The 71,326-nt window shown below is 41.4% G+C and overlaps 9 protein-coding genes across 9 annotated transcripts; 3 read left to right on the forward strand and 6 right to left on the reverse strand.

Annotated features, from left to right (window-relative positions):
- Positions 1-3,940: 3,940 nt before the first annotated feature.
- On the reverse strand, positions 3,941-12,419 carry LOC115765188 (alanine--glyoxylate aminotransferase 2-like). Its single transcript, XM_030708616.1, has 4 exons — positions 12,115-12,419; positions 10,834-10,952; positions 5,392-5,626; positions 3,941-5,327 (listed from the first exon to the last, which is right to left on the reverse strand). Exons 1-4 carry the CDS (start codon positions 12,201-12,203, stop codon positions 4,277-4,279), a joined length of 1,494 nt encoding a protein of 497 aa, XP_030564476.1. The 5' UTR covers positions 12,204-12,419; the 3' UTR covers positions 3,941-4,276.
- A 1,287-nt stretch (positions 12,420-13,706) lies between these two features.
- On the reverse strand, positions 13,707-20,838 carry LOC115765186 (putative vitellogenin receptor). Its single transcript, XM_030708614.1, has 6 exons — positions 20,797-20,838; positions 19,999-20,406; positions 19,519-19,911; positions 16,846-19,431; positions 14,174-16,653; positions 13,707-14,034 (listed from the first exon to the last, which is right to left on the reverse strand). The coding sequence occupies exons 2-6, from the start codon at positions 20,303-20,305 to the stop codon at positions 13,882-13,884; spliced, it is 5,919 nt and encodes a 1,972-aa protein (XP_030564474.1). The 5' UTR covers positions 20,306-20,406; positions 20,797-20,838; the 3' UTR covers positions 13,707-13,881.
- Positions 20,839-20,848: 10 nt separating this feature from the next.
- Positions 20,849-23,060, reverse strand: LOC115765099 (moonshiner). Its single transcript, XM_030708484.1, has 2 exons — positions 22,978-23,060; positions 20,849-21,464 (listed from the first exon to the last, which is right to left on the reverse strand). The coding sequence occupies exon 2, from the start codon at positions 21,386-21,388 to the stop codon at positions 20,849-20,851; it is 540 nt and encodes a 179-aa protein (XP_030564344.1). The 5' UTR covers positions 21,389-21,464; positions 22,978-23,060.
- LOC115765170 (shematrin-like protein 1) lies at positions 22,759-24,148 on the forward strand. The gene is made up of 2 exons (XM_030708590.1): positions 22,759-22,969; positions 23,683-24,148. The coding sequence occupies exons 1-2, from the start codon at positions 22,967-22,969 to the stop codon at positions 24,067-24,069; spliced, it is 390 nt and encodes a 129-aa protein (XP_030564450.1). The 5' UTR covers positions 22,759-22,966; the 3' UTR covers positions 24,070-24,148.
- A 2,844-nt stretch (positions 24,149-26,992) lies between these two features.
- LOC115765150 (flocculation protein FLO11-like) lies at positions 26,993-28,377 on the reverse strand. The gene is made up of 2 exons (XM_030708555.1): positions 28,129-28,377; positions 26,993-28,065 (listed from the first exon to the last, which is right to left on the reverse strand). The coding sequence occupies exons 1-2, from the start codon at positions 28,129-28,131 to the stop codon at positions 27,103-27,105; spliced, it is 966 nt and encodes a 321-aa protein (XP_030564415.1). The 5' UTR covers positions 28,132-28,377; the 3' UTR covers positions 26,993-27,102.
- A 5,086-nt stretch (positions 28,378-33,463) lies between these two features.
- On the forward strand, positions 33,464-33,742 carry LOC115765100. The gene has a single exon (XM_030708485.1). The coding sequence runs from the start codon at positions 33,464-33,466 to the stop codon at positions 33,740-33,742; it is 279 nt and encodes a 92-aa protein (XP_030564345.1).
- A 3,861-nt stretch (positions 33,743-37,603) lies between these two features.
- Positions 37,604-40,584, reverse strand: LOC115765205 (calphotin). Its single transcript, XM_030708645.1, has 3 exons — positions 40,134-40,584; positions 39,610-39,807; positions 37,604-39,483 (listed from the first exon to the last, which is right to left on the reverse strand). Exons 2-3 carry the CDS (start codon positions 39,697-39,699, stop codon positions 37,693-37,695), a joined length of 1,881 nt encoding a protein of 626 aa, XP_030564505.1. The 5' UTR covers positions 39,700-39,807; positions 40,134-40,584; the 3' UTR covers positions 37,604-37,692.
- Positions 40,585-48,030: 7,446 nt separating this feature from the next.
- On the reverse strand, positions 48,031-50,267 carry LOC115765101. The gene is made up of 2 exons (XM_030708486.1): positions 50,256-50,267; positions 48,031-49,125 (listed from the first exon to the last, which is right to left on the reverse strand). Exons 1-2 carry the CDS (start codon positions 50,265-50,267, stop codon positions 48,031-48,033), a joined length of 1,107 nt encoding a protein of 368 aa, XP_030564346.1.
- A 16,852-nt stretch (positions 50,268-67,119) lies between these two features.
- LOC115765169 (MICOS complex subunit Mic10) lies at positions 67,120-67,726 on the forward strand. The gene has a single exon (XM_030708589.1). The coding sequence runs from the start codon at positions 67,317-67,319 to the stop codon at positions 67,536-67,538; it is 222 nt and encodes a 73-aa protein (XP_030564449.1). The 5' UTR covers positions 67,120-67,316; the 3' UTR covers positions 67,539-67,726.
- Positions 67,727-71,326: the final 3,600 nt, after the last annotated feature.

Raw genomic sequence — 71,326 nt, forward strand, 5'->3', positions numbered from 1 at the left:
ATATACATATACATATTTGTATATAATAAAATATAATATATATATCTACACCTACGTGTACATAGATTGAAGTGAAGTTATTTATACATTTGCGTCTATATATATATATATGTACGTATATATATATATGTGTAAACATGCAAACAGAAACTATTATATACAAAATATATGCATATACACACATACATACGTATTTGTATATATATGTATATTTATGCGTATATATTTATGCATATTATATATACAATACTTATTTACATTGCATATTTTAGCGTTTTATTCGAAAAAAAAACAACACTGAAAAGAAAAAAAAAAAAAGAAATTAAACAAAAAACGAATAAAAAATAACGTAGAAGTGAGGTTAACGCTGAAGAAAATGTTCTTTTTTAACAAAACAGCAGAAATAAAAAGAAGTTATTAAAAACTTAAAAAGAACAACAACAAATAAAAGCATATTTATACCGAAATCAAGCGAATGCATTGGCATGTTGAACGTTACGAAAAGAAACAAAAATTGAATTAAATAAATATTATTAACAATAAATATGCGCATTAAGCATTTTTTGCAACGCTGTAAATGTCAAGCATAATGTAGAGAAATATCCGCAACTTTTTATATGTACGCACTTTTCTCCTTTTTTTTTTCTTTTACCGTTATGTACTTTTACTTTTCCTCTTCTTGGTTCCAGCACTTTCTACGAACTTGGCCGGACAAAGCTTTAAGATTTTGATCCCACACACACACACACTCTTCAATCTCTCTCTCTCTCTCTCTCTCACTCATCCAATCTCTCTCTCTCTCTCGCTCTCTCTCTCTCTCTCCCTCGCTCCCGCTTTTTCACACAGCGCTTAAAAGCGCTTGAAAAAGCTTCACAAAGCTTCACGCAGCTCCTTCAAAAACATAAAAAAGCACATTTTTTATGATATATAAAAAACTCTGCCAAACATTGCTAAAAACTAAAAAAAAAATATATTAAAAAATTAACACACAATTCTTATTTGAAAATAGCAACAAATTGTAAACAAATCTTATAAAAAACAAAAACAAAAAAAACAATATTATATATGACTAACTAAATATACATAAAAATTAAAAATAAAAACAAAAAAAAAAACAATAAAAGGAAACGCAGAAAACCATAACAGAAATGCTTATTTTATATATTTAAACATACAACAATAAACAGAAATGACCATTAAAAAATTATTAAATTATATACATAATATATATATATAAAACAAAAAAAAAATATCAGATATATATATATGTATACATTATATATATGATTTTAAATAGTGTTAAAAATACCAAATGAAACAAAAAACAAACTGAAACAAAAACTTAAGCAGAAAAAAGGAAAAAAGAGTTTTTCAAATTTTAATAGTTTTCAGTGGAAACGGCTGAGACAGATAGAATGTGCGCATTATTATTAACTTATTTAATATGCAAAATATACACACACATACATACACATACACATGTATATGTACATGGTGTATCTGTGTATCTGCTAGATTACAGAGAAAGAAAAGAACAACAAGAAACGGAAACATAATACACACGGTAAAACATGAAAATGAACAAGAACAAGAACAAGCGAAATACATTTTTAAACAATGGAACGAAAAAGAAAACAAAAAACAAAAAACCAAAAAACTCAAATAAAAGGAAGAAAAAACCAAAACAAAAAAAAAAAAAAAAACAAAAACAAAAAAAAACATAATTTCAATTGTAGTTTTTATATTGAATTGGATCCCATAGATTCTATATGATATTACAAATTGGTGAGTATCTATATAGGGATATATATTTTGCTAGCCGGATATAGCTAGATGTTTGTTTAGCTGGCTAGATATAGCTAGATATATGTTAATTTAGCCAGAATATAACAAGAAGTTGAAGATATTTCCCATGCAAAGCTCTCTTTTTGTTCGCCTTTTAAAACAGTATATGTATATTCATATATTTATCATGCTTCTTTCTCGATATAATAATATAATAATCAAACGAGAAAGAAAGGCTATCTTCGGCACAACGAAGATCTAATACCCTTGCAGACCCAACCTTTGTGTGCTTTGCCCGTATCTAAGAAGCACAGGGAAAATAGTTAATGCCGAGTTTGGGCAAGATAGATATCTTCTGATATCTGATAAACAAAATGCTTTTTCATACAACAACTTAATTTTCGACCGATCGTTCCTATGGCAGCTATATAATATAGTGGTCCGATCCAGCTGGTTTTCACATATGAGCTGCGTGCAACAGAAAGAGGGACTTCTGCAAAGTTTCATTAAGATAGCTTTAAAACTGAGAGACTAGTTCGCATAGAAACAGACAGACGGACAGACGGACATGTCTATATCGACTCGGCTGTTGATGCTGATCAAGAATATATATGCTTTATGGGGTCGGAGATGTCTCCTTCTATGCGTGACACATTTCACGACAAAATTATAATACCCTCTGCAAGGGTACAAAAAACAGCCCAATTAGGAGATACCCTGAATCTTCTCCTACCAACACCAAATGCTATATAGATATGGATATTTATAGTTCAAGCATCCTTATATATTATATTATATATACATGTATAGATATATGATTATACCAGCCAAGACTTTTGCCAAAAAACAGGAGTTCGATATCGATTTTTTCGCTTGCTTGGAAATGGGACAAGTTATCGATTATCGGAGACAAATTCGTACTGCACGGGCAAAATTTCTCTACTTTCAAAATTTCTCTAGGCCTTATAGATTCTGAGATGGACGTATTTGTACATACGGGCGGACAGATGGACCTACAGGAGTATATATAATTAATCTAGTTGGAGGTTCGTCGATCTCCCTTGTTACACACATATGGGCTACATTTGGGGTAGAAAATCGAGAAACTAAGGATATCTTTGGCACGCCGAAGATTTAACAGTCTTGTAGACATTTGCAGATACATATGTGCAAAGAGTGAAGCTTGAAAATGGCGAGTATGACGAAAACATGATGGAAATATAGCTGTAGCTCTATATAGTTTTGATTTGGCTTATAGCTAAAAATAAATGCCTAGTTTGGGCAAGATATCCTGCTACACAATAAGCTACTTCGCGACCGATCTTTTCTATGCAATATATATAATATAGTTGTCCGAATTTGATTATATGTTGGATATATATATATATTTATATATTTATATTTGCCCATTTCTACCGAAAATATTCGAAACCAGATATTACTATTATTATTATTATTATTATTATTATTATTATTATTATTATTATTATTATTATTATTATTATTATTATTATTATTATTATTATTATTATTATTATTATTATTATTATTATTATTATTATTATTATTATTATTATTATTATTATTATTATTATTATTATTATTATTATTATTATTATTATTATTATTATTATTATTATTATTATTATTATTATTATTATTATTATTATTATTATTATTATTATTATTATTATTATTATTAGTATTATTATTATGCGATAAATTCAATGTTTGCGTCCAGAGCACCTGCTCAGTTCGTAGATATAAGGCAAATTTGCCTTGAAAGTACGTCAGCCAGCAAGCTTTTATTGCGTGTGTCACACACCGACACGGCACACGGATATGAGCCCAGGCTAAGTTTGGGGCGCGTAGAGCCAGAGCACACCAATACAGGCGCACATGTTAACCAAGACACACGCAAGCGACAAAGGAGAATATGCGATTAGCTGGGGCTGCTCAGGTTTTTCGATTAATTGCATAAATAATATCTAAGAATTGGTCGAAATATGAATATGAAACACTCTGTATATATATATCAAATATATAACATATATATCTTTATATTTTCTTCTTTTGTATAATATTTTGATTAAAGTACCTTGTATTTGGTTGGTGTAACTGAAAATGTGGCAAATAATAAATACAAGATTTTTGATTTTTATTTTATTTGGTTTATATTTAAAAATATTTGTATATATACATCGAATATACTTTGTTGTTCCATAAGTTAGCACAAAAAAAAAAAAAAAAAGAATAGAGAAAAATAATAATATTTGTGCCTACAATTCTAGATACTAGAAGTAGAAGCAGAGCAAAAAAAAAAGGGAATTTAACTATGTATATATGCGTATGATATTGCTAACAGTAAGATATTACTACAGCTAATAATAATAATAAAAAAAAAGTAACAGTAAACATAAGTAAATATAAATATCTTTGCGTGTGGTAACTAAAAACTAAGACAGGCTCAGCGAGAATCCGGCTGCGGCACTCACACGGATTTGATGAGACGATCCTGCCGCTCGAACATTTTCGTCTTGTTGGCCAATGTGTCCGCGGCGGTGGCAATGACACCGTTTGTGGTAACGGCCGCCGCAGCCGCCGCCGCCGCTGACTGCTGCAGCTGTTCCTGGGTGAGGGTGGTCAGGCATTCGCGGAACGCGAGCAGAAACTCATCGGCGTTCTCATGATTGAAGCACATGGGCGGCTTTAGCTTGATGACATTGTCGTTGGGCCCGTCGCTGGAGACGAGCACCTTGTGCAGCTGTTTCATCCGATTGACCACCCAGTGGGCGGCCTTGGTGTCGGGCGTGCGCGCCTCCCGATCGCTGACCAGCTCGATGCCCACAAACAGGCCGAGGCCGCGCACATCGCCAATGCACTCGAACTCCTGCTTCAGCTGGCTGCACTCCCGCAACAGATACTCGCCCAGCTGGTGGGCGTTCTGCTGCAGGCCCTCCTCGTCGATGATGCGCATCACCGCATTGGCAATGGCACAGGACACCGGATTGCCGCCGTACGTATTGAAATAGGCCACGCCCGTGTCATAGAAGGCCTGTGCTATTTCTGGGGTGGTCACCACAGCGCCCACCGGATGTCCATTGCCCATGGGCTTGGCCACGCTGACAATGTCCGGAACTACGCCCTGTGTCTCGAAGGCCCAGTAGTGGCTGCCCACGCGGCCGAAGCCCACCTGCACCTCATCGGCAATGCAAAGGCCGCCCGCGCGATGCACCGCATTGTATGCGGCCTGGAAGTAGCCGGCGGGCGGCAATATCTGGCCACCGCAGCTCTGCAGGCTCTCCGCAATGAAGGCGGCGATGCCCTGGCCCTTGGCCTGCTGGCGCTCGCAGATGTCCGCAATGGGCTGAGCATAGAGGGCGCCCAGATCCGCATTCGGGTGCAGCTTATCGGTGAACTGGCCACCATAGATGTCCGGGCATGGCGCCACATGCACATACTCGGGCTTCTGCTCGCCGCCAGGCTGATTGAACTTGTACGGCGAGATCTCCATCACGGACTGCAAGTGACCATGGTAGGCGCTGCAAGAGTTTGTTATGCAGATTAGACTAATGCCCAGCTCAGACTGGAGACCCATCCACTTACTGGTCCAGTGTGATCACGTCCAGGCGCTTGGTATAGTTGCGCGCCAGCCGCAGCGCCAAATCGTTCGCCTCCGACCCGGAGTTGACAAAGAAGCAGACCGACAACGGTGCCGGCATCTTGCTGGTCAGCGTCCGGGCGCACTGCACCAGCTCGTCGTGCAGAAACCGATTGTTCGTCGAGATGGTGGCCATCTGCAGGGCCCCGGCACGCACCACCTCCGGATGGCAGTGGCCAACTGCAAGTGAAAGTCAATATATGTTCAGGTATATTTAATATTTAATACCATTGATGACATGATAGTCGGAATGGATAAATGGGGCGACATGACTTGGCTTATAGAGCAGCAGAAATTTATGACAATCACGAATTTTTAAAAGACATACTAAAGATATTTTGAAATGTAGTCAACATAAGTCCTTATTATTCCGATATGTTCTTTATGTGTTATAAGCCTTATAGAGAGTGTGAAGCTCAAGCGATATTACATCTCCTAGGTATATTATGTATATACATATTACAAGTATAATTCCAATTCTGATCTTTTCCCATAATATGATGATTAACTGGTAGAGTCTGGATCTGGATCTGGATCTGGATCTTTTATCTCTCATTACAGTCCTATAAAATCATATATCAAAAAAGTAACCATTTCCTCTGGCTCTAAACTAAAGCTCAAGTTCCTCGAGCATCCAAATTCTGAGTGAAATACTCCAGAAGCGGCTCTGGAGTTTATTCGTTCCACACAATTTGCAGCTTAAGAATCAAATATTAATTGAAAACTAACTTAGTTATTCATCGAAGGGAGAAATCTGTTCTATAACTTAATATGCTCTCACCTTTGCCATACGCAATATTATATATATACATGTAAGTCTATTATTATTAAGTGTATTTTTATACCCTTGCCGAGAGTATTATAATTTTGTCATGAAATGTGTAACGCATAGAAGGAGATATCTCCGACCCCATAAAGTATATATATTCTTGATCAGCATCAACAGCCGAGTCGATATAACCATGTCCGTGCGTCCATCTGTCTGTTTCTATGCGTACTAGTCTCTCAGTTTTAAAGCTATCTTAATGAATGCAGAAGTCCCTCTTTCTGTTACACGCAGCTCATATGTGAAAACCAGCTGGATCGGACCACTATATCATATAGCTGCCATAGGAATAATCGGTCGAAAATTAAGTTTTTGTATGAAAAAGCATTTTGTTTTTCAAGATATCTTGCCCAAACTCGGCATTAACTATTTTCGACGTGCTTCTTAGATACGGGTAAAGCACACAAAGGTTGTGTCTGCAAGGGTATTAGATCTTCGGCGTGCCGAAGATAGCCTTTCTTTCTCGTTTTGAATATATTTTGAAGCCATCTCGACCTAAATACATTGATTTGCATGCACTTACATAAATCAGGCAGCATAAGCTATTAAATAAATATCATAGATTAGAATTTGCCTTCTAATCTTCCGGTTCACGTGTTGTTACCCAATCGAACTGGCTCACGCGTCCAGTTTCCAGGGGCTAGTTTATCAATCCCAGTTGGGCAATCAAAATAGATTTCGTCATGGCCAAATGTCTGGCCGAGGCACGTTTTATCAGCGGCACTGGAGGAAACGTGCACCCAGTTGGGCATCGCGTGCGCTTCACGTGATTCTCGAGGCGAGCTGACGAACTGACCCCCAAAATTGTGGCATATTATTTGGCTAGCTCGGCGAAGGAGGGAGCTGCTATTGGGTAGGGCAGGGGGCTAATCATCGAACGCGTAATCAGTCGACGACTATGTAGAGACCCGCGATCCGGCCCGTTTATCGCCCGCGTCCGCTGCCGGGGCCTGAGCAGCCTGGACCCGGGCCTGTCTATGCAGTGCCAAGTCGAAGATGCGCAAACGCTTTGATAAGCGAAACGCTTCTCACTCCGCACAGATCTGACGGACGAGCTGCCAGCTCGCACAGTGGCATCACGTGAATTGGATGCTTATTTTTAGGCGTGCTCAAGCGAATAGTTAGCGGCCGCTTGTGATTGCGCCGTGTGGGCGACACGGCACTGTCCAACAAAATTCGGCCTATTTGCTTTATGGAGTGTGAAATTGTGGCGGTAACATTTGATCAGAGGGGAAAGCCGTTGAAGCTTTCAAAATGTATCTCAAATTATACAGCTCAAGCAAAATTACAAATATATTTGTAATAATTTACTAATATTTTTCATAACAATTAGTATAAAAAAAAAATTAATTAAATATGTTAAAGAACACCTAGCATATATTTTGAATATATTGAATGAAAGTATATAGTCCAGATCAAAAATTATTTGGTTAAATATTGTTTTGCAAAAGATTTCCAAATATGTTTATAAAAGAATTGCTAACTTTTTTTTTTTTTTTGTATTAAATTAGTTTATGTCAATCTCTAACAACCTTTTTCTTGAATATATTAATATTTATATATATTCTATATTATATATTTTGTCAATTTCTACCTTTTATAAAATAGAAAATCAAAGAAAAATAAAAAAAAATTTAATAAAAAGTATTGAGAGTCTATTTTTTTCTTTATCAAATTGTCAGTCTAGATTTTGTCAATCTTTGAGCTCGAAAGTAACATAATAATTCAATTATTTTAAAGAACTAAATATTTATGCTGTGCGCAGCTCTAAGCCCTTTAAGGTGAACAGTTTTAAGTTTTTGTAGGCATGTGTAAGAATTAGTCAAGTGCTGATTGTTGATTTTTCGCAATATTTATGTAGTTCATTTTTTGTTTTGTTTTATTCATAATATTTCTTTTTTCAAAGTGCGCATTTGACCGCATTTTTTGCAGAGGCACACGCACATATATGTATTGGTGTGTGCATGTGTGTCAAAAGTGTTTTTCACATTATCTTGCACAGAATTTTCCACTCGCAATGGACGCCCCGCTGATTGCTCAGTTTGTAAGGCTTGAACAAATATTGAATGTAGACTATGGGCACACATCAGCCAGAGGGGCAAACGGACAGAGGGACAGAGGGACGGACAGTCGGTTAGCTAGCCGGACAATCGGCCAAAGTGCGTAGTAGTTGCTCTTGTTCTTGTTCTTGTTCTTATTCTTACTCTTATTCTGATTGTTGTTGTTGTTGTTGCTGTTGTTATCTCGCGTAGATTTCCACTCGGCACGAGACGTTCACATGTTGCCTGAACGCCCAGTTTCAGGGCAAGCTCTCAGCTGTTAGTTTCCATAGCTGATAAGCGGCAACTACGAGTAGTCATAGTCGCAGTCGCAGTCGCCGTCGCAGTCGCCGTCGCTGTCGCAGTCGCTGTCGATAGGAAAGTAGCACGAGATCATAGAATAACGTGGCGATTGGAACGCGTGAGGCGCGACGATTGAGATCAAAAGTTTTGTAATAAACAACAACAAATTGTTGTTGTTATTGTTGTTGTTCTTGTTGTCAGCAATGAGAACACGTGCACACCAACCAGGCTTATCACGTTTTATAGAATATTTTTCTTAATGTTTTTTTTCCCCCCCTTTCTGTTGATTCTCTGTATTGAATGGTGACTTCATTGGACTCTTGTTATGCTGTGAGGTGGGGGTCTATCGTGGCGCTGGGCAAGACGAATATGGAATCGAAATCACGTTAACAGCTTGTGCACAGAAATAGCCTCGATATTTGCCCTGGCACTTTGATTGAACGATTCAATGCTGATAATAAAACAGGCTTATTATTAAAACTGTTTTGCCTCATGATTATAGTCCAATAGCTCAAGTTGCAGCAAATCGCATAAGTGTTTTATTCTATATATTCGCCACGAAATTGCTCTGCTATTTAAAGACCTTAATTCTTTTTTATAGAACTATTTATAAACAAGCTGTGGCATGATTTAAGCTCGTATTATTGCTGATTGAACTTTTGATAGTGAGGACAGGGACACAAACACTTAACAGTAATAATGTTGTTTCGAGTCCGACTCGAGTTCGAATTCCAGGCAAATGCGAGAATTCGAGCTCGAGTTCCAGGCAAACGTATAAGGCAGCGATATTTTTAAATGTATAGCTTATAACTCATCCTGTTTGGTTAATAATGTTTGATATTTGTTTGAGCTTCTGAGCCGCATCGGCTATAATTTTGGTTCAACCGAAATAGTTGCTATAAATAATTAACAGCCTCTGGACAGTGGGCCTTATCGGCCAACGTTGGGAACAACGAACCACAATGGCACAATGATTGTGCATAGAAACTACATAGTATATGTACATATATGTAGGTAGGTAGTTAAGCGTATTTCAGGCCCATTTTTGCAGCTTATCAGCAATATTATAATTTGTTTGCACCCAGGCTCAGCATATGCAAATGATAATTTTGTAGGCCCCCCTGGGGTTTGTTATTGTTTAAATGAAATTGAAAAAAATATATATAATAATTTAATGGAAATGAATATGAAAACTGCGCACAACTGTTAAACTGCGACTGTGAAGAGATCAGCATAACAGCGCACTGTTGTCAGCTAACAGCAAGCCTGGAGCTTACATAACAGCAACAGCAGACGCTGCTAAGCACTGTTAACGTGCATTTTGAATGGAAAATTCCGTAAAAAAAAAGGGATAACAATGTGTGAAGATGCACATGCTGCTGGTGTCACTTGGACACAATTTCAGTTTCTCAATACGCAAATTGGCAAATTGCGCACACGTCAATCTTAGTTGATTGTTGTTGATATTACAACCCCCCCCCCCCCCCCCCCCCCCCCCCTCCCCGCCCACCCCACAATCACTTGAGTAACTTAATCAGCCCAGGCAACAGCTGCTGTTGTGCGCCGTGCGCTGCGTGCCGGGGCCCGAAATCAACGGGCAGCATCTAAAAACACAGACGTACGAATAGGCCGGCCCCGGCCCAGCGCCAGCCCCAAGCAACGTGTGTGTGATAAGGCTGAGTCAGTTTTTGCGCCAGCTACTCGAATCAAATCACACAAAGCTGCTCAATCGGGGCCTGAACATGCCGCCGATGTCTGGCCAGCCGGCTGAGCCGGTCTGCTCTGGGCCAGGCCGTTCTGTGTGCCGGGTACGTGCACAACCTTGAACTTGCCAAAGTCCCCTAGCATGCACTGCCCCACCGGGGGCATCACTGTGTCCTATACGCCGTACTCTTACACGTGTCTTTCGTTTTTTATCACAATGCACCCCGACGTATCAGCATAAAGAAATTATGACGGACGATTGTTGTGTGTGGACGTGGAGCCGGGCCTGTCGCTGACGAGCCCATTTCATCGGGCCCCGGTCCCGACTCCGTCGCCATTAATTGACCCACAAAAAAAATTGTATAATAAATGCATATATGTTTTTCAAAAATGGATGCGAGCTACATGCGTATACATTTCGCCGCACAGTTATGAGTTCTAGATAGATAGTTAGATATTTAGATAGATGGATTGAAAGATTGTATGTTAGATAGATTCAAAGGTTTATCACTTACCATGTGCCACATTATTGATGCAGTCCAGATAGCGTGTGCCCTCCTCATCAAACATATACTGACCCTGTCCGCGGACTATTTTCAATGGATCGGAGCGATAGAAGAGTTGACAGGCTTGTCTGTATTATGCGATATTTGCGAGTTTTTTACATTTTTGGTGCGGGTTTTGTTTTTTGTTTTTTGTTTTTGTCAAGTGCATTGAAAAGAGAAGTGAAAGGAGAACAAATTTGTTGTTGTGTCTGTTTCTTGTTTTGCTTATACAAATTATAATTAACTTAAATTTAAACATTTATATAATGAGGCGCTAATTGGAAATATCAGGAATAAACAACGAACGATTATCTCTATGGCATTCGATTGCAACAAACTTGTTCGATGTGACGTCTTTGTTTCTACGGTCTCTCGGCGGGGCCTATGTCATCAACTACACAATACCGTCAGAGGGCGTGGTGAGCCCCCAGATACGGATACTGATATGGGTGGGGCAGGAGTGACGCCTCGTAATGGATGTTAGCTAAAGTATCTAGCCTAGGATTATTAACATTTTTTATGGGCGTAATTATTGTTGTATTTGCTCTAGTTGGCGCCGCAGCGTGTTTGTTTGAGCTTGCAGTCAATAAACGTTTGCGATATAATTCTCAACTAGTTTATGTAAACGCGTTGTTAGAACTGGAAATTGTTTCAGGCGCAAATACAATTATCAGGTATTGTTCAATAATTGTGCATATATACTTTTATATTTAAAAGTGGCTTTGTTATTGCTGCCGGGCGGGAAATCGATAAAGACCAAAAATAAATGCGGCTACTTTCGGCCCATTCAGTGGGGCGCGAATGTTTGGCAATAGCCAAAAGTTTTGTTAGCATTTGTCATGGGATGACAAAAACGGCGGCAGAGCAGAGCAGAGCACTGCACTGTTACAGCCCCCGGCACGACCCCCTCCCCCAGGCAATCTGGCATGTGGCACTAACAGAGAGCAACAAAGAGCACGACAAGAACGACTACGATGACTGTGCCGTGTGGGGATGCCGCTTGTTGACCTTGACAGCGAAATCGCTTGACAGAAGGTCACCTAACATGCGCATAACATATGTATGTAAGTGCGAGCATCGCATAACATAACGTAAACATAAACATAACATGTTTCAATACGTAATTAACATGCATTGCAAATCTATGCACTCACTCACTCACACACACACACACACATACACACATGTTTATGTAAACAATTGTAGTATATTTTATGAAATAGTTAAGGAAATTAATTTGTTTATACTAACCCAATGTGTTTGTTACGCAGCTTGATGGTGTCCGATTTTGACAGCTGCTGGCTGGCCACGGATTGCATTTGTTTACTTGCGAAAGGCATTTTTTAATGAATTTTTTGTTTAGTTTGAATTGAATTTAATAAAAATTTAAATATTTTGACTTTTAAAGTTTTAAGCGCGCGCACTTTTTAAGTTCCAACTGTTCCGGCAAGGAATACTCGTCAACTGAATTGAAGGCTTTGAGTCTGACTGGTAAACAGGCAGGCTGATAGGCAGGCAGGCAGGCAGGCACGGGACGCCTTTAACGTCTTTGGGTGCTTAGAAATTGTCGCCGAATGACAAATTCTATGTGAGAGTAGAGCTATTTTATAACAGTGGCCGTCGCGACGGCGGCCAGCAGCGGCCACGACCAGCCCACTCTGGCCATATATACAAATGTATTTACATATATTTCTATACATATATATATGTATGTATATGTATAAAAATATGTACATGCATGCATATGTAGTTGCTGCCGCTGCTGTTGCTGTTTGATACTGTTGCTGCTACAACAGACGCTGTTATTGGCTGACGCGCTGTTACTGTTAAGCGTCTCAGCTGGCCATGTGTATGTGTGTGTGTGCATGTAAGTGTATCGGCAACACACACGTGACTATCAACACTGTTATTGTCGCTCTCTTTCTTTGCCGCTGCAAGTGTGTGCGTCTGTGTGATAACAGCAGCCAGCCTGAGCGTAGCGCAACGTGTGTAAGCAACAGCAACAATAACAAGTATTACAGCAACAACAGCTGAGCCGAGTATCAGCCAACCAGCAACGGCGCTGCGTGTTATTAGAGATGCGCACGTGCGTGATTCGAATGGGAACGAAAAAACAAACAAAATAACTTAGAGCGTTTTTTACATACATATATGTGCATATATTATTATTGCGTGCGTGTGCGTGACACGTGCTCACATCGAGCTGTTATTGCTATTAGGTTTGTTTAAATCCTTCTTAAATATAACGTTGCATCAGTCGGCAGTCAATAACATGTTATTAATCTATTTATTGCTGATAAACGATTATATATTTATAGCTTCAACTTAATTATAAAAATGATAGAAATTAGTCCAACGACATTGACATTCATTCACAGAGAATCCACAGCTGAAGCTTTCAAAGATAACAAATTTAAATTTGGATATATTATTTATAAACTGACATGTTAGCGCACCTAGAATGCACTTAAAAAAAAAAACACTGAAATAGTTAAAAATAAAACAATAATACAAATCCTAAAGGCATTTTGTACAAATTATTCTTGCTCCTCTAAATATACCAAGCTAGCAGCTGTTGAGCTGATAACGTCTGACCGTTACATGATTTTAAAATTTTAACAGTAGCTTTTACAGTTTTGGTTCCACTGTAACATAACAGCAGGCACAGCTAACAGTGGTCACAGTTGTGAAGCCACTGCAAGCAGCCAATGCACAAATAGCAAGTGCAATTTAAAATGCTTTTATAGGATTGTGCAAATATTATGATCGGATTTTAAAGTGTATAATAAATTATTTAATTTCTGTTTTGATACCAAGTATTTATTACAGCGACAATTCCATATAAATGTTTTTTTTTTGCGCCACCCTAAACGTATGCTATACATTTAACTATAACATGAAAATGCACCCTAATGCACAATGCAAAAATATAAATATTACAAATAGAAATACATAACACGCTCACAAATTTACAAATTGATTAGTTAACATTGCTATTATTGGATCAATTCTGATCACCTATGGTACAAGCCGTGCATGCACATCATCGCTTGCGTAATCTCCCCCGTAGTGTCCGGCTGAGGCGGCATCATCGCCAGGGCCTGATACCAGGACGTTCGGCATTCCACAACCTCCCCGTCCATTGACCAGCGACTGTATTTCGCTTGACTGCTGTTGGATAGAAAATGTTGAAGAAATTTTAGCAGATCAATATTAAAACATAAATATGCATTAGAGAAGGATTGCTTTGGATTATAGGGTGGAAGATGTATCCAGGGTTACAGGGGTATACTGATAGTTGTCCACTTACTCGTGTGTTTTCGAGCGGAACTTCTGTAACCAGTTCGCTGTTCGATGTTTGCCTTTGTTGTAGTAATCTCTGCAGGATTTTGGGTACGCCAAACTGAAGCGTTTCGCGTCCGGCCGTAAAAGAGGCGGCTGTGGTTCCCGTGCTGCTGTTGGTGCTTGTGCTTGTGCTACTGCAGCCACCGCCGCCTTCGCCTGCCATGTCCACTTCGTTGCCGATCTCCTGGATTGATTTGCCGGCCAGCGTTGCCAGAGGATTCTGGAAATGCAGGTTAATATTGAGATCGCGATGACCGCGCTGCCGCCACTGATAGAACATGTACCCAATGCCGGTGCCAACAACTCCTATCAGTAGCAGTATGGCCAGCAGCCAGACGACTCCGCTGCCGCTGCCGTCGCCATCGCCACTGCTATCCGAACGCTGCTCGCTGGACAGCAGCGAGTTCATGTCGAGCTCATTGGTGCTGCCGTGTGGACACTGCTGCGTCTCGGCCACAACGGCATCGCCGCACATGCACTCATAGCCATAGTCGCCCAGCACGCACATGCCGGAGCAGTGGGCATGCTTGCAGGGATTCTTTGTTGCCGCCGGCTGACGTGACCAACCGGCAACAATAATATCCTGGGCGTTCAGCACATTCAGATTGATGGCCTTGCAAGTGCGCTGGCCATACAGCTGACAGCTCACCGCCTCCTTGGCGCCCATATTGACAATGTGCGCTTGATTCTCATAGATGCTCAGTCCAGTCGGCTGGAGCAGCGCATTGCTCTTCTGGAGCAAAACATGCGCCTCCCGCTGTTTGCCACTGCCGCGTCCCTTGTAGCTGATCATCTCCAAAGTGTGACTATGCAGATCCACAAAGTAGAGCAGCTGCTGATGGGGATCGGTTGCAATTGCTGTCACATAGCTGCGCTGCTTCCGCAACAACAGCTCCCGTCGGCTGCCATCGAGTCGCGCCATATGAAGCTGTGTGATCGGCTGGCCAAAGCTTTCGCTGCGTATTGCCACATAGAAGAGACGCGCCTTGTGCGCGTCCACGGCTAGCGCCTTCAGACTGAACCTTGACAACATTTGCAGTATGCTGCCGCACATCTTGGCCTCAAAATTGCAGACGCTTATCTGCTGCGGCGTCCTGCCGCTGATCACATAGACATTGCCCGTCGTCCATTCCACGGCCATTTTGCTGGGCGAGCGCAGAGCGAGTGCAGCCATTTGGCTGCGATCCCGCAAGTTCACTCGGTAAATGATGTTCTGCTCCTCGCTGCTAAAGTAGCCCAGCTGACGGCGCATGTCCACATCGAAGCCGCTGATGGCCGTATCATTCGCTGACCAGGCCACCGAGAGCGTCACCGGATGTGCGCTGAGATTGCGCACCTCGTTGTAGCTGGTGAAGAGCAGCGGGGCACCGGACTGTATGCTCTTGCAGCTGCTTCTATCTTGGCTCAGCATAAAGTCCGCATGACACTGACACTGATAGCTGCCCGGCGTATTCTCGCAGAGCTGGGCGCACGGCTGCTGCTCGGCGGAGACGGCGCACTCATCAATGTCCACGCAGCTGCGCTGATCGCTGGCCAATCGATAGCCCTCCAGGCATGTGCAGACAGCGCCCGCCGGCGTTGCCTGGCACCTGTGCTGGCACAGAGACTTGCTGCAGGCGCTGGCGCACTGCGGTCCCTCATCGTTACCATTGGTGCAATCGTCAAAGCCATTGCACACGTGCGACATGTCCACGCATTCGCCATCGTGACAGTCGAACAGATGGGACTTACAGGCGCGCCTTGCACTCACACTTTCGCCAGCCAGATGAGTGCCAGTCTCGTTACCATTGGCGTACTGTTCACAGTGCTCCTCGTCGCTGCCGTCGGCGCAGTCGCGTTCCTTGTCGCAGCGGAATTCCTGGCGTATGCACTGTTTGCTGTCGCGGCACTGGAACTCGTAGATGCTGCATAGCTCGCCGCAGTCGGCCTCGTCCTCGCCGCGCGGACACTCGGCGCTGCCATTGCAGCGCACTGCCATGTCCAGGCAGAGCTGCATATTGCTGGCGCATTGATACATGGGCGTGGTCAGGGTGCCGCAGCTTATGTTGACTGCAGCACCAGCAGCAGCAGCGCCGTTGCGCTGCTCACAGTTGAGCTCATCGGACAGATCGCCGCAATCGTTGTGGCCATCACAGACGAGCTGCGCATCGAGGCACTGGCCCAACAGACAGCGATGCATCTGCGCCGGACACTGGCGCTGGCCGCACTTGTCGTGCTCATCGGAGGCATCGCTGCAGTCGATGCGTCCGTCGCACTCCCAGCTGCTGGCAATGCACGAGCCGCTGCTGCACTGGAACATCCCATGATCACAGCTGGCGGCCTCTTTGCAGCGCAGCTCATCCGTGTTGTCGCCACAATCGTTTTTGCCATCGCACACTAGGCTGTAATCCACGCACTTGCCATTGTCGCAAGCAAGCTGGTGGGCGTGGCAGAGCTTGGTTTTATCTAGGGGCGAAATGGAAATGCATGATTGACAGACTGATTGAGTGTTGGACATATGATATGAATGATACGACTTTCGGATAGTTAGATAGATTGTCGACAGATTCAGTGATTGCGTTACTGATTGACTGTCTATTTGACAGATCGATTGAGTGATTGACAGACTGAAAGTTTAATTGGAGCAAAGTAACGTACCGAATTGGGCGCAGTGCAGCTCGTCCGAGTTATCATCGCAGTCCTTGTGTTCATCGCATCGCTTGCTCTTATCCAGGCACCGTTCGCCGTCATGGCAGGTGAATTGGGTGAGTCCGCATTTGACCTTGACGCGCTTGATGTTGTCGCAGTCCGACTCGTCGGAGCTGTCGGCGCAATCCTGATGACCATTACAGCGATGTGCCATGGTCAGGCACTCGCCGGAGGAACGGCAACGGAACTCACAGTCCAGGGCCTCAGTGCAGCTGCGATTGAAGGCATCGCGATACACGAAGCCGGCGGGGCAGAGGCACGCTCTGTCAAATTGTCCTGCACTGACGCACACATGCGAACAGCCTCCGTTGGCTTGCTGGCAGGGATGCGGCGTTAAACTGGCAACCACTCGCCCGCTGGCCGTCAGCGGTATGCGAACGGGCAGCGTGAGGCGCATATAGGAGGCGGCTGCGGCTGCAGCGTCACCATCGAGACCTAGATGCGGATTCGTTTCGATCTCGATGCGTTTGTTGGGGCCCATATTGCTCTTGTGCGTCCAGTAGATGGCCGGTGTGCCGAGCTCGCTCCAGAACAGATCCTGATTGACCAAAGCCAGAGCGTATGGTCGCCGGAACTTGCCGCGAAACATTTGCGCATGCGTCTGGCGATAGTTGCTGAAGCTGAGGCGACTCGTATCGCTGTCCGACCAGTACATGGTGTGCGTCTCATAATCGACAGCGAACTTGATATCATCATCGCCCAGATCCTCCTCAAAGACATGGGTCTGGGCGCCGCGTCCGCTCAATGCCACGCGATCGATGTGCGTGTGCCGGCGCGCCTTGAGCGCCACAAACATATAACCCTCGGCTGGCATCACGCTTAGACCGATGGGCAGCTCATCTCCGGCAAAAAAGCGCACCAGTGCACGATGTCCGGTGCGCAGCGACAGCAGCTCAATAACATGACGCTCCATGTCTGCCCAGTAGAGATTGTGAGCCAAATGATCAAATGCCAGGCTGCTGATATTGCCCAAATTGCGGGAGACTAACATGGTTAGGCGCTGCTCGCTCGGATGGGGCGCGTACTCGAAGATCGCCCGCTGCATATTGTCCGCAATGAGGACGGTGCTATTGATGCTATTGTAGGCCAGTTCGCTGATGCGGCAGGGCAGGGTGTGCGACGCGCTGACTACGTGACGGCCGAACGAAGTGTGCTCGATCTCGAGCAGCACCTGGCGCAGTCCAATAAACAGACGCTGCTTCTTCTCGGTTTGGCTGCAGCGATGTCCATCCGGTGACAGGGTCATTCCCTCCGGGCAGGCGCATGAATAGCCACCAGCATCCGGTTCAGCGAGCAGACATAGATGCGAACAGCGCGCCGTTTCACAGGGATGCGGCACCTGCGGTTGCTTGGCCGGATGATAAACGTGGACAGCATAAATGATGCGATCGCGTGCCAAGATGCGATGCTGTTTCCCGGAGAACTTATCGCAGGCATGGATGCTTTTTGTGCCCCAATCTGACCAGTACAGCTGATCCTCGAATACGGCCAGTCCGTACGGATGCTTTAACATGCCGTCGAGCACGGTGCGCCGTGCACTGCCATCTGGACGCACAGTCTGAACACTGCCCAGCTTGGCGTCCACCCAGTAGATGCGCTCCTGATGCATGTCCAATGCAATGCCATTTGGCCAGTGTATATTGTCGGCAACAATCGGCTGGGATCTAGTGCCATCCATGGAAGCGCGCGCTATCATTGGCTTATTGCCCCAGTCGGTCCAGAACATTTGGCCACGCTGTGGCCATAGCGCCAGGCTGCGCGGCTGATGCACATCTTGGGTAACCAGCACCACACAGTTGAGCCCATCGTTCGAGCAGACCGCAATGTGTCGCATTATGTTGTCCGAAAAGTAAATGTTGTGCGTCAGCCAATCGACGGCCAAATCCTCGGGCGCATCCAGACCAGATGTGAGCAATATTTCCGCCATGGAGCCATCGGCACGTGCACGCACAATGCTCTCCGCCTCGTTCTGTATGTTGGTCCAGTAGATGTGATCGCCATCAAAGGCCACTCCAATCACCTTGCTCAGATTGGTGGCCACGCTGAAGACATGATTGCGCTGATGCGTTTGCTGTGTCAGATGCATGCCCATGACAGTCACCTGTGTGGTGTAAAGCAGCAGCGCGGACTGTTTCCCTGAGCCAATATCCAGGGCATGACAGGTACGATTGTTGCTGGCATCCAGTTCGTAGCCCGCATCGCAGGCACAACGATATCCGCCGGATGTATTCTCGCAGCGCTGACTGCACAAGTCATCCCGCTCCTGACACTCGTTAATATCCTCGCATTTATCCTTAAACTTTAACAGCCGAAAGCCGTCTGGGCAAAAGCATTCAGCCCCGCTGGCGGGCATCATGTGGCAACTGGCACTAGGCGGGCATTGCTTTGTGCTGCAATCGGGCTTAGCACGGCAGCTCTCGCTCTCATCGCTGCCATCCGAGCAATTGGGCTGGCCATCGCACACCTGGCTGAGCGGCAGGCAGCTGCCATGATTGCGGCACATGAACTTTCCCATAGACGGCTGACAAAGATTCTCTGGAAAGCAAAATTTTGAATGCAAGGGATTAATGCTGGGTTCATGCTGTACTTAAACAAATCCTTGATCTGTTTAGCAAGACTCACCGCAGTCACTCTCATCGCTGCCATCTCCGCAGTCATCGACGCCATCGCAGAGCCATTGCTTGCGGTGCAGGCAACGGCCGTTGCTGCAGAGATGACCACTGGTGCAGCTGGTGGCCGCCTGTTTGCAGCCAGCTGTCTCATCGGAGTTATCGGCACAGTCCGATTTGCCGTCGCACATGAAGTCAAGCGGTATGCAGCTGTGATCCTGGCACATGTACTCATATTGGCTGCAATTGCGCCGGCCGAAGTTGAATACCAGGCGACGCGGACACTGAAGCTCATCTTCGCCGCCTGGACAGTTGTCGACGCCGTTGCATATTAGTTCCGCTGCCAGGCAGGCACCGTGTGGCTGGGCACACGGGAACCAATGCGGCTGCCGGCACATCTTGTAGTCTGCAGTCCAAAGATATAATGTACATTAGTTTGAGGTTAGGTTTGTTTAGGTGAGGTTAGGTTCGATTTTAGAATTTCTTCACTTGCCGCATTCCAATTCATCCGTGTTGTCTGTGCAATCGCTTCGTCCGTCGCACATCTTCGCCTGTAAGATGCAGACTCCGTTTCTGCACTGGAATTGATCTGCATCGCACCTCGCGTGCGCTGATCCCGTCGCGGCGGCAGAAGCCTCACCGCAAACGAGCAGCAGCACTGCAGGGCACAGGCACAAAAGCCACCAGGACCGCCGGCTGACGTTTTTACCACTCCACTGCCGGCCACGCACATGGCACTGTGTTCGCACATGATTATCCCGCAAGATTGCGGCCCTATACAAAAAAATCCACGTGTGCATTTGAGGTTATGTCACGCAACAAATTTAACTCCAGCGATATTTGCCACTTACATTTGATACTTGCTTTTAGTGCAGCAGTTTGTGGTTTTATTCACTGCGTTCTTTTTCATAAATTAAACATTTAACAAAACACAAAAGTAAACGTTCAACATCAATGATTAACAAAATGCAACGAGCATGCGCAAATTCAACGCAAACGTTGAAATGCAAAAAGCGAACTGAATGATGTTCAATTGCAATGAACTGCAATTGATCAGCTTCCAGTTTCGAAATTCGGCCAAGTGCCGTTACATTTAGTGTGGCCAGTTATTATAACTGTTGAAATACTCTAAAAAGACATGTAAGCGTTAGATTTACGAATTGTGCCAATTTCAATCCTCACATTATTGCATATTATGATTTACTTGTATGTTTCACAAACCAATTACATACATGCACACATACATACATACATACATACATTTATATATATATTACGCTTATATACTTACTTATGTATTAAAATATATCTTATTTTGTAAGGCCTGCTTAATCAACATGCATCTACAGCAGTTTTTTCACATGCTTCTGAAACATCGCCGTGGCCTCTTCCTGCGGCAGCTCCATAATGCGGTCCAGCAGCTGCCAGGTTATTAGCTGCTCAATTAAATTTTCCTTGCACACATGTGCAGGAATACTGAGATCGAAGCTGCGGCACTGCCAATGGGGCCTCAGAGGAGGAATGCAAATGCGATACACTATATTGACATGGTCATCCAAAGTGTGGGGATCCACAGACTGCGCATCTGGCTTTGCTCTACTGGCTGCCTTTGCTCTCGGTTTTACGGTAGGCCGTCGCGGCTTTGGCTTGGGAACCGGTAATGGGCAGGGATTCGATTCCGGCATATGCTTGCTGGGCATGTAGTGTTGCATCCATTGTGTCTCCAGTTGGGAGAGCGCAATTTTCTCAGGGTGGCTTAGTTCAATCATGGAGTTTTTGCGAAGACTCTCCAAAGTATCCGTAATTACATGGGTAAAAAAGTTGCGGGAATCAGCAATCCAGCTGGGCTTGATATCAACTTTATTGTTTTCACGGCGCGGCATTTTGCAGCGTTGCGAAACGGTGTGCTTATTGATTTGCTACATTTTTTTTCTTCCTTCTATTTACATATTGGTTTTCCTGCGAAAAACGCAGACAATAAGCGTGGGCAGTGTGTCCACACGCTCAATAATAAATGGCAGCCTCATGTGTAAGTGGCAACTCCATAACGAAGATGTTGCCAATAAGCGATCGGAAATTTCAAATGATTGGATAACGGATTTAGAAATGCGAAATTAATGATATTGAGGATGTAACTTTTGTATTCTTGTTATAGAATGACATAGCATTTGATTTAATGATATTCTGATATAAATATAAATAGTAATAATATGAAATTAATGATCTCACATCGAAGCTGTTTTGATATCAAGTAACGTGGTCATTTTTGGGCCAGACAAAGAATTATTGCAATCGGATCCCGGGCTAAAACCTGAGATACAGCAAATGGACTGCAATCTGTGATGTAGCAACAATTAATAACTTTAAGATTTATGAGCAGCGAGTCATATAAGACAACAGCGTTAGACCGGCGACCGCGAAATGTCATAAAACAACAAACACGAACAACAACAAGGGCACTTAACACAAAACAATAACCAGAGTTAGATTTAAAAAATATAAATTGTATAATTAAAGAAAAAGAGCGCGCGACGATGTTACCCTTAAAGCCAGCCAAGCGACGTTTCGCATCTCAACAACACGGAAGGAGAGGTGGAGTACGTGAGGCAAGGCGTGGCAGGGTCATAAAAACAATAACAAAACCGAAAAAAATAAGAGAGCTGACACCGGCACACCGAAGTGTAAATACCCTGGCAGTTATGCACTCTATTTCAATATTTAGAACTGTTCTTATGCAGAACACTTTACTTCCGTACGACTGTTGCTATAAAAACTAGAAGAAATAGTAACTTTGATTAGATTTTGAGAAACTGAAAACAATCTGATGTAAATACTCATTTCTTTTATGTAATATAGTGTACCAATGTTGGATTGTAGTAAAGCAAATTAGAAGGTTTTATTCATCCCATATATGATATATTCATGATGAAACTCGCATAAACAAAAACAATTAAATGCTTGATGATACTGATCAAGGGGTAGCAGAGTCTCTTACTGTGCGACAAAAGTGGAATACCTTCCGCAAGGGTATAAAAAGCACCACAAAAGCTACCAAAGCCCAAAACGTGGGCTTTCCAAGACCAACCAAAATTGGGCGTTCGCCGTCGATGAGTCGTGGGATCGTGGGATCCGCTAAAACAGCTAAACATGTCGCCGTATATTTCTAAACGGTTCAGTTTCAGTTTCAGTCTGGGTTTCGGCTTCAGTCATTGTTGGCTTGAGTAATGAGCATTGTCCGTCGACATGTTAGCAGTGCGGTAAAGGCGATAAAATTAGTTGTAAAATCTGTCCGCACGATATATTTAATTTAATAACAGTTCAAGCTTGTTTGCAAGCGTATAAAACGCGCACTCGATGCCAAGATGAGCAACAGTCATTCGGCAGCATTGTCCCAGTGCATAACTCTTCTAGGAACTATATTTGTCTAACTACGTAGGACTTTGAGACCTCAAATCCTTAAAATGGCAAGTACTTATGAAAATCTGTGAAAATATGACCAGCGGCACTGCAAAAGCGGGTTTCTATATATATGAAAGTGTGACTATTTTTTTTAACGTTACAAAGTATTTGTGTTAAATATTCGAAAGTGTGAAAACTAAATTCTACTATTTATGAAATAAAACACCATGTGATATATGTTGTTGTCAACAAGTTTTGAAGTACAATTAAAAATATATAAAATCACGCTAAAGTACTCAAATTAAGCATATATATAGTATATAGTATATAGTATATAGTATATAGTATATAGTATATAGTATATAGTATATAGTATATAGTATATAGTATATAGTATATAGTATATAGTATATAGTATATAGTATATAGTATATAGTATATAGTATATAGTATATAGTATATAGTATATAGTATATAGTATATAGTATATAGTATATAGTATATAGTATATAGTATATAGTATATAGTATATAGTATATAGTATATAGTATATAGTATATAGTATATAGTATATAGTATATAGTATATAGTATATAGTATATAGTATATAGTATATAGTATATAGTATATAGTATATAGTATATAGTATATAGTATATAGTATATAGTATATAGTATATAGTATATAGTATATAGTATATAGTATATAGTATATAGTATATAGTATATTGCATATAGTAGCCTTTCATAACTTTCTTGTCTGCCTGCCTTTTGCACAGCCCTCCATTACGGCCATTGTTCTGATTGCTTCCCTGGCATTGTGCGCCGCTGATGTCTCCCATTTGTCCCTCTCGCGCAACTATTTGCCCCCGCTGAGCGGCGCTAGCGGCTACTCGACGTACTCCTCGTATCCCACGTATCCTACGTATCCCTCGTATACGGGCAGCGCCTATTCCAGCGGCGGCTACTACTCGGGCTCCGGCCTCGGCTCCAGCTACGGTGCCCCGGCGGTCACCTCCGGCTATAACAGCTATGCCACGGTGCCGCAGTACAACAGCTATGCCACGCCCTCGCGCGCCTATCTGCCAGCACTGACCAGCTACGCCGGCACGGGCTACAGCGGCCTGGACACCAAATATGCCTCCAACGGGGGTTACATCTATTAGGAGGACCAGTTGGCATGTGCCTGGGACAATATCCACTAAAACAAGTGCTCACAAAATATACAATACTTTTTTTAATATCTACAGGATTTGAGCTGTTTTTTTTTTTTTTTTTGTATAAATAATAAAGTTTCTTGAACAATAGTAATGAGTTTTTATAAGCAGGCTCTTTTGTGAATTATGTACTATAGAATCGATTTCTTATCGATCTGTAAACAATTTAAAGCTATCGAATCCAATCTCTTCAATCTCCTTGCGTGGATCTCCTCTTGCGTGGATTTCTTCTTATAATAGCTATTATTGTGATAAATTATGGTTGTCAGAGGATACTGCCCAGGATACTTTCCGCTTCTACTCCACACTCCTAAAATTGAGAAGGAGGAAGCTTCTTATAGGCCACACACCCGGCTGCAACCCAGAAAAGAGATGTCGATGGTTCAGTTCACGGTGCGAGCCAGCGCTCTCCTTCCAGGTTTTGCTCGTGAACCGGGCTTACACATGCATACTTGAGTCTAGATACTTGTAAAAGTCTGGGTTTTCCGTGTATTCTCAAACTTTAATGAAACAATTTAATTTGCAATTACCCGTTCTATTAACAATATTGAAAACATTAGATATTCTCATATAGAAGTCGCGGGCTTAATTCGACATCTGCCCAAAATTGGGATCTACCAAAATGTATGTAATTAGTTAGTGAAACATACAAGTAAATCATATATGCATAATCATATATAAAACTAACAACTTTCCTAAAAACGTTTTCCACAAATTTATTTACCACTGTTGCGGGTGGAATTGCCCAAATCGCTGAAACACGTATTCATTGTGAAGCAAATCGGACAAAACTTAAATCTTGACCACAAAATCTTTGAATTGCACTTTTCACCGAGAAGCTTTCACGATTTTTTCACACTTGCCGGTGGAATTTACTGAAAGCCCGTCTTAACGTGCACCTTTGCACAAAAGGTAGCTACACTGAAAATTTCAGCTGCGTTGATCACCATTCAGTCAGTCAGCACAAACAGTTTTATACATGTATTAAAGAATATCTTATTATACCATGAACCCATTGAAAATGGGTTAAAAGGATATAATGCATTGTGCAAATGTATTTAACAGGCAGAAGGAAGCATCTCCGACCCCATAAAGTATATATATTCTTGATCAGCATCAACAGCCGAGCTCGTGTCGACATCCTGTTTTTGAGCAAATTGGGTAAATATTAAGAGCTAGAGTCACCAAACTTGATATGTTTATTCTAGAATAGTATATACATACATCAAGTATCTTTCATTTTATACCTATCGCCACCTCCCCGCTACTATCTGATAGCTATAAATCAAGTTAATAACCCAACTTGTATTGCCCACCAATTTAAGCTACAATTTAAATGCAATTTACTTTTTGAGAATACACAAATTTTCTATGGTACAATAAGATATGTATGGTACTGTACAAAATTTCATAGCGATCGCTTAAAAAACACACAGAAGTTATATGTTTTGACTGCCCACGTGTTAGCGGCAGTTAACGCGAATTCCAAGAATTTCTGTATACATGTACACACACACATTCGTGAGATTCTGCTTCGACTTCTATCAACAGCATTACAATTGCGATTGTATTGTTTTCTGTGCTGCTATTTTAATTCGTTTTTTTACTAATTAGCACTCAATTATTGGTGTGGCTGTTGAGTAGAGTCGGCAGCAAGTAAAGCGGTCGGGTGCGAGTTCGAACCCTGAGGAAGGAAAATTGTTTTTCTTTTTTTAAATTTATCATTATTACTACAAATGAGCGCGTAGCGCGAGCTGCATTTGCTGTTGGAATAAGAGGGCTCAGGGTATTTTCTAGTCGGCAGCTCCCGACTAGAACCTCTTACTTGTTTTTTATACCCTGAACCCATTAAAAATGGGGTTGTTTCCGATAATCGATAACTTACTCCGTTTCCAAGCAATCGATCAAAATCGATATTGATATCCTGTTTTTTGGGCAATTTTGGTAAATAATAAGAGCTAGAGTCAGCAAACTTGACATATAGCTTCTAAAATAGAATATGTATATGCATTTGATGTTGGAAGAAGAGGGTTCAGGGTATCCCCTAGTCGGGAGCTCCCGACTAGAACCTCTTACTTGTTACTCATACATAAACGCATAAACGCATATTTATGCTCAAAGTGGAACCAAAGACAATATAAACAAACCCTGAGATGTGTAACGCCATACAATAAAATGATACAATGCAGTTAGATATTGAGAATAAAAACAAAATCAGTATCATTGCGCTCTCCCCACAATAAAAGAGAAAAAGCTAATAATAGAATGTACTCTCAGCTTCGGCAAGCAACTATGTTTGTACGTGTATGTGTTGTAATTCACTGCTTTTTCTTTTGCTGACAAAGAAATACATATTGAAAGTTTTCTAGCGCTGATCTTGACCTATCCCAAATTTGTGTTCATATATGTACAAACATATGTATGAATGGAATGAGCTTGAATGTACTGAGCTTCGCTCGGCAGAAAATCTGTTTTTTTAAGTTGATGCAAATATTTATATAATTTATTTAAATTAAATTATTAATTAAATTATTATTATTTTTAACTTCGTTGCGAATGTCAGCATCAGCAAGCCGCGACTTCGCCATTCGTTCGTCTGACTTTTGGAGAACGAACAGCCAATCGGCTGGCATGTCGTGTGAAATTGGAAAAGCCAGATAAGAAGCCAGGCTAGAAATGTGCGTCGCATTTAAATGTATGGACGTTACTCTTTATTTCTCAATGGGTGTTACTCATCGTACTGTTTACATATATTGTCTTTGGATAGGGGGGAAATAATATTTAAAAAATGTGCACATACATTGTTCCGTTCGTGTCTCCAAATAGCATTATAGTTCAGATAAAGTTCTTATTTAGTGCGCACTTTAAACTTTATTTATACACAAAGTAATTATAAAATTTATGATAAAAAAAAAAACAATTAAATATATGAAAGCTGTAAACCTTTAGCCCGATTTATAATAGTAGAATGTAGAGATCAGATTAGTGCTTATGACGGTATGCATATCCACCGTTGGCGGCGTAGCGAGTGCCACCTGCAGAGCGGCTGTGACCATAGACACCTCCGCTTGCATGGTGCGATCCTCCAGAGCCGTGCCCAAAACTACGAGCGGAAGAGGATGAAGCTGTTGCGTACGCACCCAATCCAACTCCATGGGAGGAAGCGTAACGAGCTGGCGACGAATAACTATTGAGGGAGCCGGCTGGAGCGGCGTAGCTGCTGTGAGATGCTGCTGGCGCTAGGTACTGACGAGAGGGAGCTGCTACAGATGCATATGTTGAAGCAGAGGAAGAGTAGCTGCCGTGAGATGCGCCTGGAGCGGAATAGCTGCTGTGGGAGGTAGCTGGAGCGGAGTAGCTGCTGTGGGACGCAGCTGGAGCCAGGTACTGACGCGAGGGAGCTGCTACAGGTGCAAATGTTGAGGCAGAGGAAGAGAAGCTGCCGTGGGATGCGGCTGGAGCGGAATAGCTGCTGTGGGAGACAGCTGGAGCAGAGTAGCTGCTGTGGGACGCAGCTGGCGCCAGGTACTGACGAGACGGAGCTGCTACAGGTGCATATGTTGAGGCAGAGGAAGAGTAGCTGCTGCGAGATGCTGATGGCGCCAGGTACTGACGAGAGGGGGCTGCCACGGGTGCATATGCTGAGGTGGACGATGAATGGCTGCTGAGAGAGCTAGCTGGGGCAGAGTAGCTACTGGCACCTGCCGTCGAATAGCTGCTCAGGGATGAGGTTGGCGCCAGGTACTGTCGAGATGGCGTTGTATAGCTGGCTGATGGGGCATATCCATGCGAGCGTGTCGGTGCATAGGAGCTGGCGGCGCTCGATCCAGCCGAGCTGTAGCTACTATACGCATTGGCCTGGGGCGGCAAGTAGCTGTTGCTCAAAGGACTGGCCACGCCCAAGGCGGCCAGGGCCAGCAGAGCAGAGCAAATCGCGAACGGACGCTGCCGGATAAGTGTTTAAATAGCAAACGAGCTTTATGCGACACCATCAATAGCTGGACTTACCATGTCGACTTGGAGTTGCTTAGGTGCTTGCCAAGCGGATACTGATGCCACTGGAATCGAGGGGCAACACTTTTATAGGGGCCACAAACAAAAGAATTGCGAGTACAAATCTTTTGCACCGTCAGCCAAAGTGGAATATAAGCGGTAGAAGAACGAAACGGAATCCAAGATCTCAATTAAACTAGTCAACCGAAACTTGAACGCTAGCTTTAAGATCATACATTTTATAAAAGAAAAAGTAGTGTGGCTAATTTTAACGAATTTTGTACTCAAAATAATATTGAGTAAGTCAAAGGTTCCTAGGAACAGCATAGCCTAGCCGTAGCACGGGGATTTTGCACGCCATTTACTTTGCGATTTTTTTTTTTCTCTTTTAATTTCATGCTTGTTGGACTATAATTGTAATCGATTCTATGGTCGGAGTTTGGTTGGTTTTTGTTTCACGTTTGCTCTGACGAATGTCAAATAATTTTATTGTATTTAAAATCCTTGAGTGGAAACTAGGACGGACCTATGTCTTCGTTAAAAAAGGGATACCAACTAGAAGAAGTGACTTTTCAAAGACAAAAACGTATTGAGAACCTTTACGCTCTTTTCCACTAATGAATTATCTGCTAAAAGGTGGCAACGCTCTTTGTCCAGTTGAGAGCTGCCACCTTATTAGGGGCACAAATTTCAAAGGAACGCGCAGAAAAGAGGGAAGCATTTGAAAGTTAACGGCTAAAAGTTAATTGCAAATGACCGCCCTGCTCTTCTTCTAACTAAACGTAGTAAGAACTTGTTGCACAGTGTTAACGCAGAATTGCGCGATTGTAGAGGATGCCGCGGAATCTAATAGACCGTTTATTTTTAGCCATGTCCATTTCGGAAGTCACAGAGCCAACACACAAACATAAACGCAAATACCTCGAAAGTTTAATTAATGATGCGTTTTTTTCCTATTTTTATTCTTGTCTTTTTTTTTTGTTTGCTTTTTTTTTCTTTGGCCAGCGTTCAGAGCTTAGCCTGCCCAGAAGTTGGTATTGACAGCATGAAACGAACGTGAGATAAGTAAGCCGAAGCCAAAAGCATCGGAGCCCAACGCATTGCCTCAGTTTGGATTGGTTCAGCTTTGGCTTTGGCTTTGGCTAGAATCCGATGATTTGGTATAGCTGCGGGCCGTGCACTTGGAACATGGAACTTGGCACTTCATCTTGGCCAAAACTGTTCTTTCTTGGGCCCACGTCCGCCGGCATAAAGCGACGATTACTCAAGTTAGACATTAATTATAATACGTACAGTGTGTATGTCTTTGCGTGAACAAAAACCAGAATCAGAGACAGCAACAGCAACAAAAACAATAACAATAAAGCGGACAATTTGTTTATGGGCGCGCACTTAAATTATGCGCACAGCTTTGCAGATCGTTATCCGAGCGCAGATATATCAGTTGGTCTTCAAGAGACCATGTGGACTGACGGCAGTTAGTAAAGTTGGGAATACATATACATAATACAAATTCAACTTGCTAAAATTTGTTTATTCACTCTATTTATTTACCCTGAGCAAAGAAAACCAATTAAAAGCGTTTATAACTTATATGATTAACAGGCTGTGCTTGAATAAAAGCGTTTACAGCATTTAAACAAAGACATGCTTTCGAGAGTAAGAACATTTTTAAAAACACCATAAGACATAGAAACTTGGCTAGAAGTATCCTTTATACTCTTATCGCAACCTATTTAAGAAGAACCTAGAAACTTGGCTGGAAATGATCCTTATATTCCTATCGCAACCTTATTAAAAAGAACCTAGAAACTTGGCTAGCAATATCCTCTATATTCTTAACGCAACCTTTTTAAGAAAAACCTAAAAACTTGGCTAGAAATATTATTTATATTCTTATCGCAACCTTTAAAAAAAGAACCTACTTATAAACTTGTCTAGAAGTATCCTTTATTTTCTAATCGCAACCTTCTTAAGAAGAATCTAAAAACTTGGCTAGAAGTATCCTTTATATTCCTATCGCAACCTTTTTAAAAAGAACCTTCTAAAAAACTTGGCTAGAAATATTCTTTGCATTCCTATCTTATCTGATCTTTAATATCAATTGTTAGCTTAACATAATTTGTTTATTTTCATTTTTATTAACAATTCAGTTAGTTTTGTTATACGCTGCAATCGAACAGTTCCTTCCGATCCCTACCAAGCGAAAGACTCTGAAGGAAGAGTATAGCTACATTGTTTTGTAGCTCATATTTCTTAAACCTGGTTTTGATTTGCAATCTGTCTTAGGACAATAAGCAAAATGCTTAGAAAATAAAGTAATATACAACAAAACTTATTTTAATTAATTGATTGTTTGAGCTGCAATTAGTTCAAATGACATATATTACATTACTAGCGGGTATAGCCCGGCCTTGCCTGGGGCACGTATAAAGAAAGAGTTCTCAAAAAGCTTTGAAAATGATTTTGAAACTGATCGGAAAAAATTAAAACGTCACCAAAAAAATTCTTTGGATTGCACTGTTTTAAAAGGTCTCAAATGATTTTTTTATGGATCCTTGGCAATGAATTTAAGCGCGAAGCGTCACCCACCAAATCTTAGACACCCATTTCCACCAAGAAGGGATGGATTTTCCAAAAAGTGCGAAGCACCACTCTAAATGATTTTAAGCAAAGATCTTTGAAAATGAGTTTGAGGCCGATCCGATGGTTAACAAAAAAGTTTCATACCAACGTTTTTCGCAAATTAACCACTGTTGTGGGTGGAAGTTCCCAAATCGCTGAAACACGCATTCATTAAGTTATTATGTAGAGCTCTGAAAATAAGTTTGAAGCAAATCGGACACCACCTAAAACTTCGCCCAAAAAATCTTTGAATCGCATTTCTCCCGAAGGAGTTTGGATTCTGTGAAAAATTTTAAAAACCTCTCAAATGATTTTCCATATAGATACTTGAAATTGAATTTGAGGGCGAAACGTCATCCACCAATCCACCAATCCACCAACCACCATCTTTGACCCCCATTTCCACCAAGGAGGAATACATTTGTGGAAAAATGTGAAACACCCCTCAAATGAATTAGAGCAAAGAACTTTAAAATTGAGTTTGAGGCCGATCGGATGGTAAGCAAAAAAGTGTTATACAAACGTTTTTCGCGATTTGTTCATACTTGCGGGCGGAATTTCCCGAAGGTTCTTAACGTTCACCTTCATCACATAAGGTAACTACAGTGAAAATTTAAGCTTCCTAGCTCTTAGTGTTTGGGCTGTTCACCAATCAGTCAGTCAGTCAGTCATTATATATAGAGATATCTTGTTTATTTTGGCTTAATTTATGATGCCATGTGGAAGATCTTTTTGAAGCGTCGTGTGTCCCAAAAATGTACTCAGATGTTTAGAGCCAAGCTATTTTAATGACTGTGTAACCTATTTATATATGATTATCATTTATTTGTGTTTAGACTGTGAGATTCAAGAATTTTCTATAAAATTAAAAGATTTTTCTCTGAACTTTAAGGCAATATTATATATTTTAAGGTGATTACATTTAGAAATTCTTAACTTTAACAAAGCTGAAGTATTCTTAAGCTACTTCTGAGAGATATGTCTTCTGCATGTGCTTAGCTCTTACTTAAAAATGTTTAAGATATTTCGTTGCCCAACTCTTGAGTAATAATACTTTTGCCCAATCCATAATAGTCCCAGACATCTTTTGGAACTTCCGAGTTCTTTTGGGTTGTGTTCCATCTGAGATGATCTCCCAGACCCTGTTCCGACCTTACCAAAAGCTCAACTGCCTTGCATTTCCCTTGACTGGTTTAAATTAGGTCAGTTAACTTTCGAAGACTCTGCATGATTCCCATTCGCACAAAAATGGTTAAATGTTAACTTAAACAAGATTAAATGCAGTTTACTCATAATTACAGCTTTCATAATCGTGTGTATATGTCGAATAGCTATAAGAACTCTAACACTCTAAATTGCAGGTTTCGATGAGCTAAGCAGCTGCTGAATAGCTCAAATGTCGTATAATTTAAACATGTATTCAATGTTTGTTAATTAAAGTGAATAGAGCCCGCATTCCGAGGCATTTTTACAAAATAAATCCAATCTAATTCTTCTTCATCTTCATACTCATGAAAATTAATTTACTATTTTGGCCGCGCTAATAAATTATTTTTCAAACACTTTCAGTCAATTTGTTGGCTATTAAAGCTAAACATACATATTAATTGCCAACAAGTAAGAACTTATTCGGAATCGCGCGCCCAATAGATACCCTGGATGCAGGTCTAAGAGAGGAGGAATAAGGATGATTTGTTATTAATAAGTTGCAGTGGATTGTTCAATAAATGTTATTTTTTATTTTTCTGTAAGTTTAAGAAAACAGAGAATATATTTAAAAACATATGTAAGTGCACATAATTTAAGTGTTCTGTTTAGCAGCTGATATTAAAATACAAAATAGTTAAGAGTGTCTAACTTTTTAGGCTTGTCTCTTGATAGAAATCGAGCGTATATATATACAAATATGAATATATCTTATAGAGTCTATCGTCCATGTACACCCATATGATGTGTACAGGGTATGAGCAAAGAATTTGATAAATTAATTTATTAGCTTAACTAACACAGGCAAACGAAAAGCTGATTATGTATTATTTATTTATTCCACTACTTTTTTAGCCAGTTCAGCGCAGGAAAGAAGTTTGACATCTGGCAGATATTTATATATATATTGTATATAAAACCTGAAACGACAAACGTAATTTGCAAAAATTATTTATTTATTGTGTTGCGTGAGTTTGTTTTGGGTTTTTTTTTTTTTTTTTTTTTTTAATTATGTTCCTTTTCAGCTGTTGAATTGAGAGCTGTTCACAAGCGTTAAACACACTACATATGTATATAAGCGTTTGTGTATATCGTGCCTTTACTTATATGCTAAATATATATAAATATATACGTATATATTTTTCTTGTGCGCTGCATCTTTAGTGCGAAACTGAAATCGGGTTAATGTTAATGGGCCTTCAAAACTTGTTATGCACGAATAACGGGCCACTCGCTGCAAGGAAGAGGCATTGAGAAGCGCATAGAAGGGCCGGTGCGGTCAGTGCATTGCCCCGGCCCAATGCTCAGCTGCATCAGGACATATATAAGCATGTGGCAGTCAGTCAGAACCTGACTTAGTGCATTGCTGGCATTCCGTTGAGTTCGTCGCACCATCGAGCCGCATTTCGTTTCTGACATCTTTCAATATACATAAGTCATGCAGCTGGCTTGGAGCTTGTCTTTGTTGGTTGCCAGCTCGTTGCTGGCACACGTGTTGCCAATGCCAACGTCCATGGCAATGGCTGTGACCACAACGAAACCAAGGCTGATCGTCAGCAGCGACGAGGAGCCACAGTCCATGGTATATCAATTTATTGTGGATCCCACGCCCACAACGATGGGACAGAACTACTACATTAAGCCCGGCCAATTGTTGGGCACGATCAGCTTGGACTCCGGCACGCTGCACGTAAAGCACGAGGATAGCAAGCGGCCCATCAGCAGCAAGTTAAACATCCTATTTGTGGCCAATGTCAAGGAGCAGGATGTGTCCACCAAAAACACGCTCGATGAGTAGCAAACATTCCAATCTTAACTCTATTTAGTCTAACAATAAATCATGTTAATGAATTTCATTTAGTTGAACTGCTGTTTTACTCTTGTGAATTTGATAAACAAGAAAATAAGCAGAGATTACGATTTTTATACCCTGAACCCATTAAAAATGGGTATAAGGGTATATTGTAATTGTGCGAAATCCAAATGTATGTTACAGTATATATTCTTGATCAGCACCGATAGCTGAGTCGATCTAACCATGTCCGTCTGTCTGTCCGTCCGTCCGTATGTATGAGCGCAAGGATCTCAGAACCTATAAGAGCTAGAGACTGAAATTTTAGATGTAGGTGCTCCTAGTGCTCGCGCAGATCGAGTTTGTTTCCGATAACCGATAACTTGCCCCGTTTGCCAGCAATCGATAAAAATCGATATCGATATCCTGTTTTTTGGGCAATTTTGGTAAATAATAAGAGCTACAGTCAGCAAACTTGACATATAGCTTCTAAAATATAATATATGTATATATATGCATTTGATGTTGGAAGAAGAGGGTTCATGGTATCCCCTAGTCGGGAGCTCCCGACTAGAACCTCTTACTAGTTTTGGGTTTATACCAGCATTGGCATAAACTCGAGTATATAAACTTGAGTATATAAGTTCAGATGGAAATTGTACAATGTTGCAGTCGGATCTTATATGGACAATGCATTTTATTTAGCTGATTTTAATTATTTTCAATCGATGCTTCCAATTGCAGTCAAGAGTAATTCAATGTATATTTTTGTGATATATGATTAGCTGGGTCTGGATATCTTTGAGATATCGAATGAAGTTCTTGACCGTTCGTTTCTATGACAGCTTATTTTTCCTAGCCGCAGTAGAAAGAGATTATCTGTCAAGTTTACTTAAGATTAAAGAGCCTGTAATTGGTGTTCGGTGAAAAAATGAACATCGCATTATTAACTTGGATATTGATCAAGTTAAGAAATATATACATAGAATGTATAGTGTCCCAGGGTATAAGGTTAGGTATGACAGGATAGCCCATAAGGGTGTCTAAACTATGAACTGAAATTTGATTTACACGCTCAATTCAAGCAGAAGCAACTAACGTGTTCCAATCTCCTTGGGATGCATTTTGCATTCTCACTTGTTAGATAAACAAATGCGTTGCATATTTGTTTGATAGTTTTTAAAGTGATCAGCAGTTTTAGCTGCTCTGCGAGTATTCCAATTATTTAGCTGGAATTTGGATTCTTATTTGCCGGATGAAAGGGGATTCCCTTAAATATAAATAAATCGTTTCGTTTATCGTTTTCGGTTGTTTAAAAATTATTTAATTTTGTGCGAAAACAAAATTTAGAACAAAAAAAAAAAAAAATTATATTTAAAGCCCTTTTGAAGGACTTAATTGCGCTTGTAGACGTAGCCTCCGTTGGAGCCGTAGACAGTGTCAATGCCGGAGGAGCTGGCTCCGGAGTAGCTCACCACCGGAGCGCTGTAGCTGGCGGCAGCAACGGGCGCGGGAGCAGCATACGAGGCGCTCTGGTAGGTAGCAGCTGGGGCGACATACGATTCGCTGGCAAAGCTGGCGGCAGGAGCGGCATACGACTTGCTGGCGAAAGCGGTGACTGGAGCGGCATAGGAGGCACTCTCGAAGGTGGCAGCAGGAGCAACATACGACGATTCGCTGGAAAAACTGGCGGCAGGAGCGGCATACGACTTGCTGGCGAAAGCGGTAGCTGGAGCGGCATAGGAAGCGCTCTCGAAGGTGGCAGCAGGAGCAGCATATGATTCACCATCGGTGTAGCTGGCAGGAGCAGGAGCGCTGTAGGACTTGCTGGCGAAAGACGTGGCTGGGGCGGCGTAGGAAGCGCTCTGGTAGCTGGCAGCTGGCGCCACATACGAGGAGTCGCTGGTGTAGGAAGCAACTGGAGCAGCAACAGTCTCGGCGGCAAAGCTAGCAGCCGGTGCAGCATAGGAAGCGCTCTGCGATGAGGCAGCGGGTGCAACATACGACTGGCTGGCATAGGTGGCTGCCGGGGCGGTGTACGTCTTGGCGGCGCTGAACACTGGTGCCGAGTAGGTACTGGCGGCGGCAACCTGCTGGGGCGGCAGATAGGTGTTGCTCAAGTGGCTAACATCGGCAGCGGCGAGTGCCACCAGGGCGAACGAGACGATGGCGAGGAATTGCTAAAATAGATCAGCAAAGTGTATTAGCAGGAGACGGGTCTCCAACACAGTGTCCCTACTAACCATGTTGGAGGTGTGTTGCTGCGTTGACAAAGCTGGTCAAAGAACTAATTTGTTGCTATCACATCCTAACATATTTATAGTCGAAATTCTTAACGGATCTCGATACAAATGTCAAACAGACGCGTTGAGTGGAGCCCAAAAAAAACAAAAATAATAAGAACTTGTAGATGCTTTAAAAAAATGCTCATAAAATATCGTTCATTATAAGCTTTCTATGAATAAATAAACAAAATAACAAAAAGTAAATAAGTAAAAAATACAATAGCAATAACTAATAAAATCAGAGCTCAGAACGGGCTGGAGCTCGTATTGGGATCTTATGACGTCCGTCTTTGACGATTGGACGTTCGTTCATTAGCGGACGCAGAACTCTAAATTCTATCTAAAACATGTTTTTTATACCCTGAACCCATTAAAGTTGGGTATAAGGGTATATTGTATTTGTGCGAAAGCCAAATGTATGTAACAGGCAGAAGGAAGCATCTCCGACCCCATAAAGTATATATATTCTTGATCAGCACCAATAGCCGAGTCGATCTAGCCATGTCCGTCTGACTGTCCGTCAGTCTGTCCGTCCGTGTATGTATGAACGCAAGGATCTCAGAACCTATAAGAGCTAGAGACATTTGAAATTTTATATGTAGATGCTCCTAGTTCCCGCGCAGATCGAGTTTGTTTCCGATAATCGATAACTTACTCCGTTTCCAAGCAATCGATAAAAACCGATATCGATATCCTGTTTTTTTGGGCAATTTTGGTAAGTAATAAGAGCTAGAGTCAGCAAACTTGACATATAGCTTCTAAAATAGAATATATATATGCATTTGATGTTGGAAGAAGCGGGTTGAGGGTATCCCCTAGTCGGGAGCTCCCGACTAGAACCTCTTACTTGTTTTTGTTTTATTTTTTGTTCTTTGTGCAGCTCGTCCATTTAATAGCCGAACCATAAAGCACGTTATTGGAAACTCCATTCATAACGCGAGACGCGCCGGTTCCCCTGGTCATGTACAAAGTCGCGATAGCCAACGAGTTCCATGCCCTGCAATCAGTCAAGACGGACAATCAATCAAGATGAAAGCACTGGGAGAAGTTGCCTTGCGGCAATGTTGAAAAACACAGCGGGATTTTTCAGACAGTGTCTGCGGACTGGAATTAACTAATCAACAGCAGGTAGCATTGCCAACTGTTGATGAGTAATGCAAATAATAATAAGCAATTTCAATTCGATATATATTGCATTTGAAGACCGTCTATTTTTGGGATCTGCCAGCATCCAAATCCGTATTTTTTTACATTTGCTAATAATTTCATTTTTGCTGCAACCGGCAACATCCCAAAGCAGTTGCTGTTAAAATTCTTGTAATAAATACATACATGAATATACTTAACAGCTTTTGCAACGATGCCAGAGCAGTGGCTGTTAAGCTGTTACGTTAGTTAAGCTACTGTTGCTTTTATATTTACAGCGCTGTAACGGCGCAACTGTCATCTTTAACAGCTGAGCATGCCAAACTGTATGAAACAAATCAAACGAAGGCTTCAACGTTTTTCTCTTGTTCATTTTATTTTGGTTAAAAAAAATAAAATAAAATAAAACAAATTAACAGGACTAGGGCTACAATTTGGCTAAGTAAAGTTCATTTATGAAACATCTAAAGGTGTCGAGTATGCGAATTCGGGCGGCCGGCGTCGGGCCAGCCCGTTCAAACGCATTTACTTCGTCCTCTCGTAGACGTAGCCGCCGTTGCTGGCATAGTTGGTGTTGGTCTCCGAGACACTGGCTTCTTCGCTAGCCGTGCTGCTGATCAGTGAGCTGGTCGCTGGAGCCGTCACCAGAGCTGGGGCTGGAGCCGCCTGCAGACCGGCTGTGGAAACAGGCTGTGTGTAGGTCAGCTGCTGCTGCTGGGCAACGGCGGGTGCGTAGCTGTAAGTAGGTGTAAACTGCTCGACGGACTGGACAGGAGTGGGTGGGGCTGGCACAAACGATTGCTGCAATTGCAGCGGAGCGTCAACTTGAGCCTGAGCCGTTGTGGTGTAGATCTGCTGTTGCTGCTGCTGTGCCTGGAACTGCACGGGTACCGGAGCAGAGATAATCTCGGGTGCACTGTAGCTGGCAGTGGACTGTTTAGCAATTGGAGCGACAACCGGAGCTACTGGTGCCTGATAGTTGTAGCCAGTGTATTGGCTCTGCTGAGCGGGTGCAGCTACAAAGGATGTTTCTTGTACTTGTTGAACCACTGGAGCCGGAGCGGGAGCTGAAGCTGGCGCAGCGTATGTTTGCTGCACCTCAGGAGCGGATGCCGTTATCACAGTTTGATGAGCAGCTGACGCGCTAGCTGAAGCGGAGTCGGTATCCTGGACAGCTGGAGCGGCCGTTGCAATCGCCTGACTCTGTTGAATCACTAGAGCTGGAGCGGAATATGTTTGCTGAACCACTTGTGCAGAAGATTGCACCGAATGGCTCTCCTGGACGATTGCACTCGGAGCGGAGTAGGTTTGTGGCAAAACGGGAGCGGCTGTTGCTACAGAGTACTGCTCTTGAGCCACTGGAGCTGGAGCGGAGTAGGTTTGCTGAACAACTGGATCTGGAGCGGAGTAGGTTTGCTGAACCACTGGAGCTGCAGCTGGGCTGGAGTAAGATTGCTGAGCCACAGAAGCTGGGGCGGAGTATGTTTGCTGAACCACTGGAGCTACGGCGGAGTACGTTTGCTGAACCACTGGAGATAGGGCGGAGTAGGTTTGCTGAGCTACTGGAGCTGGAGCAGAGTAGGTTTGCTGAACCGTTTGAGATTGAGCAGAGTAAGATTGCCGAGCAGCGGGAGCAGGTGCAGAGTAGGTTTGCTGAGCTACTGGAGCTGGGGCGGAGTACGTTCGCTGAACCACTGGAGCTGCAGCTGGGCTGGAGTAAGATTGCTGAGCTACAGGAGCTGGGGCGGAGTATGTTTGCTGAACCACTGCAGCTGGGGTGGAGTAGGTTTGCTGAACCGTTTGAGCTTGAGCAGAGTAAGATTGCTGAGCAATGGGAGCAGGTGCAGAGTAGGTTTGGTGAGCTACTGCAGCAACTGGTGCGGTCACTGTTTGCTCAACAGGTGGCACGGGCTCCTGAACAGCAGGCGACGCGGATGGCACAAAGAGCTGCGTGGGAATTGCTGACCCCGAATAGGTGTTCCTCGGGGGCGTCTCTGTGGCCACAATTGTTTGGGGTGCCTCATAGCTGATGGAAGTGGGTGCCGCAGCAGCTGGCGCCCGATATTGCTGACTGATGGAGCCTAACTGGCCACCATTTTGGATGGTAAAGCTGCCCAGCGATACGGATGGCCTGATGGACTCAATCTGTGCGATGAGCTGCTGCGGCTGCTGGAAGCTCTGATAGCTCTGCTGTACGGGTAACCTCTGGCTGGACAGATCCTTAACAGGTGCCGGTGGCAGGTAGCTATTGGACTGCGCACGGGCCACAGCTAGGCCCACAATGGCAACGGCAACAGCGACAAACGCAACGGGTTTCTGGCACACAAGGCATTAAATAAAAGGAAAAAGATGAAGCAGATTAAGCAATCCAAAGTTGGCGCGTCGAAAGGCAAGTGGTAAATAGTAAAAGTGAAGATTGTCTCACTTGGGCGCATCGCTTACCATGTTGTTGAGTGGAGTTACAGCTGCGCGTGCTACACCAAACGAACGAAACCGTAAAACTGATGTCTGCCCCACAGGTCCGATGGGCATTTATAGTTAAAAAGCCATCGCGAACGATGGACAGGGCACTTGGCACTGGCATCATTGTCAAACTCTGCTTCTGACTGTCCATAATTGGTTCAGCGTCAGCTGCGCCATCTATGTGTGAATATTTGAATGCAAAGTATGTTCACAACAAAAGCATGCAATTTGGCTATATGTAGCTTTGAAGCGAACCGATTAATAAATGCCCAAATGCTAAATGTTAAGAAAACGAAAAACAATGGGCCAGCTCGTAAAGTTGTACACACGCGCTATGCACAATACTCGCTGTTGTGTGTGTGCCGAGACGTGGGCAAATCAGGTCTAATCTCAAGTTTCCCATCTGGCTAACTTGGTCAACATTGGGAGCGCTGTCCAAAGTGTTGCACAAATTGCTTTCTTTTCGCTTCGCGAAAAAGCACATGCAAATTTTCCAGACTCACCAGTTGACAACATAAAGATTCGCCAAACAGTGGCTAAATGGTTATGGTGTTACGTGTACAGCTACATGTTTGCATTTTGGCCAACTGCACATTTTGCTTGCACAGCCAATTGCCGTCTTGCCGCAATGGGTAAAGTGCGTTGACTGCACGCAGGTTGCGAGATTACGACGAAATGGATATCAGCGATCCATGGTGAGCCCCCTGAAGTTGGCATTCCAATAATCAGCACCGATAACATTTCGCTAACATTTCGATAACAGAACGAGGCCAAGGCTTCGAACTAGCGTTCATGCTTAACAGCGGATTGTGACGTCACAAGCGATGAAGGCGCAAGCAGCTCTTCACTGACATTTTGCGTTCGAGCTAGGCGTGACAGCACTGGCTTAGCTTTGCACTTGAATTGAAGTGACATTAAAACTAATGTGTATTTTAAAGTAACAACATTTTAATTTTTATGTGCTTGTTTTTTTTTGTTTGACTATTGTCGATTTAGTGCTTATAAAATTGTATTTGCATACTTTTGGCAATTTAATCAAAGTATAGAATAAGCATAAGAATAAGAAGCAAAACATAAACTAGAAATATATTTTGATTGCTTAGTGAATAAAAATATGTATGCAACTGTTGTATGGGACTGGTTTTTGGGTGCGTTTGCATCTGTTAAGAATATCATGTTGTTTATTATGTTAATGCTGTCAAGCCACTCAGATCTTAACAGATAATTTCTTATCGAGCATACGAACAATACGAACATTGTCAACATCAACAGATATCGACGTTGCTCGTGGGGAAGATCGCATAACAGAAATGACAGATAAAATGTCAAGTTGAGGGTCTCTGCAGAGGCCCCGAGGCAACAGTTGCATTAAGTAATTATGACTAATTGCGTATCGAGCAGCCTTTAAAGTTAACAAGAAGAAGAGCTTAATTAGCGTAGTGCGTTCATAATGTACAGATATTAAAGTAGAATTGACAAAAAAATCAATCATAGGCATAGGTGAAAAATAACCAATAACCAAGAAGCAGAAGGTCCATGGTAAATGACTAGCAGATACCCTGTAGCCAGATCTAAAGTCCCGAAACATAAAAGATATATTTATTTAACTTGTGTGTATATTTTTTGAATCTCTTCGAATCGAATCTTTCACAGATAATAAAATGCAATTTACTTTTGGTAAATATTGTAATATTGGTCTGTTAAATGCTTTACAAGCATTTACTCGACTGCTGATGTTGATCAAGAACATATATACCCTGTAAGATCACATTCTGACATCATTTTACGTGCACGTGTTGCGGGGTATACAAACATAAATTGAAATAAACCAAATGTATTCAAACATGTTTACAGATTGAATAATAAATAACAAAGGGGCTACAAATAAAAAAGATGGAAATTAACAACAATGCAACCACAAAACAAAATAACCATAAAAACATTGTTGTCTCTGGCCGTTGCCAAATGAATTTGCATATAAACATAAAATACGACTTGAAAACTTTAGGAAATATCACGTCACTTCACACTCTCGTAGGCGTTTGTCGCGAAATGTGGCAAATTGCAAACAAATGGAGCAAGTTTTTCAACTCATCCGCAAGATTTCTATCTAAATTTATACCCTCTATTTATACCCTCTACTAGACGGTAAAATGTATATGTGTTGTGCTTTAAGCTAGTGACTTATTAATATTGCAATGTGATGTTATGTTTTTAATATTGGTGATCCAATATTAAGAAATTCAAAAACAAAATTCAAATAAACGTTTGTTTAATCGGCAATTTCTTACAACTAGAAGCTATGCATAAAATATAATATTTGCAAACATTTTAAGTAGTAACAATCATTAAATCAATTATTAAATATTATGATAGAACCTGCTACGATCTAACAGTATTTTCTAACATTTTCACCGAGTTTCTGTTTCATTTTTAATCAACAGTTGTTTAATTAACTTATTATTTGATAGAAAAATAGTTTTAGAAAAAATGTTTCTTAATCGTATCTTTAAAGAAAATATCAGAATTCTAAATGATAATATCTACGTGTAGCATATTTCCTTTAATAGATTGTAAAAAGGAAATTTAACAAAAAATGTTTCCTAATCTAATCTTTAAAGAAAAGCTCTGAATTCTAAATTGGGTGTAGTTAATTTTCGAACGAGAAATTATACTTTGCCTTCTTAAAATGCTGAAAATTATTTTACCCGATTTACCTACGTTACGATTAGCATAACCTTTTGTGCCTGCTCAACTTGAAGAGCCATAAACAAAATTATAAAAAAAAGCAAACACAAGGTGATGAAGTTGAATAACGAAATGAAATGTGTTTAATAATAAATTAACGATATCGCTACGGGGCTATAAAATCGCTGTAACTCATTTGGCGCGCTTATAGATGTAGCCGCCGTTGGATGCATATATGGTCTCCTTGTTCCGGGACTTGGCCAACTTTTTCGCAGAGCTGCTCTTTGCTTTTGCATTCGTTTCTGGCTGTGGCTCGTCGGCGTATGGCTGCGGCTGGGGCTGATAGTGTTGGCCGGGTATGCCGAAGCTGGGCGAGAAGGGCTGACCCACCAGCTGCTGGTAGGGATATGCGGGCTGCGGGCTACCAAAGCCGGGCTGCATGCCAAAGCCGACATTCTGTTGGAAGCCCAGCTGCATGCCTGGGGAGGGTAAGCCTTGCATGGTCAGGTAATCGGGAGTGGAAGGGAAGGGAATTGGTCCACCTTGTTGTCCAAATGGACCAGGCTGGGGTCCAACTGGAAAGCCACCTCCCTGGGGCCCGATCGGAAAGCCATTGTTCTGAGGTCCACCCGGAAACGGAATGGCCTGCGGTCCAACTGGAAATGGCCCGCCTTGTGGTCCAACCGGAAACTGCCCAGGTTGTGGGCCAACTGGAAAAGGTCCACCTTGTGGTCCACCCGGGAACTGTCCACCCTGTGGACCAGGTGGAAAACCACCAGCTTGTGGGCCAATCGGAAACTGCCCACCCTGTCCGCCAATTGGAAACGGTCCACCCGGAAACTGCGCCTCATAGCCAGGCGGCACTTGACCAGCTCCCATTCCATATCCTTCCGGCCCACCGCCAAATCCAAAGAACGGCGGATAGATGGGCAGCGGAAAGTTGGGCGGCGCCATGGCCGGTGGTGGCACATTGCTACCTGTGGGTATTGCGTAGCCCGAGGGCAGCATCAGACCACTCATCGGATAGAAAGGATCATTGGATTGCATATCCTCCGCAGGCGCTTCCTCATCCGCCAATGGTTGATTGGCTGGCTGCTCGCTTTCTGGTGGCAAATAGTTGCTGGAGAGATGGCTAACATCTGCGTTGACCAGGTGCTGGAGCAGGAGCAGCAGCAGTAGCGGCCATGTGATCCACGGCTTCGTAAGCATCTTTGTTGGATGTCTATGTTCGTGTCGTTGAGCGAGCTTCAAGCTCGAGCGGGCGGTGTGAACTGTGCGCCGTTGGCACTGTAAGTGGCCACTTATAAGACAATTCCACAGTTCGCCAGTTACATTGTGATCTAGCAAAACTTACATAAACATTTCGTATCCGTATCATTTCACTTTCCTTTACTTTGCATTATAATACCATCTCTCGCCACGGAGTTCCGTTGTGGCGCCAAAACTGAACTATAAAAATTAATTAGGCAGGCAGGCAAATTTATTAAACTGTCACATATCTATATCTATATATATATATATATATATATATATAACCCCCTCCCCGCCTCCCAACCACCAATGCCCAGCGATTTTGCATACAAAGACTATTCAAAAACATTTCTCCCAACTGGTTTGCTTTGGTAATTAATAATTCAGTTCCAGTTTCGGCATCGAGAAAAATAACCTCTAGTTAGTGAACGCTTTCTATGATATAATAATTATAAATTAAACATTCCAGCAACAAGAATCTATTAATATGCGCATATTTCAGCAATTACGATTTGATTCTTGGCCATATGAGCTAAGCTTATTATTAAATAAATAAAACAATCAACAGTTCTTAATAAGATTAAGAACTCCACTAGTTTCAAGACGATATACCCAGGCTACATACTCTTTGAATATTTTAAACAACAGCAAGTCGACTTGCATATACCCTGCAGTCTAGCGTCGAATAGCTGTGTCTTATATATTCAGCATTCATTTCTTTAATGTTTGTATTAAGATCGAATAACTATATCCCATAGAACTATATATATATATATATATATATATGTCATAACAACCTTTCTATTTTCAAAATATCACAAATACTACCAGTTGTAAATTTTAATAAATTCGTAATACTGTAGCTATCATAGGAAAGTTACGATACAAATGGTTGCTGCATAACTTTAACATATGTTATACTTAATTAACTAAGTTTATATCAAATATTTCGGAGCATTTTGAGATTAACATCACTAAAACATGTGGCACAGCTGTCGCAATTTAACTAAATGCAATACCATGCAATCCTTTTAATAAGTACATGTAATCCTCTAAATAGAATGTATTGAAGTAGGACAAAGTTTTTACTAAGGGTATGGGCTAGTCGCCTACCTACTAGGCACAGCTAATAAAATCCCGTATGCCAGAGCTTTGCTAGGAACAAATCGCATGCTGAAAAGCTTTACAAAAAAGCTTGAGCTAAGCACTTAAACCCTATAAGTTAGTAAAGATAACTTGTTAGCTTTGGCACCATCATAAAAAGCTCCTCGGGAGCTTTTGAGCTTGAATACTTATGACTCGCAGAATGCACTCAGTGTTGCGGCTTCAGACATTAAGCTGAGGGTCTGGACTAAATTTTGAATATAATGGCAGATACTTAAAGAAAAATATATATTGTGATATTTTAGATATGTTTTGTATTTTTTTTAATTATCATATACACACAGGTTAAAAAAAAAAAACAAATGAATAGAATATGCGGAGCAAAAAACATATCAAATGTTAATTACAACTATGTTGATTCGATTTGGTGAACAGTTTCCAGCGTCTTACTTCTTCTTGTAGACATAGCCGCCGTTGGAGGCGTACTGGGTGCCGGCATCGACAGACGAGTAGCTGCCGGCGGAGGAGCCAGTGCTGTAGCTCTGCTGGTAGGCGGGTGCGGAGTAGGCAACCGAGGGAGCAGAGTAGCTAACCGATGGTGCGGAGTAGGTCTGCTGGTAGGCTGGGGCGGAGTAGCTCTGCTGGACAGCTGGGGCAGAGTAGCTCACAGCCGGGGCGGAGTAGGTCTGTTGGACAGCGGGGGCAGAGTAGGTCTGCTGGACAGCGGGGGCAGAGTAGGTCTGCTGGTAGGCCGGAGCAGAGTAGGTCTGCTGGACAGCTGGTGCGGAGTAGCTCACCGAGGGAGCCGAGTAGGAGACAGCTGGTGCGGAATAGGTCTGCTGCACGGCCGGAGCGCTGTACGCCTGCTGCACTGGCGGCAGATACTCGTTGCTGGGTGCGCTATAGCTGACGGAAGGAGCCGAGTAGGAGGCACCAGCAGTCGAGTAGGATGAACCGCCAGTCGAGTAGCCAACCGAGGGCGCCACGTAAGTTTGCTGCTGCACGGGCGGCAAGTACTCGTTGCTGGGTGCAGCATAGCTCTGGCTAGGTGGCAGATACTTGGTCAGATGGCTAACATCGGCGGCCGCGCAGGCGAACAGGGCGAACACAATGAGGAATTTCTGCAATGGACGAGACAAGACATTGTTGCTTCGATTAAACACACGGCACAGCACAGCACAGCAATAATAATAATAATAGAAAAACACTTGCACAGTAAAAAAAAATAAAATCAAATAAATATCGAGGATAAAAAAAAGGCAATTGTAATTAAGCCAATTAGCTGTATTACTCCAACGGTTAAGTCGTACTAACCATGTTGGATTGTTAGCTACGAGACTACGACTGTACTGGACGAGCTAGACGCTGAAACTGATGCTGATCCCTAAAGCATGCCGGCAATTTATAGCGAAAAAAAATATCACTCAACTTGCAGCACATTTCGAGAAGAAGCAGCTCGCGGCGGCTACGTCTGCAGCTTCCACTTGAAATATACACTCAGCGAAAAGAAAAAGACAAAAAAACATAAATAAAGAGATGCCAGAAAAAAAAAATAAAAAATAATACCAATAACACAAAAATAAAAGCAAACCAAAGGCGTAAACAAGTTTTACGCATTTACAAAACTTTTCCGCAACCGATTTTGGTACAACTCGTGGACAACTTTGTGGCCACACATCATCCCAAAAATCTAACCGGCTAATAGATATTTTAATACTAGTCTGTCAACTAATTTTCATGCGGCTCATTAGCGCCAGAAAAGGCAAGTGAGAAAAGAAGGCAGACACGAGCAAGAGAGAGACAAAGAGAGAGAGAGAGAGAGAGAGGGAGAGTGCAAGTGAGAGTGTGCGAAAGGGAGATGGCAAAAGGGCGCGCACGAGCTTATTCGATTTGAAGGTCATGGATTTGATGGGCTTGTGCGAACTATTGGAGCCCGGGCTGAACCTTTCGCCGCATTGTTTCAATTTGAGAAATTAATTGCATTTGGCTTTTGCCACAAGTTAAAAAAAAAACGAAGAGCAGCCCAATTGGGCACGGGTAAGACCTTGGCCAACGGCATTCGATCGATCTGGCCCGCATCCCGTTCATGACAAGCGGCCGCGACGGGCCAAGAATGCACAATGATTCACTGCCGTGTTGGCCCAGTCTCGCTCTGGCATTACGGGGCACTTTCTAAAAAGAAGACAACCGGCCTTGAGAACTCGCCGACAGACCCTCACATAGGTTACGAGCGGTGCGCGCAGCTTTACATAATAAGCTACAACGCATGGGGAGGAAGAGCAGCGCTGGAGACACGGATCAACTTTTACTTTGGCCACCGTGCCAAAAGGTTCATGAACTTGGTGATGCTTATAAAACAGCCAGATCCACAACATTCCTTTAATAACTTTGTCCCCTATGCAGATAAGCTGGAGGAAAGCCCACTTAAGGACAGGCAAAAGATTGATGGATTGTTCATATATTTAGCGCCTGGCAAGGGAAAAGATAAGGGAAAGGGAGCAGTCACTATTACACTATTACACTATTACACATTATTTTTAAGCTTAACTAAACTGGTTTTACGGTCAGTTACATGTCTGTTAACTTGATAGTCAACTAACAGCTCGGAAGAATGTTACTGTTTGTACAGTGTATAGGAACCATGTCACGAATAAATTGAGTTCATCTCGGAAAATGTTAATAAAACAACAAGATTAACATTTAACCATCAATAATATACGTGCAATATATAATTTTATTAGAACCTTAACAGTATTTTAAAATTAACATAATGCAATATGTAATGTCAATGGGATTAGTCTATAAGCCAATGTTAACTGCGTGAATTTAGTTTAACAAATTTAATATTTAAATAATTTACTTTTTTAATTGATAAAAAAATAATTTAATTACAAGTTACATCAACAGATTATGTAAACAAAATGAAACCGAATTCCAAATAGCTTTGTAAATGAACTTATATTTGTATAAATTTATAATTAACTATTAAACCGTTAGTGTTTAATGTGTTATTTTGAACAGTTTTAATTTTAGTCACATAGTCTCTAATTCAATGCAAAGAGACAAAATTATATATATATATGTATTGGGCAAGCGTATCTTATCTTCGACCTGCCAGATAATGGTGACAATGATCTCACTAATTAATATCAATGCCTTAGACTAGAAACGAATTATCATTGTGCCCGGAGTGGACCGTGACGACTGTTGACTGAATATTGGTTTGACATTTAAAATTATAGTTTCAGTCGAGTCGGCTTCGTGTATACTCTGCAGAGCTTGGTGTCCATGCGCAACACAAATCAATTGAACTTAAATTTTATTTCATACTTTATTGTGGCCAGAGAATTCAAAAGTTTAGTAAACATAACCGCCATTGGATCCGTATTGAGTGCCATAGTTGGTGCTAGCGCCAGCTGAGTATTTGGCCTGCAGATGAGCTGGTGTAATCGTATCGCGTCCAATCACGACGGGCACGTGCGTCTCCGCGTTGAACTCCTCAATGCCATTCGATGTGGGCTCCTGGTACAGATGCGCAGGTGTAATGGTATTGGCACCAATCACCACTGGCGCCTGCTCCTGTCCATAGGTGGCATGGGCAATGCGATCGGCCTCGGGTATGAACTGCTCCGGTGTCTGGGTGTCGGCTCCAAGGTTGAACGACTCGGTAGCTACAGCAGCGGTGCCACTTTCCACATGAACGGCCTTCAGATGCTGGGGAATCAAGTGCTCTGGCTGATAGCTGCTGGAGTCGCTGCCAGGAACGACTTGGGCAGCGGCAGCTGGGGTCGGCAGAACAGCCTTGCCCTGCGAATGAATGTAGCTGTAGTGGGCAACGCGATCCGCTTCGGGTATGAATTGCTCTGGTGTCTGGGTATCGGCTCCAATGTTGACTGACTCAGAAACCGTCGCTACCTGAGCCTCTGGAGCAGCCGCCTGACCCTGCGACTGGATGTAGCTGTAGTGGGCAATGCGATCGGCCTCTGGAATGAACTGCTCCGGCGTCTGGGTATCGGCTCCAAGGTTAAACGACTCTGGCGCATCAGCTGCAGGAGCGGTTTCCACATTAAGTGTCTTCAGAGCTTGCGGAATCAATTGCTCTGGCTGATAGCTGCTGGAGTCGCCACCAGGAATGACCTGGGCAGATGCGCTTTCCACTTGAGCTGGCTGATAACTGCTGGAATCGCCACCAGGAATGATCTGGGCAGAAGCTGTTTCCACATTAACCGTCTTTAGGTTTTGGGGAATCAAGTGCTCTGGCTGATAGCTGCTGGAATCGCCACCTGGCAGTGCCAATTGACCCTCCGAGAAGGACGAGGATGAGGAGGAGGCGCCATAGCTATAGCCCGGATGTTGAAGGTGACTGACATCCGCGGCCACCAGGCCAATAAGTGCTAACGCGATGACGCAGAATTTCTGCGATACGCAAACAATAAAGTATTGGATGAAGGGCTTGTATATGATAAGGAATATTCTTAGAACTTACCATGTTTAGGGTCTGTGCGTTGTGTTGATCTGTTGTTGGTGGCGCCGCGGTTTCAAGTTTTTATACGAAAAATATTGAAGCACATACTAGACCGTCGCTGTCTATGCTAATTGGTGGTTTATTTCTATTTTGTAGCTTTTGTCTTAACATATTTAAATCAACGCCTGAGTCCAATAACAAAATCCCGAGAGGCTTGTCTCATCGCCCAGCGAATGCCGGCAACAAATCAAGTATCTATGTATCTTTCAGATACACGCAAATTCAAGCCTGTCCAAAACTTTGATTAGAACATCTCTGGCACTGAACGGCCTCCACTAATTATAATGACTTTCGGCAACCTTTTTTTTTTTATTTGAAATTTTTATATAATAATTCGCTAAAAACACAAATTAGCGCAAACTATTTTGTTATATCTGTATATGCTTATATACTGTATACTATATGATTGTATTTTGATTTCAGCTGTTTTTTAGCATGTCATAAGCGGCTTGGCCAAACGAGTTTCCAAAATTTCGGCAACGTATTTGGTTGGTAGCCGAACCGAACCCAAATCCGTCGACTCAAAAAGCAATAAATGTCTTTAAATCACACGAAATTATCTCACTTTGAATGATATTCAATCAATAAAATCTTGTCAAAGAGCAAAGTATTAAATTAACTTGTTTACTTTTCACAACTGAAATTCTTCAAATTGCATCCCAAGTTGGCAGCTCCGACATTTTAATGTATATTAAATATATGTTTGCCTTATAAATTCCTAATGTCGTCTCGAAGTCTGCTCTAATCGTCGGTCGATCACAGAGATCTAGGTGCTCCAATTGGGTATATACATATGTACCCTTGTGTGTGTACCTAGTTAATTTTTAATATTCAATTCTCATGTTAAACACTTTTTGGCTTTCATCTAGTTTAGTTAACAAACTTATCAAGCTCTACAATTGTAAAAAGATCCAAACAGAAATGTTAGTTCAGAGAAATTTATGAAAATAGAATAAAAAGAATTATGTAAATAAAATTAAGAAAAATTCTGTTGAATAAATATAACTAAATAGTATAATAAGACCTTCAACAACTGCGGTTCCTGTCTAAAACTCACGAATAGCTTCATTAATCTTAGGTATGTACATCCTATAATGATAATTTATCTTGATACAGGGTATATCCTACGCCTGCACTTTCGTCTTCAGCATGCGCGCTTATCTATTTGAATTTTTTGTCAACATATCAATATAACGATATTGTTGTTCAGTTTCTAAAGGACTGGTCGCTGGACAATTGAAATTGAATTTTTAAGAATTGATAAGCATATTTAAATGTTGAATAAATCTCTTCAGGCATCAACAGCTGGACTATATAGCATACATAACAGCAAATCTATGGATAAGTTATGAATATATAATAAATATCACGGATATACATAGTTGAAAAATTGTATAAGCAGCTTCCACTCTGTGCAAGTTGCTGTATGGAATTCTTTTCATATTTAATTCTAGTTTTCTATTTATTTTTTATAAACTTGTAGCTTAAGCTGTAATATTGGGACTATGATAACTACGATACTTTAAAACATATGGCCAAATATTAACATTTAAGGATTATTGATAGTTCTTGATAAACTTTATGTATACAGTTCCTTTGTTGTGTTTTATTTGTAACACAATATTTTGTCGTGGACTTGCATCTCTGCTGTGCTTTGGGCTTTTGCAGATAGTTCCATCAACAGTGTTGATTATATATGTGTGACTATCAGCAGTTTTTTTGTTCACATCTTTCTTTCTTAAAGCAAAGCTAATAAGCTTTAGTTTATATGGGATAGTATTTGACTTTGCATGAATATTAATTATAATCGTCTTAATGGCCGCCGGACTTGTTTTCGAATCATGATTTAATAGCCAACTTACAAACAAAATGCAAATCGTGTGCGTCAATCTCGTTATATAGTATGCTCAATATTTGTAGATGTCTATAGAATATGCCTAACAAAGAGTTTCATTCAGTCAAGCCCAACTTTAGACCAACTGGGTGTGATAAGCTGCTACTGACTCATGATTCTAACGCAGATGTCCAGTTCTGCATAATTATGGAACCCGATTTGGTAGAGCTTCGCAGACAGCTAAACGGGTTTCGCTATGTATCGATTCTTGTTTGAGACTTTGGCCATAATATTTTAAGCTAAATTTTGTGTAAAATGCACGGATTAACATACGAGTATGTAAACAGCCAAAAAGTTGTTGTCTTTTTTGCTAATATTTTATGTGTTTTTTCCATTTCGCTTTTTTGATTATATTATGCGATTTTATCTATATGTTGATGCTGTTGAATTTGTATGGAATACCCATCAGTTCTTTTGTATTAATCCGTAATTATGGCTAGCGCCTAATTAACAGATTATTTTGAATTTAAGATATGATATTGCTGCTTCTAGACAGCATAAAATAACCAGCTCATTATGGGAACAATAAAATTATATAATAATATATAACCTGATTTGATCAGATATTATACGTTAGCTATGCCCAAATGGTCAGTTCTTTGACTACATATCTTCGAGATATTTAAGTTCTGCAATCACATCTAAATATATAAATACTTTCAATTTAATCAAATTCCAGCAATAGGCTTTCAACTAGTTAGTTGTTACACTGAGCTTATAGAGAGCATAATATTATGAGCATAATTAATAAAAATATCACGTCTTTGGGTTGTCGCTTAATTTGCATAATAAAATATCAAATGGCATGATGAATGGCTGCTTTTAAGACTCTGTTAAGCACATAATGGCTTGTAGATTAAACAAGCTCGCATATATTATCGGATAGATACAATTTTCAGAGCTGCAAATATATCTGGTCCATATGGGGAAAAGTTGAATGTTGTATTTAAGAACTTCTTGTATAATGTATATTTTGCACATTTTAATGAAACAATTTGCAGGCTAAATTTCATATCTATCCAAAGTTGGATGCTACCAAATAAAGTTGGATAAGTCCAATGCTTGGGGCCCTTGATGTTGATTTCTAACGTAGTTTCGAGTTTCTGTTCAGTTTTGATTTGAGTAACTGATTTGGTTTACGGAACGGTTTATAGTAACATATTTATTGTAATTCCGAACTCATGTTGGTTTCTTTCACAACCTGTTTGTAGACTTTTTTTAACATAACAATTTTATATATACACTTCATATGTTATATTTTACTCGTTAATTATAAAGAAATAAAAAAATAACTATGATTTAGATAACATCAGCAGCTAATTTGAGCTTAATATTCATTTTTTTGGCCATCGATTTATTATAAACATTTGCCTACATTTGTTAACGATATTTTAGTTAGATTCCAAACAAGAGTATTTGGTGTTCGGCATGTTAAATGTGTATCTTTTTCTTTAACTATCATCAAAGAGTTTGCATTGATTAGCTGGCCACTCAGAAGGGGGGTTTACTTTAAACGTCCAAGACAACTGGTAGCCGGCTTCAATGTTCAATGTTCAATGTGTATCTGTTGGCCAAATTTACCCATTGGTCTGTCTTGTTTGTCTTTGACAAACGTTGCCAAAAGCTGAGGTCAAAGCAAAAGCGACGCTAAACGTGCCCATAAAACAATTACGGAACAGCGACACATTATGTATGCCCTGGCAATGAGTAGATTTGCAAAATTACTTTTCGAGGCTGCTGTCATACAAATACACATGCTTATAGCACTATGTAGAGATTCAAATCCCGCATTCCACATACTTGGCATAAGATGCGATTTGTTGCACTCGCATATTGTCATATTGCATCTCGAACAAGGGCAACACCCAAAAAATAACAAACAGTTCGATCCATTCGAAATACTCACACACCCGCATGCACACACTTATTATAAAATGCCAGTATGTGCATATTTACCAGAGATAATATAATAATACTGATGTTAATAATAACATTAATAATAATGATAAAATTTACAATTACAATAATAATAATAATAGTGATAATAGTGATTATGAATATGCTAATGATAATAATATTATTAATAATAACATTAATAACTCTAATAATAATACAAAATAATACTACTGATATTAATTATAATAATAAATACATAATATATAATAATAACATTCATAATTATAATAATAAGTCAATATAATGTAAATGATAATAATAATAATAATACTAATAATACTAATAATAATAATAATAATAATAATAATAATAATAATAATAATAATAATAATAATAATAATAATAATAATAATATCAATAATAATAATAATAATAATAATAATAATAATAATAATAATAATGAGATTTAAGATTACAATTAACTGTTATTGCAAAAGCTGACTCTAGCTTTCAAACATAGGTTTTTTTCCTAAGCCCAATATTTGATGTGGCTACCTATGACGGAGGTTTTGTAGCTATTTCAAATCTGACACTTAATAAAAACAATTTTTTTTAACATAGAGAGCAACTTTTAGGCCATCAAACCTGATCTCAAGTATATGTATTTGTGTATGTTGGCGAGCGATTGTAATAGGGATGTGTGCATTGCAGTTTGTCAGCAAAACGGTCGTGTTTTCTTTGCAAATAACAAATAGCAGTAATGCAATGCCACACACATGCACCCGCACACATTCAGAGAGTTATGTCATTATAACCTATTTGAGCTTCTTCTTTAACTACTGCAACAACCATGAGATTCGCAAAGAGAGGCGCGTTATTTAACTTCTTTTGTGCGTTATTAAAACAAAGCTGCAGCAGCATATATTGCAGCTACTTCTATCATGTGTGAGTTCGCGTGTGTGTAAACAAGTAAACATGTAGAGCTTCCCCTTCGTAGAGCTTCGCCTTGCAGCATCAAGCAAGCAAAATGAGTGGAATGCAAATGGCCTAAACTGGCGAGGCGGCGGCGGTGTGAGGCAGCTACTGGCTGCTGACCATTTAGTTGCCGCTCTTCGGCGCCTAATTCAATGGGCAAACATTGAAACCGAAAGTTGGTCGTCTGTCTGGCGGTTTAGTTAAGCGGGCGAGGCAGTTTTTTATTTAATTAATTAACGCCAAAAGCATTTGAGGAATCGGCATCTTTATCTGCGTATCTGTAGCTGTATCTGTATCTGTTAATGCGTCAAAAACGATGCCGTTGAAATATTTGCACTAATTGACAGTTGATTTTCAAATCTGTCTGCTCCAAGGTTCAACCAATTGATTTTATATCAAAATATATAAATAAACTCTTTGCCAGCCATTACGAAATACTTACCATACATATTTTTATTGCCAGCAATTAGACAAGCGAGAGTCAAGAAAGTATTAAGATCTATGTAATTCGGAAGGAAATCTAAAGGCCAATTGTTTTTCCCCTGAAGGCATATTTTTATTGTGTATTAACAAAATCTGAATACACAAGAAATGGGGATTTTTTTCAAATGTTTTTCTTATCATTTGAAAACTCCAGCTAAAAAACGCTTTGGAGTTGCGGCTAATGAAGTCAACGGCCTTGGCAAAACATATTTTTGCCGGGTCATGGCTGCTATATTTTACTTTAAGGATAGATCTCAAATTAAAAACGTGCCTCCGCTAAATACAACAAATAAATAACAGAATTCGTTTGAATTGAATTTTGTAATTGCTGCTACTTTACAAAAATGTGAAGGGCGAAGCTGCAAGTTAAAATTAAACTTAATTTTTGGCCTGGAACTATGTTGCTTATACTCATTGCCCAAAAGTGAAGAGGGTATATTTGTGACGATTTACAAGCTGTTCAAAAATAAAATTAAAATAAAAATACCCAGAGAGATCACAACAAGTATATATTTTGACTATGCTGTATGCTGTGTGTAATTGTCTGAAGGTCCCAAACATTAGCTAGTCCTTAGCTAATCAAATAAAGCAAAAAAAGGATTTACAGAATTTCATTATACATTTGGGAACCCTATGCAGATTTCATACTTCGGGAACTTCCCCACCCTGTTCACCAGTTAGTTTTACAGATCAAAGAAGTACTGTCGATAAGCTTGAAGTTAATTTTTGCCCATACGCTCAGCAAGAGGAAGACTTGGTTCTAAGTATTTGGTAGCAGCATTTGCATAATATTGCCATCCAAATACAGTTGGCATCAATTTCGCTGACATGTTCAATAAATAAAGATTCAGTATGCTCGGGAGGTGGAGCGGAGAGAGCTGAAACCATGAAACCAGTTTCGATTATTGCGGCATTCGTGGCCAATGAATGAGCAGCACTTCGGGCCCGGCCGAGTATATATTTTTTTTCTACTTGCCGGCTCAGCGCGTAATTTGCTGGCAATTACAAAATCTGGTTTCACATCAGGTTTCGCATAGTTGTCATTACTCGAGGAAACACTTGTTAGCAGCAGCGCATTCAGATAAATTAATTGGCAAACTGTGATTGGCATAATTATCAGCATTTGGAGTTGTTCTGCAAACGAGATGCCATCAATTTGTTCAACGATCTCATGATCACTTTGACAACTGCACCCATTTGTGTCAGCGTGAGAAGATCAGAACAAATTGATTTTGAATTCTTTTCTGCCTCTCAGCGATATAGTTGGATTTGATCATTTAATAGCTCCAACTACCGCATTCGTTTCTTTCTTATTATATCATAATTTACATTATATTTTTGGGTACAGTATTTGTGGTCAGGGAAATCCCATATGTCTTTGTAGCCAGAACCAAAACCAAAATTCTAATTTGCATTTGTCCATTGGCTTTCGACAAAATTTTGTATTTTTATATTATTAATTGACATATTAAATAAGTTGAGCTCATAAGCACGTTTTTAGAATTTATACTGATTAGTTCAATTTAGAAATGAAAAGAAATAAAAAAGATTGGTAAAAACCATATATAAATTTGTGCATAGGTACTTCACAGTTCGTCCGGGTTTTTTAATAAGCTACATATTATGTTCTCATCAATCTTTGGCCTTTTAAGTGATTCAACATTTTATTCTCATGAGAAAATGTATTTCTTTTGAAATGTATACTAATTTTAAATTTCAACTGCTTTTTGAAACCCATTTGATAGTACTGGTCCTTACGAGTCTAAAATGGTATAATATATCATTGGTATATCAAATATTCCAAAATACATTGTTTACCCGAGATATTAAAAAAAAACATAAAAATGTTTTAACTTTCAAACCGACCCTTTTTTGAGAAAAAAAATGTGATGTAACTAACCCCTTGCTTTTTTGTCGATTTGGGTGAAAATTTAGATTTTAATTTTTTTTATGCCAATCTAACAGTATTTGGTCGAGATATTCCAAAAAATCATCAAAAAGTGTGACATGATAAGCTAATCGTTTTTCGTTAAAAACTTCAATTTAACCCCTCGATTTTTTATTTAATTGAATGTCAATTTATTAAAGGTATCCGTACGAACTCAAAAAGGTATAATATTCCAAAAAAAAAGATATTATTTGGACGAGAGGAATGGATGGCATAATAAAATATCATTACAAAATAGTTCAAATTAATTTACAGTCCAATTGGCAAAGTTATGTCGCTTTAAAACGAGATAATTTCGCGATAAGTAATTCCGGAGTTCTGTCGATTCCAACACCGCAGCCGCCAGCACAGCTCGAGCAGACCTCCAGCATCAGCGGCAGAAGTTCGCCTTCTTCCTTTCTGATCATCTATGCGAATGAGTGCTCCCGCTGGGCGTGTACACGCTGAAAAAGCTGCTATAGAGTCCGCAGCCTGGTCAGGCAGCCACAGAGGCCGTGACATTGTTCTGGGGGCTCCAATGAACATGAATACACTCCTGGTTGAATCACGGTAAGTTCTCTGAACGAGCTCATCTACTTAGTCGTTTTTCACATGCTTCTTTCCAATTTGCAGCTACGAGAGGCCACATCGCAGGGGATAGCAGGGGGGCAAGGACGTAGTGCTGGATACTGCGGCACAAGCTAGGCTGAGCTATGGTAACGTCTCTGATCTTCAATATGATTATAAGATATAAATATTTTTTATTGATATAACGTATCTATGATTATATTTTATATTTCTTATTAAAATATAATATGAATATTTAAATTGGTGTTTAATTTTTTTTTATAGGAAATAAATATTCTTATATGTATCTTATAGCCGAGAGGGTAAAAAATTCGGGTCAAGGGTGGTTTAATCGAAAGTTTATTTTTCAGCATCGAAATTGTCATCAGGAGACTAAAGTGAATGTAACGGAACAGGTTAGCTCGAACTTTTATTTCAATGTGTTACAAAGACATTTTCAAATATCAATGTAAAATATAACTTTAGACGTGGGAGGTTTAAATTTGAAGCAAGAACTAGGACTGGGCAAGGCCGAAATAACACCAGTTAGTTATAGATATTTTAAAGTAATATATACCACACTTTCCCATTGCGTTTCGTTTGTTTTGGGCTGGGTTGTTTGCTGTTGTCTTTTGGCTTTATCTAAACACAAGCATATGACTTCAGTATGTTCATAATAATTAGAAATTTCTGCTTTTTTTTTTATTATTATTAAGTTTTGCTTTATTTTAATTTTTTTGTTATTATCAGGAACAACTTAAATTAAATTTGTATGAATATTTACAAACTACTTATTCTACTGGTAAGTCTAATATACAAATTTACAGTGGCGACTATATAATTCGATCTGGGAGATCTATTGGGTGATACCTTCGCAGTCTTCTCCGCGTTCGGAGTCCTCCAATTCTGCGCCTATTCAGAAGACGCCTAGCCAGACGATTAGGATGATTTCTCAGTCGCGCTATATAATTTGCGGCCTGTATATTTATTACGTCCCCGACTTTGGGCACTCCTAAGTCTTTTTCCAAGTCGGAGGTTCTCATATACCAGGGGGCACCAGACAGATATCGGAGCGTTTTTGTTAAAGTTCAAGCGTCTGTCTAAGTGCACACCTGTTGAAGGGCGTCACCAATTGGCCTCGCAAGAAAACTCCCGGACACATGTCCCTCCGTAGCGCATAGGTCACATTGGCGCATTTATTTAAATTAATGCCAATATTCCAGCGCTTGGCCCACATTTCAAATTGGTGGAGATATTGCTGCAGGACGTCGGTAGCTTCGTAGACACATTCGTTTCTTGATAAGATGGCTGTGTCATCTGCAAAAGTGGCGATTGTAAGGTCGTGTGGATCCGCGACTTCAATTGTAGAGCCAGTGGGCATATCGTAGGTAAAGAGGGTGTAGAGCGTGGCCCACCTAGCACACTCCCTTGAGGAACTCCAGCCCCGATGGCCTTCATGTTGGACTCAACTCCATCGAGTACTACCGAAAATAACCGGCTTGTTAAATAACTTTGCACAATTAAATATAGTTGAGGTGGCAACAAGGGCTTCATTTTGCAGAGTAGTCCATCATGCCAGACTCTGTCGAAGGCTTGTTTTATGTCTAAGTACGCTCTTTGGCTTCGAAACCCTCGAGGATAAAATTCACCACCCTATTTAGCTGTTCCGGTGTGCCATGAGATTTTCGGAACCCGAACTGAAAGGGGAGAAATTTCTGCTGACATTTCATTACATTATGTGCGTTTTTATTAACCCCGTAAGTATGCAATAAATGAGGTTTCTTCTGGCAATGTGCAGAAATAACTCTTAAGACAAACATCGATGCGATACCTTAATAAATACGGCTGCAAAGTGTTTTGTCTGCTCGAGAAAATTATTAAAGGTATCTGATTCCTATATTCCATCAGATTGGGCACGATTATATATTTGTTTATAGTCCAACTTGTGCACGATGTAAGCCCTTATTTCAGTAGTTCGAATTTCCAATTTGTCAGAACTTAATCAGGCTAATCAGCTAATTGCTATATATTCATGTATTGTTGTTGTTTTTGCTGTTGTCATTGTAGCTTACTGAGGCTGCATCTTGGGCCTTGTGCTGAGCAATCCGCCTTAAGCACTTGGAGCGATAGCTTTCTGTCTGTCTCTTAGCCAGTTTAATTAGCCCAAGTGGCAAGCAGTCGTAAAGGCAAAACCCGTTGCCTACTTTCAGGCGGCCATTAAAAATTAAATGCATATCAAAGAAATAACTGCCAGGCAGGGACAGCATCCGCAAGAGCCACAGCCACAGCCACAGGCACAGGCGCAAGCACGGCAAAAAGAAAAGGAAAATGAACAGGAACAGGGACAGGAACAGGAAACAGGTCCTGGACTAAGTAAACGACACTAAAATATTACGTGCACATATGCCAAGACCTCTATAAGACAAATGATGAGCAGCTGCAGCACCCGAAGCCACAAGCCGTTGGGGAGGGGATTGTGGCAAGTGCTGCGACTGGCAGCCAAGTTGAGCAGCAATCAAGCAAAATGAGGTGCATTTTTCAGCAGTTGTCGGTCCCGGCATCAAATAATGCCCAAAAATAATCACAAGGCGACAAAATGTTGCATATAATGCGGCTGCTTAGACTGACAGAGAGATACAGCAGAGAGTGAGGAATGGGCTTAAGCTGCCTTAAGGCAGACACGAGACGCGGCAGGACCTCCGATGATGGGCCTGCTGCCAACGATGTCTGCCCGGGCTCGTGTTAATTATTTTCCTAAATAACAACAACGACAACAACAACGACAATAGCAACGCCAGCGAAATTTGACAAAATTTGATGTGCGCCCCGAAAAACTGAAAATGAAAAATCGCAATTTCCGGGCGCTCCGATAACCGCAGGCTACACATACATACACACACACATATATATATATATATATACGACATTTACATATATATTTGTGTATATATTTTAAGGATTTATAACAATCAACGAACGGACGACAGACAGCGACGGCTTAATGAGTGACGGCTGGTCATATTAGAACCGATGCATGAGTTCCCCCAACTCCATGTAGGGCAGAAACATATACCCCTCAGTCTGTGTGGGTGAGTTATGGCGCATTAAGCTCCAGTTTTTTTAAGGAAGAGTTTTTGGTTAAGCGGGGTTCACTGTTCGCGTCTTCTACTTGGCATTTGCATTATTCATGTGCTGCCTGGCGCTGTAGTTTTATTTTAAAGCCCGGGCGTTCATAAAAACTCAACTGACAAGTGCATTGCCAGGCCGAGGGGCGTCAGGCATGGGCGTGGGCGTGGGCAATGCCCTATGCAACAAAATGGGTGCAATGATTCAGTCATCAATCAGTTAAATATAAAATGCGGCCTAAAATGAAGTCCGATTTCGTTCTAGAGCTTGGCACAAATTTAATTAAGTCGCAGTCAAAGTGCTGTCAACTGACGGCCAATTGTTGGCTTTTCTGCGTGTCCAGCTTTTTAGTAGTGCTGTAAAGCTGTAAAGTAGTGTTGCTGGCAGCAAGTGTTGTAAAACCTGCCAAGCCTCTTGCTATTGTGTTTGGTTCAAAACAACAGCTATGTATCTTCTTATAAGGTTACTTTTAATTAATAACTGCTGAATATGTATATATATTATTATTATGATTTGTGGTGCGTTTCGCAACACTGTTTATGTTAAAAACAAATGTTGCTAACACTAATAGTTATCCGTCAACATTTTGACTCGTTCTAACGCAGATAAGAATATATTTTGGTATATATTGAAAATGTAGTCTACGCTTGTCGCAGAAGGCTCAATGATAGATAAGGTTCAAGGATATTAATAATGTTTAATTAATATCCTTAATTAATATCCCTTCGTTGGTTGAGTTATGTCCAGAGTATTCGCATTTCGTAGTCTTTTAGGTGATATAACATCTCTTGTTGTATTTTACGTGCTACCCAACGTTTTTGATGGCTTTTTCGGGGCGCCGTGTGTTGATGCTGATGACAGCGCGGCTGCCATGAGATGAAGTTGTCGTTCATTGCAATGACTATGGTGATGATAATGATGATGATGATGCTCCTCGAGCTGATGATGGTGATGATGATGATAATGATGATGATGAGGCGGGCAGCAAGCGCTCGTTAACTTGCCTTTAAGTCAAGTTGTTTGACAATCTGCCCAACAACAACAGCAACAAGCACAGCGAAGAGTGTTATAAATTGCATTTAGTGTCGGGCCAAGTCATTGGTGATTTGTTATGGCTGCCAGCCTTTGGAGAGAGGCAAAAGGTCAGGCCTGAGCGCAGCCTGCAGCCTGTAGCCTGCAGCGCTCCACACACATTGATGAAATGCCAGTGGCAACAACATCCATGCCTCTGGATCGGAGATGGTGGGGGCAAATATGTAAATCGCGGGTGAATGCGTTCCAAATGCCAAGAAAGCAACTGCCAACTGGCAACTGGCAACTGGCTCGGAATTGTTTACAAATTTCATACAAAATGCCCAACTGGCCATAGGCCAAGGGGGACGTTGTAGAGGCCCAGATGTGCATATGCTAAAATAACGCGCCAGTCATAAACTAAAGACTTTGTTTACAAATTAAATGCAACATGCAACAAGCGACAACAAAAACAGCAGCAGCAGCAGCAACAGCAACAACAACAGCAGCAGTGTCAGCTACAGCGACAGAGAGACATCGACATCTTCATCCAGACCCGACTTTATAGAGCCCAAGCCGAAAGCTCCAAGCTTGAGAGATATGCGCACAGATACACAGATACACAGAGACGGGGACCCGAGTCTTAGCCTGCTTATGAATGCAATCCGGCCAAATGGACGGGCGGCAGGCCTTGCCTGGATATTTGCGGCTGGACCTATGTGGATGTGGCTCGCTCCTGGCGCTTGGGTGTGATGTCTATGCGAATGCATTTGTTGTTGTCTGTAGCTGTGCCCCATGTACTTTATGCCCACGGTATGCAAAGCAGGGCAGGCCCGCTCTACGCTCTACGCTCCACGCTCCACGCTCTACAGCTACAGCTACAGCTACAGCTACATGTGTTTTACATGAATTTTAAATGATATGTTAAATAAAATGCGCAGCTAAACAGCCGACGGGCTCGAAGACGACGAATGCGTGGACAACACGCAGCGAACGGGCCTCAAAAAAAAAAAAAAAAACTCGAAGGGGCGACCGGGGCACAGTGGAAAGCGCCGGGGCAGCCGCGCGAGCGCTTTAATCAGAACAGTGGGGCAAGCATTGTCCAAACTAAATAGATTTATCGGCTAAAAGATTTTTCAAATATCAACAAAATATGTGTAGATAGAATAATTGTATAGATAAGGGGGCGGGAAAGTAGCGTGGATTAGTTACTTTTCAAAACTGGGCCAAAAGTAAACAAATTAAGTAAAACATTAAAATGATGAATAAAGGGATGAGTGTGTAAATGGCCTACTTAATCAAAATTAAAATAAGAGTTGTAAACTATGTGTATTTTCATATTGAGAAAAAAAATGATGTAGTTAGTATAGCATATTATAGTTTTTTTTTAAGTTTATGACTAGTGAATTTAAAAGAAAAACACAAACATACATAAATTTTGTTTCCAGCCTTGGTTCGTGTTCCATTTAGCAACCTAAAATTAAATAGTTTTTTATAAGAATATTATATTTAATCGACTAAAATATATAAAATATTCGTCAAATATTTTAAACCAATTTTAAATCGATATGCAATTAATATATTTATCTAATTATTACTTTTATTAATCATCTAAAATTTTTGCTATTAAATATTTATTTACCAATTAAATTGTATTCTTTGCCAATTAATTTAAATTGAAAATTATATAATTTAGTTTAATAATATTCTTATAAATTGACTAAAATAGCTAAAAATTCTTTAAGCATTATTCGCACATATATTTTTGCTAGTTAATAGAGCGAAATTATTCAAATATAGAAAACTTTTGGCTTTAAGTTCATAAATTGTAAAATGTCAAATACACACTATGTTTTAAAATATTAGCTAATAATATTGAATAAGTGATACATTTTGTATAAGTAGCTCGAAAATCGTTTAGTTATCGCATGGCTTGTAACCAGTGTGCGGCGCATCTAAAACTATGCAAAGTTTATGCGAATCTAAAATATTTGCGCTGCACATGCGCATGCACTGCTTGCTCAATTGTTCAGATACATTTATATCTTAAATGCAGGCAAAACTGGGCGCTGCTTCGGCTGCGGCTGCTGCTGCACCCGCCGGCCCGAGTCACATTTGTAGTTGTAGTTAAAGTTGGGAGTCAGAGTCGAAAGTCGGATAGCGTCTGGGGCTAAACCGTTTGCCGGCTGCTGCCCGATGCCTGATGCTATCAATTCAAAGTCAAATGGGGGGACAACAAAACAAATCGGCGCTGCATCTATAATGAGCCCAGGCCCGGCTATGAACCAGGCCGGGGCTAAGTTGCAGCCCGAATCTCAAATGTTGGCCATATGGCTTTCGGGCCTGGGCCATGTATTCTTTCTGACTTGAGCATGTGCTCATTGAGTTGTTGTTGCTGCCGCTTGCTGTTGCTTCCCTTCTTATTGTTGTTGTTGTTACTTTTGTTGTTGCACGATGTCTGACTAGGGACACCCACCCAATGCACACACACACACACACACACATACCAATATACCCACACACGCAATGTTGTGCGTTGCCCCGAAGGAAAACGCCATCCAAGTCCAAGTTGTAGTCCGAGTTGCAGTCGAATTATTTCAGCTTACCTTAGCGCTAAACCAAGTGAGTGTTTTGCTCTCTCTCCTTCTACCTCCCTCCCTACATTTCTCTCACTCTCGCCCTTCTCTCACTCTCTTTGTTGACTGCCGCACAATTGAATCGCCCCGGCCCATAAATGTCTTTATTATAAGCCAAGTGCTTTTGGCCAATTTGTTGCCACAACTGCCGCAATACAGAAATAGTTGCCTCCTCTCGCTCTTCATATTGAACTTGCCAATCGATGTCAAATTCGCTTAACACTTAAAAAAATGCCAATGGATGTTGGACAGGAAAACCGCAAGTAAAGAATTTACGAATTTCAATCTATTTGAACTAGTTGAGAATTTCTCCGAAGATTCTTTACGCTAACAATTGGCAAATCTTAAAAAATGTGATAAATAAGCAGCTGCTTTTAAGAATTAATGAATATTTTGACAAATTCTTTTAAAACAACAGAAGTTGAAATGGACAGAGTGTACTCGTGTACAAAATTTTACTCGAATTTATATTCTCGTATAATTTGCTGATTGTCATATAGAGATACGCTTTATTTAAGTAAATCATATTTTTCATACATTTTACACTCATAGAAAATCTGTAGCTATTCTCAACAGTTGATAGAATATTTCTTAATAGCATCAACACAATAATTAATAATATCCTTAGTTCTTCATTTAAATAAATATTTTCTACAAATTTTCAAATATTTCAAGAGCGTTCGAGTTTGTCGAGCTTATATTTGTAGATATTTAATTGATTTGGTACAGTTCTCAGTAAAAGATATACATGTATATATATCGAGTCTTAAATAGCTTCATTTTGACCTCAATTCGGTGCGGCTTATGATCATCCATCAGACAGCCAGCCGCAAGTCTCGTTGCGATGCCTTCGGAGTTGCATTCAATAACTGTGCCAAAGTGCAAAACGCGCAACACCCACAAAACACCCAATTTTAGACACCAACAACAAACTTGGCCATTAAATTGCTGATGCAGCGAATGCAGGCAACAATTTCTTTAAACACAGAGCCCGGTCAACCAACTGGCAACTGGCAACTGGCAACTGGCAGCAGCAGCAGCAGTAATAGAAAAGGATTCAACTTCATTGAACACCCGAATTTGCAATTTTCGAGTTAGGCTTCGCTTTGGCCAGCCCAGAAATGGTGGGCGAGCAAATTATAGCCTTGCTTCACAGCTTCACAGACGGAGCTACGAACTGGCCAAATCCCAAAGTTTTGGGGCCAACGTCATCGTCGGCGGCGTCTCTTTAGCACTTAACACGTCAACAGACGACGCTCGTCAGCTTTTCTTTTTGTTTCCTTTTTTTGGCTAGTTCCCATCGATCCAAAACTAGTATCAAAATGGAAACAATGTTGCGGTATTTTCCCTTAACTGACATGATTACCTGCCGCCGCTGGACGTACATGTGTGTGTGGATGTGTGTGTGTGTGTGTGTGTGTGTGTGTATGTGTGCCCATATATATAGTTAGTTAGATGAATGGATAGACAGATCCATAGATAAGATTGAACATGATTGTGCCCGTTGCGGGCACTTGCTCGCCGTGCCTGCCTATCGATTATTATCCATTTTGGCAGAAATCGATCGTGATCGATTTAGGGCTGTTGCTGCTGCTGCCATGGCGACGAGGACGAGGACGACGACGACGACGCACGCTGCACCAGCAATTGCAAAAGGTTAAGTGCCACAAAATGTCTTGAAAATCTTGTCCAGCTGTCCCGTTGCCGGCAGCATGCGTCTGTGCTGTGAACGAGACCAAATGCAGACCCTGCCCCAGCCTCGCTCCACAAATATTCACATTCACCGAGTTGTTAATGTGGCAACAGCAACAACTGAACGCCTGTGGGCATGGCACAACCGCACATATACCACGTAGTTGCCTTGCAAGTGGCAACAGTTGGGGGCAGGCAAATATATATACATATATACACCATAGACGGTTTACCATCCATGCTGATCCTATGTTGTGTGCACATCCTACGCTTAGTTCCGCATCGGTGCGTCACTAATCGCTAGTTGTTACCTTTGGGCATTCCGATATTGTTTTTCTATTTCTCACTTTTTTTTTAATGTTTATTAAATCAAAAATATCTTATATTTTTATTACAACACAGTTGACTCAGGTGATATTTCGCCAAGCCTGGTTGGGTCCTTAGGCGTTATTTCATATTTCTAAATTCTAAGCTCGGTTACTCAAGATCTATGAAAAAGTATAATACATTTTTCAAGTATAATTTTATCTTGTTTTGGGCATTAAGTTATTTCACTTTTCAACAGGGCTAACGACTTCCGTTAAGTGTCGCCGCTTTTGCTAATAAGCTCTGCGGCAAATTATCGATTTGGTTGTTATTATTCCCTGAACCCATTAAAAATGGGTATAAGGCTATATTGTATTTGTGCGAAATCCAAATGTATGTAACAAACAGAAGGAAGCATCTCCGACCCTATAAAGTATATATATTCTTGATCAGCATCAATAGCCGAGTCGATCTAGCCATGTCCGTCGGTCTGTCTGTCCGTCCGTCCGTCCGTATGTATGAACGCAAGGATCTCAGAACCTATAAAAGCTAAAGAAAGAAATTTTAGATGTAGGTGCTCCTAGTACCCGCGCAGACCGAGTTTGTTTCCGATAATCGATAACTTACTCCGTTTCCAAGCAATCGATAAGAATCGATATCGATATCCTGTTTTTCGGGCAATTTTGGTAAATAATAAGAGCTACAGTCAGCAAACTTGACAAATGCATTTGATGTTGGAAGAAGAGGGTTCAGGGTGTCCCCTAGTCGGGAGCTCCCGACTAGAACCTCATACTTGTTGTTATTGTTATCGAGGTTTAACTTGCAGAAGCATAAATGTATAAATATTTAAGAGGATCAATTTGAGATGTTTTTCGTTTTGAACATTTAACTAACAATATCCAGATTTTGATTAAGCTAAACAACACATATTATTATATATAATTATTTGATGAATAAACATTTATTTCAGCAGCGAAAAATTGAAAGAACTTGACATATGTATCCAATACAGCAGTTAATTTTTTGACAGAGCTCAAATAATGAGTTTCCTCTACAACTTGCATTTTAAGTGTCGAAGGTGCTACCCAAAACCTGAAGTGAGAAAAATAAGCCTTTAATATTATATAAATGTGCATATTGAAAATCATTTTAAAGAGAGAGAGAGAGAGAGAGAGAGAGAGAGAGAGAGAGAGAGAGAGAGAGAGAGAGAGAGAGAGAGAGAGAGAGAGCGAGAGAGAGAGAGAGCGAGAGAGTGAGAGAGAGAGAGATCTGCTTGCTGCAGCCAGGAAATATTTTTTAAATCTATCTGATTTCTAATCTAAACACAAATCACACTGATCGTCCGAAAGAAACAAGGCTGGCTTTGATTTTAAGAACTAGTTGAAAAATTTGTGCTACACGGACAGTTTGTCGATTTGACATCCTGGTATTTGAAACATTCTGAACAATTGTGTATAATTTTAATCGTATCGACGTGATTGCATTTGGAAAATTTTCCGTTTTAATGTCAAAGTTATTGTGAAAATAAACAGAAGCAGACAAATATTTGCCGGAAAGTGCAAGATTTGAGGAAAAGCCAGGGAATTGTTATATTTATTCATTAACATGCCTGTCGAGGAGAAAGTATATTTCGAGGAACAGCCTGGACGGAAGTTCGATCGCTGTCTGGCCAATGGCATTGTAAAGGGCGGCGGCGGCTTCGTCGTGGGAGCTGTTATATCTTTATTGTTTCTCCGTCGGCGCGTATGGCCGATATTGATTGGCACTGGATTTGGCATTGGGGTTGCCTATAAGACATGCGAAAAGGATTTGGAATCGTTCAAGTAAACGATGCAGTAGCTGAGCCAAATTATACATGAATACACTTACACATATCTATATACATAAATATATTTATATATATGTATATATATATATTGAAATGTGTATATATATATATATGCTTCTCAATGTCTGTACTCCTAACCATCTAAGTTTTATGTTGTAGCTGTTGCTTGTTGGACTGCCAATTAAAATACAATAAAAATTCATTCAATTCCAATGAAAATGATGCACTTTTATCACAAAATGGGAAATCTGCAAATCGGGGCATGACTAGAAGCAATCAGTACGAGTTCCATGTAAAACAGTATCAACAAGATCCAAAGAGAGCCAGAGCGGGAGACACAGGGTGTGAGAGAGAGGGAGAGCCAGAGCCAGAGCCAGAGCATGGGGCAAGTTAAAAATCTTTTGCCGGGTCAGCAACAAAGTCAAGTGCAGCGAGACGTGGCAAGCTATGGTGAGGTGCCTTCGATTTCGCCTGCGCCTGGCACTCGGGGAGCTCACGTTTCGGCTGCAGTAGCCGCCTCATGTTGCATGCAACCTGGTGCCGAGGCTCGTTTGCCCGTCACATAATCTGCTCCAAATCAAAATTGCTTATTAAACGTGGAGCTGTGGATAGCTGCAGCTCTTGCTACGGCCTACGGCCTACGGCCACTCTGTCTCTCTCGCTCTCTGTGCGTTGTGGGCGCCCGCAGCTGGCATTTCAACTGGCCATGGACATGGCTCTGGCTGGCTTTTGGACTGTGGACTTGCGTAGCGCCCAAAACGAATCTGTCGCCGTATCGCCAGTTGCAGTGTGCCTGGAAAATTGCTGCCGAATTCTGTTGCACAGTTGATCACGATTGCCTGGTTCGGGGCTCAATAAGCCAAACATCTTGATATGGATGCGGCGCTACAGGCTGCGCATTGATCGACGATGACGACGACGACGACGACGACGTGAAAAGCTGCCAATGAACCGATACCAGCCTCTGGCTGACAGTCTCTTTCTCTCTCTCTCTCCCTCTCTCTGTCTTTCTATCTCTTGGGCTCCTGCAGATCGGGCGTCTCTTTCTGGCACTGGCAATTTCTACGTTTGCCCTCTGAACCCGATTGCATTTTGTATATATTATAATTGCTAGCCATGGCTTAGCGCTATCTCTGAAGTCGCTGCCTGCCAGTGGCCTGGTCAGTCACTCAGTTAGTCGATGGCCATTCGAGATTGCCCGGCTTTGCTCCGCTGCCATTCGACGCGCTGCCCCTTTCATATCGCTGATCAATGCGCCGACTATGCTCCGATTCGGTGCATCGGATGGGGGGATGCGATGGGGTGATGCGATGCCACTTTCCAGGAAGCCGCAACAGCCTGCAACAGAACTTGTCGCATTAGCACCACGTTGTGTAGCTGAAATTAATGCGATTGCTGATTGCGATTGCATTTATGCTCTGAATAACGTATAACAGCCGCGATGGCCCTTGCCTGCAGGTTGCTAAGTAGTAGATGTGTGAAGAAGGCTGTCGAAAGGCGGTTCATTGATCTTCTCGACTTCTATAAATGCCGTTCGATCATTCAATGGTTAAATTTGTGCCAATCACATCCGCCGTCCTACTCCATGGAAGCCAAAACAGTGGCAATATATGCAAGCTAATAGATGTCGAGAGACATCGAAATATCAGAGTGCTTGCATGTATTTCTATTAATTATACAATATTTTGCATTATTAGCTAAATGTGTTTCTATATATTGATTATTTAATTGTTTTTTTTTGTCGTTTGTTTCTGTTTCCTGGAGCTTCTAAGGCAAAGTGCTGCCCATTACTCTAGCCAGTGCTGCCACCTTATATATTTCGAATGGCAAATGAGCTGGCGTTGCCCAAGTTCTATTTTGATAGGTTGATTTTGTGCTTTATCGAATGTTGTAAGAAATATATACAATTATTTGTTATTCTTCCGTATGTTCTAATAAATGCAGTAACTTTAAGTGGAACTTTCTCGATTAACGCTGCCTCGACCATTAGTTGCAAAGTTTATTTATTTGTTTGCTGCTTTTATTTTACAGCGCAGTATGCAGCTCCAGTTACCAGCCTGCAAAACGACGACGACAACATGTGTTTGATTTTGATGGGTTGCCCGTTGCGCCGAGTGTCGCCGAGTTGGAGTCATCTCCATGGCAAATAGCAAACGATCTTGACAAAAAAGCGCAAGCAGTTACAAGAGCTAAGCAAAAGGAACAAAAAATTGAAAGGAAAGGTTCCCAAGAAAATTTAGATCAATTTTCCTAATTTACTTGAGCGCAGCGATTGCGTGTCGTGGCGTGAAAAACGGCACTTGAAAATTCCTACAGCGCTGTAAAGGAATCGGAGTTGCAGCTCGACTGCCGGAAGGGAGTTGGAGGAGGAAGCTTGGCAGCGAAACAAAAAATGAGAAACAAAAATCAAGAAAACTAAGGAAGAAGAGGAAAAAAAAAAATAAATCACGACTCAAGTTTCGAAAGCGCGAAACTGTTACCAAAGCACTTAAACTTAAATTGGCCAGCGACGACGACGACGACGACTAAGGTAACATAGTAAACTGAGCCACAGATCCACAAAGTCCGACTACGTACCGAACTGAACCGAACTGAACCGCACAGCTCAAGCAGAGGCAAAAGGCTAAATTAGAAATAGTGTAGATAGATACGCCAATAGAATTTATAGCGGCTGCGCGTAGCCTGCGTCGTCATGATCATGCGGCTGAAGCCACCTCGATCTCCACCAGCAGCATCACCACCTGCACCTCCACCTCCACCTCCATCTCCACCTCGAACACCGCAGCCAACACCAACACCAACAGCAGCACCAGCACCTCCACCACCTCCACCACCTGGTCCATCTTGGGCCTGGGCAGGTTAATTTTGGGCACGACGCGGCGGCCCAATGATGACGATGATGATGGCAACGCACGAAGCGGCCTGCCTTGGTCATTTACAACGTGCACGGACGCAGCTTAAGTTTAATGGAACCAATTGAAGATATTTTGTGGGCAAGTGATAAAGTTGTATGCCCAGTTGGTGGGTGCCGTGCCGGCTCCTGCTATGGTTCGATCTAGCTCCATCACCAGCACCAGAACCAGCTCCAGCTCCACACTGTGTGCTAGCAGGCGGAAGCGGCCTGCATTTTTCATCAACAGCTTGTGCATCAGCTGAGTCAGCGATGGCTTCACGAACCCATTAAATGATGCGTAAGCGTAAACGTGATCATGCGTTCGCCATGGCCTGGACCCTTGGGCTGGGGGGCTGACTGGTTGGCAGGCAGAAGCTGGCCAGCACACTAGATCACACGATCTTGATACACAAAAGGAACACAGCGAAGGATCGTGAAAATTACCAAGTCCGAGTTCGGCCGCAGCTCTTAAATGTTACCGAGTTATGCGAAAATTGCGGAAGAATTTCGTGCGGCGGCTGGTTACCAAGCTCCGACAGTTGCGACAGATAAACAGAACTTTTGATGGGCAGTTGGACGGCAAGGCAGAACATGGCGATCAGCTGTTTGCATTGCCAGCCAAATCAAACTACGCGAATGCATAGTAAAACAGGTAAGAGGTTCTAGTCGGGAGCTCCCGACTAGGGGATACCCTGAACCCTCTTCTTCCAACATCAAATGCATATACATATTCTATTTTAGAAGCTATATGTCAAGTTTGGTGACTAGCTCTTATTATTTACCAAAATTGCCCAAAAAACAGGATATCGATATCGATTTTTATCGATTGCTTGGAAACGGAGTAAGTTATCGATTATCGGAAACTCGATCTGCGCGGGAACAAGGAGCATCTAC

Source organism: Drosophila novamexicana, unplaced genomic scaffold, assembly GCF_003285875.2.
Source record: "Drosophila novamexicana strain 15010-1031.04,08,12 unplaced genomic scaffold, DnovRS2.1 tig00000932-arrow-arrow-pilon, whole genome shotgun sequence".
Lineage (NCBI taxonomy): Eukaryota > Metazoa > Arthropoda > Insecta > Diptera > Drosophilidae > Drosophila > Drosophila novamexicana.

Coding starts and splice junctions, on each gene's coding strand:
- LOC115765186 (XM_030708614.1), bottom strand. CDS start 20,305: ATGCACACGTGGATTTTTTTGTATAGGGCCGCAATCTTGCGGGATAAT. Junction 19,912..19,998: donor CACGGATGAATTGGAATGCG/GCAAGTGAAGAA, acceptor TTTGGACTGCAG/ACTACAAGATGTGCCGGCAG. Junction 14,035..14,173: donor TTCCGCTCGAAAACACACGA/GTAAGTGGACAA, acceptor TCTATCCAACAG/CAGTCAAGCGAAATACAGTC.
- LOC115765188 (XM_030708616.1), bottom strand. CDS start 12,203: ATGCCTTTCGCAAGTAAACAAATGCAATCCGTGGCCAGCCAGCAGCTG. Junction 10,953..12,114: donor CTGCGTAACAAACACATTGG/GTTAGTATAAAC, acceptor CGCATAATACAG/ACAAGCCTGTCAACTCTTCT. Junction 5,627..10,833: donor CATCAATAATGTGGCACATG/GTAAGTGATAAA, acceptor TTTCACTTGCAG/TTGGCCACTGCCATCCGGAG.
- LOC115765205 (XM_030708645.1), bottom strand. CDS start 39,699: ATGCCCATCGGACCTGTGGGGCAGACATCAGTTTTACGGTTTCGTTCG. Junction 39,484..39,609: donor TAACTCCACTCAACAACATG/GTAAGCGATGCG, acceptor CTTGTGTGCCAG/AAACCCGTTGCGTTTGTCGC.
- LOC115765100 (XM_030708485.1), top strand. CDS start 33,464: ATGGCTGTGACCACAACGAAACCAAGGCTGATCGTCAGCAGCGACGAG.
- LOC115765099 (XM_030708484.1), bottom strand. CDS start 21,388: ATGCCGCGCCGTGAAAACAATAAAGTTGATATCAAGCCCAGCTGGATT.
- LOC115765169 (XM_030708589.1), top strand. CDS start 67,317: ATGCCTGTCGAGGAGAAAGTATATTTCGAGGAACAGCCTGGACGGAAG.